The 72,089-nt window shown below is 42.6% G+C and overlaps 1 protein-coding gene across 4 annotated transcripts; it reads right to left on the minus strand.

The window, feature by feature from the left end:
• Nucleotides 1-4,609: 4,609 nt before the first annotated feature.
• On the minus strand, nt 4,610-59,873 carry PAMR1 (peptidase domain containing associated with muscle regeneration 1; the record flags this gene model as incomplete). 4 transcript variants are annotated; one of them, XM_082283937.1, is made up of 12 exons in its annotated part: nt 4,610-5,146; nt 6,384-6,679; nt 8,059-8,291; nt 10,391-10,457; nt 12,070-12,282; nt 14,923-15,093; nt 33,557-33,664; nt 38,757-38,974; nt 44,291-44,405; nt 50,262-50,390; nt 51,149-51,325; nt 59,801-59,873. In XM_082283937.1, 12 exons carry the CDS (start codon nt 59,871-59,873, stop codon nt 4,610-4,612), a joined length of 2,337 nt encoding a protein of 778 aa, XP_082140063.1. The 4 variants fall into 4 exon arrangements, with proteins under 4 accessions (XP_082140063.1, XP_082140062.1, XP_082140064.1 ...); XM_082283936.1 differs by having other exon boundaries at nt 14,923-15,123; XM_082283938.1 differs by lacking the exon at nt 14,923-15,093.
• Between the last annotated feature and the right edge of the window lie 12,216 nt (nt 59,874-72,089).

Consider the following 72,089-nt stretch of genomic DNA (forward strand, 5'->3'; position numbering starts at 1 on the left):
TACTCCTATAAATCCCCCCCAACAGCTCCTTGGCAGCAGCGGGGGGGGCGGCGAGCCCCTCGCAGGGGGAGGGCCGGGCGCCGCCGACCGCGACCTGCCCCGTTCGCCGCGGCCGCCACCGCCTCCCGGGGCAGGCTCGGGACTCGGGGGAGCCGGCCGGGAGCCGCGGGAAGGCGCGATCCCACACACACACACACACACACACACACACACACACACACACAGCCCCGCTCGTGTCCGGCTGCCGCCTCACACCGCACGTGCCCCGGCGAGCGGGCCGGCGCTCGGGCGGCAGCGGAGTCCCGCAGCCCGGCCGAGGGGCTGTGCCGCCGCAGCCGCGGCACCTGCCTCGCCGCGCCGAGGCGGCAGCGGGCTCCCGGGAGGCCCGGCCCGCTCAGCCCTTGTTCGCGCCGTGCTGTCCCACCGGGACGGCCGGGGCTCGCTGACGGCCGCGGCGGGACCGAGGGGCCGCGGCGAGCGGGGCCCCCGCCCGCAGGGACGCGCAGGGTGCGGCGCGGGGCGGTGCTGCCCCCTGCCGGGAGGTGCGCGCGGCGCCGCGCCCGGGCCCCACCTGCCGCCGGCGGCCCCGCAGGCCCGGCCCGGCCCGGCCCCGCACCGCCGCGGCCCCGGGAAGCCGCCGCCGTCCCGCCCGTGGCCGCAGCCTCTCCCCACGCCTCGCCCGCGCCCGCCCCGCGCCCCTACCTGCGCCGCCCGCCGCCGCCTCGCCCCGCAGCGCCGCCCCGCCCCGCCCCACCACGGCGTGGGCGCCGTGCGTGGCCGCGGCCCGGCGGACCCGGGCCCGGGGGCTGGCCAGGACATTTTTGCAGTGTAGGGCAGGAAGCTTCTGTCCTCTTCAGTAGGCGCACTCAGGTGCGGGGGCACAGAACACGCGTGTCACGCCCAGACACTGCCACACACCTTCGCTCCCGTTTCCCTCGGCTGAGGCTCTGCCCGCCAACCTCAGTGCTGTCTTTCCATCCAAGTCTGACCAACCTGATGTCCCGTTTCACAGGGAACAAACATTTCTGCCACAGCTCGTTCCCTCTGCACCGAGGAGGTGGCACAGAAAGCCAGCAGCCATGAGGAAGCCCCCTAACACGATAAGGAGCTGGGAGGCTGCAGGGGTTGCACAGCTGAGCAAGCCTGTCTGACCCTCCGCACCACTCCCACTCCCCCAGGATGCTTTTCCTGCGACCAAGCCAATTCCAGTTACTTGCCCTTAAAAAATGGCAGGATGCAGCCTACCACGCAATCCCCAGTCCTAATCAAATACACACTTTTTTTTTTTTTTTTTTTTTTTTTTTTTTGTACTCTTACCATGGACGTAGATTTTCAATGGAAACCATTTACAAGGGCAATTCTGTGAGAGTCACTGAGGGTGCCTAAAAAGAGCTTGTATTTCAATATGTCAATTTCCTTTCAGTGCTATTTTTCAGCTAAGCTCCCTGGCTTTTGGAATTATGGTGCAGCCCCAAAGACATACAAAGGAAAAACATACACTCATTGGAGTGAATAAGAACGCAGAGTGTTTTGCTCTCCTCTTTCCATAGCAATATCCTTATGGCCTTTCCAGAATGCACAGCTCTTTTTCCTTGGAGGGAAAATGAGCTGCTATCCATCTTGTGCTATTTCACACCCTTTCTCCAACAGATGGCACAGATCCTCACCTGTTTAGAAAGACATGTTTGAAATAGTTCTACATCTTAAAAATAGAGCCAAGCTATCTAAGGGATTAGCAATTCCAGGTCACAGGTTGCTTTTTTTCAAACATTTATCCCTATTTTTTCCTTGTTATTGGCATTAGATGCTAACTCCTGCATAGTTCTGCTCCATCTGTGAACATGAAACTGCTGTGGATAAACCTGACAGAAAGGATGGACAAGCTGGGGTTTAATTCCTGGGAATACTAGATGTGGTACAGGTGCTTGAATACATTGATAGGACTGCTCACTTATACATGTGAATAGGTATGTCATACAACCTGAGAAATAAAACATTATGTCAGCATTTAGAGATAGCCAGAATTGAATCAAGGATTCAAACATGATTGAGGTCCAGAAATAGAAGCAAATGCTGCAACCTCATCCTCCTTCTGTAAAGGAATGTGCTAAAATCTGAGTCCTGGGGTTGAGAGGTGTCTGGTTATTTTCTTGCTTCTGCTTTCTTTGAAGAACGTCATGACTGTAGAATGAAGGAGTTGAATAGTGCTGTGCATACACAGCTATAGCAACCTCCTGAGATTTTAATTCCATGAATTCCTACAAGTTTCTGTTCAAGAATGTACTTTTGTGTGATATACAGCCAGTGAACAGCTATATTGTTGCTGTCCAAGCCCAGAAACTTTCAGCTATTCATTGCCAGGTCTGTGAGTGATTTGAAGCCAAATGGGGATGGGAATCAACACTGAGGAGCAGTTAGAGGATCAGTAAATACTAAAATATGGTTGATCTTTAGTAAAAGGAGAAGAGTGAAGTCTAAAGCTGGAATTAAAACAGACTTTTGCAGATCTGTTTGGACTGGGCAAATCCTGAAGGGAGAAAAGCTTTTAGGACCTTGTCTCTCTCGGTTGTAACAGTGGAGAGCAATAATGCTATGGAAAGCTATGCAGTCATGGTGTCATAACTGAAAAGACAACCAGCTCACAGGTCTTTATGATTTCTGTTTACCATTAAATAATACAATAATTATTTGGAGTGTAGAAACTCTCATTTAATGTAATCATGAAAGGGCTTTCTCATTTCGTTCTTTGTCATTAGTGTTAGGAAGAAACACATGCTGACTTTCTGCAAGTTTGTGCTTCTCCAAAACTGACACCTAATTTCCTCTAACCCATTCTGTCAGCAGGGGAGTACCACACATTCATTGGCATGTGTTCCTGCCGGCAGAGGAATGAAACACATAATGTTTTTCACATTTAATTCAGGATTTTTGTTGCTGTTGTTGCCATGCAGTTTTTCGGCCAAGCATAATCTCCTGGCAGGAGAAGACAGACAAAAAAGATAAAGAGAAGCAATATACTTTGATTGTAGCCCTTAAACTTTTTGATTTAAGCAACATCATGTGGTCCTATTGCCAGTGAAAACAAGAAAAGTGCAAAAGCAAAACACAATAAGTATTTCTGCCAAGGAAATAAAAAATAAATTACATGGAATGATGTCCAATACTAATTGTCCTTTTAGCAGCAGTTTTTAGATTCAAGAGTGGGTAGAAACTCTTAATGAGATTTTACAGCATCAGAGAATCAGAGCTGAAATCAGACTTGCTAACTTAGAGTTGCCATAGCCGTGCAATAGGAGAAACACAACTGCAGGTTCTGAGTGCTTCTTTGTAAGAGCACTAAATCTTTTCATCAGGTTCCCAGCCTTCACATCTAACTACTGCTGTAAGCTTGTTTGGGCACTGTAGTAATTTGAAGGTCCTAAAAATTCCAGGGTGTCATATATGACTTATCAAGAAATCATTTTTGATGGAAGACAGTCATTACTGTCTCTCCTCCCCAACTTTTATAGGATTAATCCCTAATTTTTAGCCATGACTGAATAGAGAAGAGAGAATGGTTTAGTGAAAGAGCAGGGACTAAGGACCATGAGGACACCCCGGTGTCTCCCTGGACAACATTACCCTTTGATGTCAAACAGTTCAGCCTCAGTTCAAAAAAAGCACCTGCTAAGTGTGAGACCTGGACATTATTCTTCACCCTAAAGAGCTACAGAGGAGTAGTTTTACCACAAATGTATGGGAACTAATGGAAACTGAAAGTTTTCCTGAGATTTTAGTAGTTCTTTGAAATAACCCACTTGGATGAAGTGTACTTAAAATATGTTTTGTGTTTTCATCTCTTTAGAATACAAGGTGAAAGAGAACACCTCTGTACATTTCATTGTAGTGGTTCATGTACAATAGCAGCACTGGGTGTATTAAGAAAAAAAAACTTGTTATTTATATAGTCCTTGAATTTTGTGCTGATTCTGCCTTTTAGTGTTCCTGAAGAGTCCCAAGTGAGAGTGATATGCAAAGAGACAAGGGCAATAGAGAGTTCCTAGAGTGTGACACAGATAAAGCAACAATGGACCTGAATAATGTCAGATGATGAGTATGTTGGTTAAAAAAACAAACCATGGTTTATTTAAATGTGTAAAGTACTTGGGAGGGAAGAAGATTACATTGTACTATGGCAATACAGACAGCACATACCGTAACAAGCTCATCCGTCATGATGAATGCAGGCTACTCTTTCCAGACTCTTAATCCACTCAGTCACACAGATCTTTGGGAGAGGCTCACCATCAATTTCTCCAGGGAACTCCACACTACAGGATAATTTCAGACAGAATTTACTGTCCTGTTTCTGCATGTCAGACTCAGGAGCAGAGCATCATCCTCCCACCAGGGGAGACAGACAAAATATGGCAAAACTTCTCATGCACCAAGACCCTCTGTCATGGGTTAAGTAAAAGTAGCCTGATGAAATATCTGATCCTAGGACACATTACCAGGCTGTCTGCCTTAACCTTATCCCAGATGTGTCTCATCACTGGGATGAGAAGCCTAAGTAGCAGAGACTGAGAGAGATATTATATTATAAAATGACATTTTCAGACGCAGATTTTTATTTCATGTTCTTCTCAATCCAGTCTTTGAAGGGAAGAGCTTTGGTGTAGCCACTGTAGAGTTCTAGGCTGCAAGTTTTATCATAACCCCAGCTCACTAATCCCATCAGGTGCCACCTTAGCTCAGGAGATGCTTTTCCTGGCAAAGTTATGGCTGCAATCCCACCAGTCTCAGCAGGGCAGATATTAGAAAAGGCTGTGTGGTCTTGTTTGGCACAGAACATACTGTCAGTGATGCTGACTTGTATCCCATTATCCTCATACTGTTGCTCACACAACAGTGAATCCACCATCTGAACAACTCCCATGCGGATTGTGTCATTCTTGTATCCGGGATCTTTAATGTCAGCCAATACCTTCCAGCCAGTAACCATTATCTTTAAATCCTCTGTGGATGAAGTCAAGTCATGAGAAGATGACAAGCAAATGGGTTGAACACGACTGCTGATCCTGGCTTTGTCCAAGAGTTTTATGACAGCTATATCAGAATCAAGTAATATGGGGTCATAGTTGGGATGCACTATGATGGCAGAAATCTGGAGAGGAAACAGAGTAGGAAGAATTGCAGGGTTAACAGCAACAGCAAGTCAGCAGCCCTCTTTCCATACTACTAAAATACAAGTAAGTTCATTTTGCATACTTCTCCTCTATCCCCACCTATGGTGGTCTTTCACTGAAATGAGAAACATGCACGGATCAAGCATCTTCTGACATTTTTTTCTCTTGGATTTCAGGACAGTTTTTATTGCATGAAACACTTCTTACTCAAAAGCAGTCAAGGAGATTTTTTAGCAAAATGGGGAGTTAGTATGCAGTTCAGGTTTTTCTACTGTGTACTGAAAAGGTTTTACCTGCCGTGATACCTTCAGCCTGTGGAATTTGGATGGGAGTAGGGCTTTGAACTAAAATGTTACCTACTTACTGAACTGCAACTGACTTCCCACCAAAAAAGAGTACTAGCAATGCATTACATAGTATTGGGGCCAAACCTTTACTGCTTGTTTCCTTAATGAAATGCTACAAGAACAGATAGGATTCCTATAAGGAAATACTGTAAAAAAAAGAAATATATTTTATTACAGGAAAATTATGAAAAAGATGGGATTAGAGAAAGAAATTAAAAAGGGGTCAGGAGGGAAAGAACCAAGTTATTTATGATATTTTGGATAAAATCCATTAATTAACTCAGATAGAGACCCCACAGTTCCCCCCAAAAAGCGACGCGCATACCCAAATTTGCTGTATTTCTCCTCAGTTTGACTTCAGTTTTCTAGTTCTACTTGAAAAAAGCAAATCACTCTGGTGAGCCCAAGGTGCTATTTTTGGAGCTGGAGTCAGGCATAAACTTCTTTTCAGTTTAGAGCTGTACGGCCTTGGGGCTGAGAAGTGAAATGTGCTCATGGCATCACCAGGATTTAGAGCACAAGTGTTTCCCTCATAAATTATGCTAATCAATTTTGACAGTAGCTGGCATCTCTTCTACTTTTTTCTGGCAATATCACTCAAGACATTATGGCCCACAGAACCTGAGCTATTTTCTTAATGTTTTGTGTTAGGGGTGAATATATTAGTTGGACAGCTTCGAGGAATTCAATGAACTGCAGCATGTGCCCTTCTTGTGCCATGGCACTGAAGTATCTACACACACATTTCAAAAAACAGCAGATAGAAGAGTGTATTGCCCAAAGGCTGAACTTTTTCTCCCCATACAAGACAGATGTGATCAGCCTCTACCTGTGCTCATCATTTTTCACTCCTGTTGGACTTACTCACCCGCAGGTTCTGGATAGTCTTTTCGTCCCTGTCATCATCTCTGTAGAATTTGCCCAGAACCACCTTGAGCTCTGCTGTCTTGAGAACAGTAGTCTTGCCCAGGTCAGTGACACAGTGAGCTGCCACCACCACGGTGCGCTCGTTCACCAGGGCCCCGCTGCAGATAAGGATCCAGGCCCCTTTCCGAAGGCTGTGCTCCTTCACCCCACTGGCTGTGCGATAGATGGCTGCTTGCCATGGCCACCTCATAGAGGTCACTGCCTTCTGAAGGGTGATGTTTTCTGCTTTTCCACAGACTGAGGAAACATGAAGCAAAAAGTAGGTAACACCTTCTCCCCGAAAGAATCTGAGTATTATTCTTGATTCCTTCTTAGGATGTGCCAAAAGAAACTAAACTGCAATGATGAGTATGAAGGACAGTTGTCTAATTAGCCTCTGTCTCTGACTTGCAAAATTATAGGAGTATTTTATATAACTTTAAAAAAATAGTCAAGTTTTCCATTATTATCTGAATTCCTGGGTAAAGTAGGAATGTGGATTTAGCACTTGACTGGGTGAATTTTCACAACAACCTTATTGAGCTGCACTATAATGAGATGACCGCACAAAGAAATGGAAAGAACACCCCTGATTCTTGTCTATCATAAAATGCCATAAAGTCATCAGTGCACTAAAATTCATCCTAGGCAGTCACAGTGTAATTGTGAGGCCTCCCCTGGCATGAATCTTTGCACAGGCCAATTCATGCCTATAAGAACAGACTTGTCTTGCAACAAGAATGTTGAAGCAAATGCATCTAAATCAACAGTCATCCTGGGGAAAATAAAAAGCTCTGCCTTGTTGTAGGAATATGTTATCCAGGCTTGAACCTGGGGTAAAATCCCTTATATTATGAAAGGTTTACTTCAGTTGAAAGAGTTATCTTGCATGGTTGCATTTTTTAGTCTCCCTTAGGAAACTTTTTCTGGGATAGAGTGTGTGCGTGTCCATAGTGAGAGAGATTGAATATGATACTTTTCAAAATATATTATATGATCTCAAAGTAAAACCACAAACAAGAACAATAAAAAATTGTCTATTGTTAAGATCTACTTTTCACAGTTTGCTTGATGTCAGTAGTGGCGTTTACCAAATCTTTTGACATTCTTACCCTAACTTGCTTTGTGCACTAGCTCTGCATAAGATTTTATGTAGACTTACAGTTTGCAATATGAACCCTTCCTTAGCAGGGTTTATTAAAGGAAGAGCCTCTTTAAAATTGCAGTCTCTCTCTTCTATTGCTTAAACTTTGATGGTTTTGTCAGCTGTGTGCCAAAGTATACAAATAAAAGAAAAATCCCATTTGTAGTAAATAATACAGAAAAGCATGAAGTGGTAGTAGGAAAGCTATTTCAAATCAGGAGAAAGACTCACTACACCTTTTGCTCAATAAAAGAGTAGAAAAATTAATGGCAAATTACAGTGCTGAAAGCCTGATCACTTTACCATCAACTGCTCAAGTTCTACTGGTGGATAAAAAGACACATATATCCTTCAAGCTTTATTGCTCCTTTCTCCCAGCTGGAAGTATAGGCAGCCTACACTGCCGTGACTCCCTAAATATCTAAGATGAACACACATCCTTTTCCCTCATTCACCCAAGAGATGTGCACATTTCTTTCCCTTGGAGACTCACTTGGAATACACACAGGGGCTCTCCCACTCCATTTTCCTGTCTTCAGGCAAGTCCTCCTGCTGCTGCCCAGGCGGCGGTAGAAAGGAGAAACGCACTCATACTGGAGCTGAGTGTGCAAGTGCTGGTACCCTGGGGGCAGTTCTCCAAATGGCAGTGCTGGCTTCTTGGTTGGATAGATTTGAAGCTTTTGCTTGCTGAATGCAGAAGAGTAAAGTTGATGCAAAGGTGTTTCTCTGTTTCAAGGCACAAAGAACACAATCATTATAATATTATAAAAGGAATCATTACCATAACTGTATCACCAGTTGTGTTAAGTTTCATTTAAAATCATATGACATTTCTTGTGAAAGAATAAGGAAAAATTATCATTCCAGCATAGTTTAGCAATACTCCCATCTACATCCCAGCTATTTTATTTACATATGTATGCACACATATATAATTACACATATGTTTGTACATATCCTATTTGTGTCTCTTTTTTCATTTTACAGTTTCTGAATTGCAATCGGTTGCCTCTGAATGTGGAAGTTTTTCCACTCACAAAAGGACTGAGATACCATTTTTTAAATAAAGAAATTACACCTGAATTTGGCATTGTTGTAATTAATTCTCAGTAGAGGGGAGCTAGGCACATCTTTTCTCTAGTGAGTGTTTTAATAGACAGTATTAGGAATTGATTCAGATTAATGATGTTGCTAAAGTTGCTTGAGTTAGCAATTAACAGAGATAATTGTCTCACCACAGAGATTTCATAATTTCATAATCGCTAAGCTTCCACTTAGAAATTGTACTGATTAGCTGAAACAGGGCACACAATTAAGAATTAAATATATGCACCAGCTTAGATATGGACCATAAGCTTGACTCCAGTCATACTTCAATTTTTATAATTTAGAATGAGTCCCTTGCTCTAATGCTTAAAAGCTCATATCTACAAAAAAACCCTTTTCATGTCTGAAAAATTCAGCAGGAAATTAGTTTCCCTTGAGATTTCTGGTATTGCCTACATCCAGAAAAGACTTTTTTTTTTTTCTCATGATGATTTCATTTTTTATCACAGCAAGACACAGGCACCTCCATCATATCCAATCTGTGAGGCGATACATAATAGGAAAGTAAAATTACTAAGAACAAGAGCAATGGCAAGTCTCTTGGATTTTGGAAGAAGGATGAGAGCTGCTGTGGTCATACTTAGTCTGCCAGGGTCCCATTCCAAACTCACAGGTGACTTGCAATATTGCATAATCCAGATTTTGCCTCACTCTTGACCTATCAAATGGAGATTCTACTTCAAGGGATTAAAAACAGTCAAAAAACCATGAGATGCCAATATCTCATGGCATCTTATGGATGGGAGGCATGTATATGCTCTCAATACAGCTGGTATTCATATCTGAAACATTTAGCCTAACAAGACCTGTATCCAAAAGTTAAGAAAGAAAATTAAGGGAGAAAAATCTGCTAATGGCTACTAAAGCCTTATGTCGGCTTCTCAGGGCCATCTCTGCAATCATACATCACAGACCTGGAGAGTGGCAGAGCGATTGGGAAGTATATGCTTGCCTTGTTCCTCAAATCTTCTCTAGGCACCTGCTACTGGCTATTGCCAGAGACAGGCTATGGCTAGAGCTGGGCCTTTATTCTGACCTGATATGACTGTTCTTAAGACCAAAGATGAGGACAGTTCTTGCACTGCAACTAAAATTAAATGAGTCATGTACTTCAAAAATAACCCTGAAATGAGAAATTACTACTTGGACGAAAATGAACCTGAACATTGCAATATAACTAATTCAGACTGGGTTTATTTCAAGAAATCATCAGAAGGGTAAGCCCAGGAAGGGTCTAATCTTTCATTCCTTCCTCTCCTCCTACTCTACTTCCTCCTCTTCCTCATGCCCAGCCTATATAAATCGTGCTATATTGCTTTGGATGGTGAAACTTACTGGGAGCAGATTGCACTGCTATACTCTCTTCTCTCCTTGTGCTCTCCCTGTGCACTAAGATGGCACATGTTCATATTTTAACACACATCACTAGCCCCAAGGAACTGTTCTTAGACTGTTCTCATAGTCCATCACAAGCTTGCAAGCAGAATTCCAGCATCATCCTGTAGTTTGCCCATATCTATCTGTGCATTTCTTCCTGGCTGCCTCCAGCAGCTGGCAACCTGTGCTTAATCAGACCTCCCCTCCCAGCATTGCTCAGTTATCAGTGGATTTGTAGGAATCGCTGCTCAGGCAGGCTAAACACATGGAGTGAAAAGGAGAGGAGGGGAAAAGCAATCACATTTTTTCTTTAAACTGTAGTTGAGATATTGCATTCTCACCTTGACTGAACCTGCATTGGAAGCACTTTCTGTCTCACCAGGTCAGAGATCTTTGGCTCTCTGCAGGCTAGAAAAAATATAATGTTGCACAGTACTTTTTCACATTCACAGCTCAAGTGCTATGGTTCATACACATTTCCAACCTTTCCTCTCACTAACTATAGTGGACTGGATTAAGAAAAGAGGCAGTTAAGTTACGTGCATTAAAATAAAGATAGATCTAAAACCTAAAGCCTTGGAAAAATATTTCTCCACAGTTCACAAGGTCTATCTCACTTACAACAGTGTAAGCTACTGAACATCCTCTGTACTGGGACTTCCAGACAGTGGAAGAGGAAGATTTTTACACCATTCAGTGTGGCTGAATGCCAGACTTGCACCACTATGGCTGATGGTTTTGTATCAGAGTAAACTTTTCCAGTAATGGAATTATATATTAAAATACCTAATTTCCATCTGTGTAGCCCCACACAGCTAATCCCAGTGAGTAGGCATACAGAGAAAGGCTGCAGGATGTTATGGCCTTCTAAGAGTCTGATTGTGTACTCATGGAAGGAATTGGAGGCTCTGATTCAAAGGAGCCCCTCAAAGTTACTTGAATATGCATAAAATAACAGAAAGGAGATCTAAGATTTCTAGTTTTGCATATTCCGTTTACTTTCTTTAAGAATAAGATAAAATATTCAGGTTTATCAGTTCAAATAACTCTGCCAGGATCTCTTTCCTGCTGTTCTGAGTGGAAGAAAAGGAACCTTCCAGGATGGATTTTATCTGTATGCCTGAGCACTTGTGCTCTGTGTAATCTAACAATATCTAGTTCTTTGTGATTGATTTATATGTTAGCCATTATGTCAGTATCACAGTAAGCATCAATAAAGATGCTTTCCACAGATGATTATGTGCTGCAGGGAGAGATTATTTTCATGTAAAACAACAGAATAAAGCAAATTCCCCAGGGCACACATATTTCCTTATATTAGCATCATTTCAGTTTAAACAAAAATCTGTATGTCAAGAAATTGCTTTCATAGAATGAATTTAGCAGTTCCCCAGTCCAAATTCATTCATTCATTCATTCATTCATTCATTCATTCATTCATTCATTCATTCACTCAGGGGTTCATACACACTTAGTAGAATAGCTCCAGGTCAAGAGCATAATTCCCTTTTCAGCAAACAATTTAAAGGTGTGATTCAGTGTTTTGATGAATACAGATAATTTAATCATGTCTTTAAGGCTGTAATGTACAGGCTCTGCCTTTTGCACTCATGACTGGTCCCATTGTTTTAAAAAGATTGTGAGAGGACAGCTATTCCCTGTGACAGCAACTGATTGTTAATGGTCTCATGAAACAATTATTTCATTCTATTTCAATTCCCACCTGATCTTCTTTGATTTTGATATCATGCAGGTTCAATCCTAGAATGAGGACAATAAGGGTCTTAGGGAACATTCCTTTCCCTGTTTAAAGATGGAGTCTTCTGGAATCATTGGCATCTTCTCTGTCTGAGTATAGCAGCCAGTAGAGCTGGCAAACTACCAAGCTCAGTATCAGGTATCAGCCAGACAGCTTATTCTTAGCAAAAATGATTGTTTGTCGAGTGCAAATGATATTAAACACAATCCAGTAAAACCATAGCAGCTTGTGTGAGTTGTGGTAAAAAAGTTTGTAAACTACCTTTTATGCAGATTGGTTGCTTCCCTGACCATTCTCCATCGTCTTGGCAGGTCCTCTGTTCATTGCCACTAAGAACATACGAGTTGTTACAAAAGAAAGCAATGACTGTGCCAATTTTTGCATAGCGTCCATTCAAGTGCCCAGTGTCTTCTACTACTCTTCTGTAGCCATTGAGTGGGCCACCAGGGTCTGAGCAGTTTTTTTCTTCTAGAACTAATGATAGGGGAAAAAGATAGTAATCATTTTATCAGGTTCACTACATTAATTTCACCCGTCAAATTGCTTGGCATTTCATTCAGATGTTACTAAACAATCTACACTTTATTAAAGATGCCTTTTCAAGACTCATCTGGGATTCCTGTCTTTGAAAATGTCAAATATTAAAGAAGAAATTATAATATAGAAATGTCTGTTTATAACACATACTTTAGTCTCACTGAAAGCATAAGATTCTCAAATTGCTAAAAATTCTCAAATTGTTAAAACCTTAAGAAATAGCTGACAATCCTGAAAAAGAACCTTGACTTTAGATGATGTTAACATGCCATTAATATTAACAAGGCTTCTTCAATAGCATAAAAGGCTGCACTTAAAATATTTGCAGGAAACAGGCCCTTGGCATTCTTTTCCCTTTTCTGTATTTTCAATACTTCACTGCACTTGGATAATAAAACTAGACTACTTAATTTTGCTTTTATGTTTGGTTGCATTTTGTTTTCTTAGCACTGAGAGAGATATCTCAATAATCCAGGGAAATACAGGAATTGAAAGAGAACATATGTGTGTATTTAGTGACAATAAAATTTTATATGAAAAGCTTACTCATGCTATATTCTGCCTGTAAAACCTCTTTTAGTTCCCCCTTCCCAGTATTTTCCACTTCTTTTTAATTTTTGTTGGTTTTTTTGGTTCTGTTTTTTTTTTTTTCTCAATAAACTTAGATTTTTGGCCTAAATCTAGAGGACAGTATTCACTATGTGATGCTAGAAGATGATTTTTCCTTTATTTTTAACTCCTCTGCTCTTTCTATTTAGCAGCTGACAAGGTACTTTTTTTCTCTTTGGATTTCACCTCAGTTTTCTTGTCAGGACAACAGTAACATGCAACTCTGTTTAATTTCTCTGCCTGGCATCTCAGTGCATGATAACCAGTGAACATCTAGTTTAGACAGCTGGTGTTGGTGCTGCTCACAGAGGGCCCAGAGGACTGGGACATATCAGTTGCCCCAAAATTACCTCTTCATATCATTGCTTCAGACTCGGCTTCCTGCTGAGCCTCAGTTCACAAAAGCACCAACATATAACATTTATTTAAATCTCTGTGAAATCAGTGCAGTTACAGTGCAAAGGTATGGCCCTGTCGCGTCACAAAATCCTACCTTGTGCCACCAGACAAAGCCCAGCTCAGCAAAGCGTGTAAACACACAGCCAGCCATAACAATGCCACTTCAAAGAGCATGTGCTTTTAACAGTGAGTTTATCATTCAAGCTAAGTCTATATTGCAGTGTTTTCTTTGCAAGCATTGGATTTTAGCATATGCTGAAGGCTATACATGTACTTAAATACTTTTCCACAAGTCATATCCGGTAAACGAGGAGGTCTGAACTTCCTTTTTCCCAGGAGAAAGGGAAGAACAGAGAGCCCTGTCTCCTTTTTATATGGCTTCATTTTCCTTCTTTGTACCAGACAGGCTCTCTCACTTGTGAGCCATAAGTGACTGATAACTTGATAGCAGCTAAAGACTACAGAGAATCCCCCACAGAATAATGCTTTATTTACAAATTGCCTTCTGCACTGATGGCTGGCCTGGAGGCATCATCTGATCAGCAGAATGCGTGTTTCCAAATGTACCAAAAGCTTGACCATGTAAGTCACTTAAGGCCTTCTCTTATTTCAGTACTTTGACAGTAATTGTCTTTTTCCTTAGGCTCAGGGGTATGACCTTTTTGATTTATTAAAAACAAAGAGAAAACATCTGGGAAGGAGAGACCTAGCACTTCAGTGACTGCCAAGTCTAGAGACAGCTCTTTCTATAGATCTTTAGCCAGGGCCATGATGCAGCAGGGACTTGGCATGATCCTGACATTACATTTACTGCAGTTGGAGACTTCTCTCTAGATAGAAGAATACCTATTGCTTGCTCTTTCAAATGAATTTATATACAGCTGTGTTACAACACTCCCCCCAAAATGTACATTGTTTGACATAACACAGTTGTAAAAACACTTTATCGTTTGACAAAAATTATTCTGGAATATGGAAATTAAATTGTGCAATGCAAATCAACTAAAGAAAATTTAAAGTCTCTTTGGATGACAAGAAGGAATTTTACAGCTGAACCAATGTGAATGGTAGGCATGCCATCCTGCACAGTCAGAATGAATGGAAGTTTCTTTTAAATCAATTTTTGTCTAGGATGGGAATTCTGTTGAAATAAGAGTCTAGTGTTCACACAGTAAGCCCCTATTCACCTCCACAGAGTGCACCAGACTTCTGCAGAGGTGTCAGACATACAGAGTAATGGGAGTAACTATTCATTGTCACACTATGTCCCTCACTTGGCTTTGGTCCTGGGCATTTTCAATCTGTGTGTAAGAAGGATATATGCCTAAAGACTTTGAGGTTATTAATTTTCAGTGAATTTAAGTTTCAGTCAGACCTTTATATAAAAAAGTCTTGCAGGCTGGGGTTCCAGCAAAGTAAAATAAGAATTCCTACTGGAAGACAAGGAAGACAAAAGGATGTGTTATGTCACAGACCTTCCAAATTTCAAGTGAGATTTAGATAGTCTAGTTTCATGGGAATACACTGGCCAAAATATTTGATAAGATTTAAAACTTAAAGTGACCTTACCACATTCAGGATGACGTGTTGACCAAATCCCATCAAGCTGACAGTAGGCAACACGGCTGCCTTTTAAGCTGTAACCTGCGTTGCACTTGAAGTAAACCCGGGCCCCGTATTTAAAGTCATCTCCTTCCACAATACCATGAGCGGGAGCACCTGGAGTCCTACACATCACCACTGACAGTTCAGATATTTCAAAAAAATCCACTTTATTACAAAAAACAGGACTGTGTTAGGATGATTCTTTACTTAGAACATTGAAAAACCAATTACAGTGGACACAGGAGTCAAAATTTTAAGACCAGTATATGCTGATCTTTTGAAAGTTGCTTAGATGTCAACTCTACACACACTTACATCCCACTTTTCAAAATCTATCTAGATCCATTAGGTTCAATGGGATTACTCTGAAGTGTCACATGATCATGTTGTCTAAGTGTTTGAATCATTAGGGCTCATTTGCTGAGAATATTAGTACTTGAAGTACTTTCCCTTTTAACAGGAGTTGTGAATGAACTACCATCCGTGGTCAAGAAAAAATTTAGATCCTTAAAAGCCTTATACTGAAATTCTTTTAAATTCATCTTTGCATTTTTTATAATTTTCAGATAACGTCTCAGAAATAGTAACACATCATTATTTGTGTAAATCGAACATTAACGTAATTACATTAAAAAGGAACCTTGATATTAACTAAACTGGGATATTCACCCTTTCCACAGGATTTGCTCTATTGGGAAAATACAGATCATGGTCTATATAAGTACTGCAAGTAGTAAATAAGAAATTAAGCATCAAAAGCAAGATTTCTTTGACAGCATCAAGCCAACCATTCTATGATCCACCCGGCACAGAAACCTGTCCAATTGTGGTAAACAGCAGATTTGAAGGAAGGACTATAAAAACAGAACAAGCATATGGAATACTTTCCTGGCATATTCTGTCAGCATTCAGAAGTCTGAAGCTCAAGGACTACCTGAACTACAATGGTGTTTTTGGTATAACATACCCTGCTGATATTTTTTTAGCATTTATTTGTCTTAGTGTTTTCTAAACTCAACCACACACTCACTGTCCACAATATCCTGTGGCAATGAATTCTACAGGCAAAGTGCAAAAAATGCACTGCCTTCTTAAATTTTTTTTCTAGCCTGACACCTGATAATTTTATTTGATACTGTACTTTCTGTGTTATGAGAGGCAGAGAATGTCCACGCCCTATTAAGCTTCTCCAAGTCACTTTTTACACTTTTTAAGGCCAGTTTCCTGTATGTAGAAATGACGTGTGTTTCTGTAGGCAATGTAGGAAATGCATGATTTATTATCTACACAGTTACCCATCTCTTTGTCTCTGGCTTTGCCTGGGCCATTCATTGTGAAAAACTGCATGGGAGAGGATTCAGTGCAAGACATAGATACACATATGGGGTTTTTACCTGTCACCTGTGGTGCTCTGCTGGCCATAGATAGATCAATGCTAAAGAGATCATCCCTACTTTATGCTTTAAGAATTTGGCTTTTCTGTTTTGCTTCATAGCCAGCTGCTTGCTAACCTGTAACCAAATTTTGATACTTAAAACTTTCAGAGGAAAAACTTTCCAAAGGCCTCTGCCCTGTAATCCTTACACAGGGCACACATCAATGCATGTATTTATATGGATTGTGGACCATCCAATGATTCATATAAAGAAGACACCAAACAAGTTAAAAGAATCATTTGTGCACTAGTGAGCAAAGGTCTTGGCAAGAAAAACTGTCTAAAAATTAAGCATTAGAGAGGGGCTTGGACTATAATGCTCCTAATCAAAACACATCCAGTTAAGGGGAGCTCTACATTTCCTCTTGGCTCCAAGTATTCTGCATCAATGTCATCATTAGCAAACAAATAATGATAAAACTTCTAAAAAATTAATTCCTAGCCCTTGATGTTTCTCATGTGAAATATAAACACATAGATATGTATACATATATAGGTGGGTATGTGTATACACAAGCACATAGATAAATGAAACATAAATAATGGGAACATAGAATTTCTAAGTGTTTTTAATTCTCGGAACAGTTATGTTCCCACTCATGATCTGTGTGTTCCTAGCCACTCCCTCCATATCTTTCTCTGAGCAGCAATCCATTTCCCTACGCTTATATTTCTCTCTTTCAATGTAAAGTCACACTCAGGTTGTCAAATGAGAAAATTAGATGAACCATCTGTGCACCACTCAGACTTCTACTTTTTGTCCTAAATACATGTTTTCTGTTTTGTTTATGGTCCAGTTCAGCTCTGCAGAACAAATATTTTGCTGCTTTTGTGTTCTAGGTCCATCCTGGAAAAAATGTCACCGAGCTATGCTTGCTTACTAAGTATAAGTATCTGCTCTTGTTCAGTCCCTAAGTGCTTAAGATATTGAGTTTCTAGTCCTTTAGATTTGTTTGTTGCCAGACTTTCTTTAGATTTGCTGTGCCCCTGTGAGCCAGCCGGAACAACTCTGGTTTTATTTATGATGTAAATTCAGTATTTCATACACAGATTCATTTGGTACTGAACTATGGCCTAGAGCAGAGGACATGGAGGCAGAAGGTCATGAGATCTAATCATAGCTAAAAAAATGTGGTCATAGGTAGGTTGCTTCGTCTGCTGTATGTGACAAATAAGAGCACCCTTCATCATAGGGATGTTACAAGCATTAGCTCATACCCACTTTTGTTGCAGAGCCACTGCAGGGTTTCTCTGATGGCAAAACACCTTAGTATTATTAATAGATGTGTCCCATTGTTACCCTTTAGCAACTGGTTGTCTATTCTCTCGTAACACAGGGTCTTCATCATTTCTCCTACACTTTAAAATTTGCCACTGGAGGCACAGCCACTCCATTTGGTTGGTTTTTTTTTTTTTTTTTTCCTGTGGATCATTTTGTAAGCTCATTCTTTCTACAAATTAAATGTGGTTTTAAATCTTGAGATGTTCCCTGCATCTCAGTCCCACAGCTGAGCTCTCTGTTTTCAGTGATATTATCTAGTCTGAAAGTCTCATACAGTTACTCCAGTAACTGTTTCTACTGCTTTGGTTTGAGCTCTGTAGGTTTTTTCTTCTTCAGTTTGACTCACCTTTTATCCCTTTCACCTAATATGTTTCAGGGAGATCTTTTCCACCTTTTCCCTTTACTTGTGAACACTTCAGGCAATGGAGTTTTGAAGAGTTATTATGAAGGGAATCCTAGCCCCTGTGTTTCATCCAAGTCTATCTTATTTTTTTGTGGATAGCTTCCCATCAAGAGTGAATTTGTCTGGTTCTTACATCTTTCAGAATGTTCAGTGTATTCCATTGAATTTTCAGACAGCCTTCTTTGTTTGAGATATTTTACTGAAGTCTTTCAACATTGTCTTCTAGTGTACAATTAAATCCAACTCTCCAACAGACATTTCTCAGAAGTCAAAAAGAAAGGAAAAGAACATTTTGTAAATGTCATTCATACCTAGTTCTTCCCTCTGGATACACATTAGCCATAAAATCCAACCACATGATCTGACCCACTTCTCTTCAGTTTCTAGGCTTTCTAAGGTGTTTGATATTATTTCAGATTCCCTTGCTTAGGCAAGATGCACCTTTCCCTGCCATCTATTGAGTATTTCTGAATATCAGTCCTCCTTCTGTGTATGGTCCAGCAGAGAGGGCTGGATGCCCCTCACAGCTCTCACTCACCTGCAGCCATCCCCATCCCAGCTTGTATCCACCCCCAGCTGTACCTGTGCCTGGTCTAGCCTGACTGTTGCAGCCCAGACAGGGCTATGAGCTATGAGGGAAGCAGGTGGTGGGCTGGCCAGGAGTACTCCATGATCCTGAACTATTCTTAGGCCACCAGTTAGACTGCTCTGCTCCACATGAAAAAAACCCAAATCAAACAACATTCCTATTCCCTGTGACTCCGGCTTCCTACTTTTGGGGCAAGTTGGACATGTGTCAAGTGTTCTACCTCTGCACCTTCCTCTTGGACCAAACCCACCAGGAACCCAGAAAATGGACTAGGTGTCTACAGAATTCTACTATGAGGTGGTAATGGACAGCCAAATATGAAAGACATTCATTCAAGTTCTGTCAAAAAACATCTGAGCAACCCAGAGACTCCATGAGGGTCAGGCTGATCCCATTTTTCCTGCCAGGATGTCATCAGATCTATAAAGTTCCTGGTGAATTTATATTGAGAAAGGTGAAACTAATGTTAGGGAAAAATAATATTGAGAGTGATTAAGAGCTAAGAATGACCACCCTGCTTACACAAAAGTTAAAAACTATAATAATTGAAAAGATAAAAGATAAAGAAACAATATACAGAAAGGATATATTAAAATGTTTAAAGGAGGACAAAAAGGTATATTCAAGCAGGATAAAATTAGGAACAAGATAATTCTTACTCAAAAAAAAATTTATGAAAGTCTCCTTGACAAATGTTGGAAAGGCAGTAGTAGGATGTAAGTAGAAATTATATGAGTCTCATCATTTGAAAACTGAAACTCCAGCTAAAAAAAATAGAACAGACTTTGTAGGGAACAGGGCAACACCAGCAAACACATCATGAGTGGAGAGATTTTTGTTTAATTTTTTCTATATTTTGCTACACAGTGTTGTTCCTGGGAAGTTCCACAGTTAATCTATACAGGCATGTAGGTAACCCTTGCCACTTTAGGGTTGGAGGTGAATTTTGGCTTGATACAGCTCTGTACAGCTCATAAGAGAGCAAAGTAGGAATGTATATGATAGGGTGGTTACAGGCTCCTCTGGCAGAAATGCTCAGTTGTGACAGCCCAGCTGTTAGATAATAAAAACCAGAGCTGCCTCAAGTGTTTGTATCACAAACTCACACATTTCTGATAAAAATTATTATACTTCTTGCCTCTTACTGTGGTGTTTTGGGAAAAAGAAAACAATTTCTGTCCCATATGAAACATTAAATTAGCTTCACATTTCACAGATAACTTCGCTAAATCTGAGAAAAACTTGACTAGAGGAACAGTAAGTTCCTGAATTTTTAAGTAAAATATTCTATTATTAATAGTAACAGTACAATTCCTTTCCCTTTTAAATTATATGTAAGAGACATTCCTCAGATCAGAATTATCTGCCATTTAGAAATAGTCTTTGGGCTCATTTTATCACCAGTGAGATAAATTAGACGATCTCCTGAGCTACACTTTTCTCTCTCCAGTATCCTTCAAATCTTGCCTGATGGAATTATCATTTGCTTTTGTCCCAGAGTCTGTTCACTAAATGAACACTATTTTTTTCTGCTGCCTTCCTCTCACCCACTTTGTTAAATAATATATACCCCCTCCTACATATAATTTATTATGTCTAAATTCTGCACAACCTTTCAATAATATATTGCATGCCTGAAATAAACCTCATTTCTCATTGCTGGTACCAATAAGGGGTTTGTATTTTCCTTTTTGTCTCTGCCTGAAATTAGGTGCAAGAGCTTGCATGGAATTTTATTCTTAATTTACTTACAACATTTTTTAATATTGCTACTGCTAAAGAAATTTATCTTGTTGCATATTCCCAAATCAGAGTTTGGCTTTCAGGCTGTCCCGTGCTAATGTATATAGCTCATTTTGCCTATGTAGTATAGCTCTGAACATTTTTTTATAGAATCACAGTGTGGTTTGGGTTGAAAAGGATCTTAAAGATCACCTAGTTCCAACCTCCCTGGCATGGGCAGGGAACCTTCCAATAGGCCAGGCTGCTCGGAACCACATCCAGTCTGGCCTTGAAGACTTCCAAGAATGGGGCATCCACAGCTTCTCTGGTCAATCTGTTCCAGTGCCTCACCACCCTCACAGTAAAGAATTCCTTCTTGATATCTAACCTAAATCTACCTTCATTCTGCTTAAAGCCATTCTCCCTTGTCCTATCACTATCTGCCCCTGTGAAAAGTCTCTCTCTAGATCTCTTGTAGCCCCCTTCAGGTACTGGAAAGCTGCTCTAAGATCTTCCCAGAGCCTTCTCTTCTCCAGGCTGAACAACCCCAGCTGTCTCAGCCTGTTCTCATAGGAGAGATGCTCCAGCCCTCTGATCATCTTCCTGGCCCTCCTCTGGACTTGTTCCAAGAGGTCCACATCACTCTTGTGTTAGGGGCCACAGAGCTTTTCTAAGTGCTTGTAATGTTGCTTTTGCATAAGGTGTGCTGGTGTGCTCAGTGGAGGCCAAACACTGAAAATGGTCACAGAAACCGCACTGGGTAACCAGCTGGGGAGTAGAGCAGCTTCTGCTGTTATGAATCCTAGCATCTTGCTGCAGAAAAAGAGAGAATTATGGACTTACATTGGAACCCCTGGGGCCACCATGCTACCTAAACCAGTCTAATGACTGTCAGAGAAAGCCTGATAGACTGAAACTGAAGAAATTTAAATAACTATCCTCAAAAAGAGGACATTTTGTCTGGAGGAAGCCTAAATTACATTCTCTTCCCCAGTGAACGCTGTCATTACTCTGCATGCTGCTAAAAGCCACAGCAACCCGTGAGCCAGAAAAACGCCTGCGCAGGGATTCTGAGCATCAGGATTTTGGATCAGAGCTTTGGGGTTTCATGGTTTCACCGCAGTGGCCAACAAGTGCTCTGGAGCCAGAGAACCTAGAAGCCTGAGAAACATGGCCCCAAGATCCTGTTGCTGGAGGGAGCACAACATACAGAGTATATGAAAGTGACTTTCTTTTCCTCTCTATGATTAAGGAAACAAAAATTAAAGGAAAAATCCAGCAGAAAATACAAATTTCTTTGAAATTTACTGCTATGCAATCATTCTAACAGAAAACTCCCAGCCAGCTCCACATACATGAACTTCATACAGCTCACTGATATTTGCAAAGGCTGCCTACAGCCTAGCCTGCTGAAGTCAATAGTGATAAATCCCATCATGATTGACATTTTGACTGTAAGTCTGATTTGATCAAATTCTTTTCCTTGGTTTAAGTTTTGTTTAGAAGGCAAGCCTGATTATCTGAGTATCATTACATATCAGTTATCTCTGGTTTTCCAAATTTTTTAATAACATTAGAATATCTGCATTTTACTGCTGGGGATGCTAGAGCAGGGAGTTACCAAGTCATTAACCTGAGGGCAAACAGTGAGTGACTGGCAGAGCTAGGAACAGTCCTGTCATCTCCTGATATTCTTACTACATTTACATTTAAACTGACCTGACTTTGTGCAGAAATCAGCAGTAAATAATTATACCATTTTGTAATCTACATATTATTCTCAGCAGCAGGGTTTTGTCCAAAGGCAATGGAGCCATATGGGAGCAGATAGTTCAGTGTGTCTGAACACGAAGCACTTGAGTTAAGGAGGGACCCAGCCACAAGCCATTAAGCAGCTACTGCTGGGTATTGTGATTCCCTTTGCAAAGCCCCATGTGTAAAGAGCTCTTCTGAATTCAGACTTGCAGAATCTGGAGTCTTCACTCAGTTTATTTCCTAATCTTGGCCCATGAGCTCTGTTGGTCCATGTAAATCTCTGATACTATTTATTCCTATGCTTATCCCTTCTCTGCCCAGCATGCATCCACAAGGTGAGGACGCCCCAGGTTCTCAGAGGGTTTGCTGGCAGAGGAGAACTGCCATGGGGGAGGGCTCAGATGGTTCTCCTGAGACATCCTCCTTTTGCAGCTTGGCATAGCAGCCAGAGATGGTTAATGCCTATCACATAAGCCCACAGAGACTAACTTTAGCCAAAAGCATAATGATATTGGCTGTAAAAATATTTTTAGAATGGCTGTATCCTCTAAGAGAATGAGGTGAGGGATTCCTGGAGGCCGTGGTTCAGAGTGCTCAAACCTGCTTTTCTATTGCTTCCCATAAGCAGTGCACAGGGCTTTCAAACTAGCATATGAGTTTGGCAATGGATTTGATAAAATAGTCTGCACTGGGAGGTGTCAGGCCATCCTGCCATCCTGAGGTAGCGTGGCTCTGCACTCTTCTCTGCTCAGGCCTGAGAGACCTTCATGTATTAGGTCACACTCACTATGAGGCAGGAACCCTGACTCTGGAATGATTCTTTAGGAGTCCCAGTGTTCTTGTCTGACTCTTTTCTGCCTTCAAGGTTCTCTGCACACTGGGATCATGGGCACATCAGAAGTCTGCTGATAGCAACATTGGATTTGTGAGGCCCTGTAGTGCCTCGTAGAGCAAGCTGTGTAAACTGTGATGGGAATCTCCTCTCTGTGACACTGCTGACAATTCTTTCAGCAAAGGCTTTGTTCCTACAAGGAGCTCAACTCACAGTGGTGGTGCTTAGGAAAGAGCCTGGCATCTTCTGATGCTATTCTCAAGAATAACTCTCAGCTCAACATCTCCTGAATAAATGGAGCAAACACTGCAGGATCCAGCATAAGGAAACTAACATTCTTCCACCACCTCTCTGAACATCCCACCTCTCCTACACTGGAGAGCACTGATGACTAAGAAGCCACACTGAGGAGCCCAGCTGTTCTGCTCCAGATTCTGGCAAGAGCTGCATGTGAATGGGAGCCAGAGAGGCTGGATGGCATTAGCTTTGCAATGTGATCTTCATTCTTCCCCACAGCAGGAACAGACTGCTGGGAGCTGAACAGCTTTGGAAGACAGGTGGTCTTGGTCAGGACTCTGAAGAAAATGCTTTGTGGGGGTGGTGTGTGTTTACACGGGCTGTGTCTGAGGGGGCTGGTGATGACTAGAATGCTCGCTTGTCTTCTTTGATTCCTCTCAGAACTTTTACTTTTTGGACCTGACAGGCTCTGCACTTTAGGTGAAAAAAGAATGTGACTGCAACTTTTAGAACAAGAAATTAGAAGAGGGTGAATGAGGAAAGCCTAGAGTGCTCAGGTTTGGATTGAAAATTAATTATTTTTAAAGCAAGACTCTCATAGCAGAGAATAAATGCTTGGAAACACTACAGTAGATCCTGTACAGGAAAGGGCATGGAAACTACTATGATAAAAAAGGTGTTCACAGTGAGGGCAGCGTTTTCTGAACAGCTACAGGCACATATCAAAGGAGCTCTGCTCTACTTGGTCATGCCTGTCACCACACACTCAGCAATGAGTGGGTGAGGCTCTAGGCAGGGGCCTCAGAGGTACCTCAAACCTCTGTGTTATCACAGGCACTTAGCCAAGGCTAAGCTCCACAAAAGTGCTCATGTCATGGTGATTGCAATAGCTAAAAGAGCAAATGTCCCTCAGGAACTTGGCCTTCAGTATCAAATACAAGTCCTGAAGGAGTAACAATTATTCCCGAAAGTGTGCCCATGCATTGCAGGAGCTTCCATTTAGGTTGTTGGCAAGGGAGGATTTTTGATAAACTATCTCTGCCCTCTGTCACTTGTGTTCCAAAAGAGAGGAAACACTCTACCCTCCTTCATGCCTCTTGTGATATCCCAGGACACATCCTCCCAGCTCCATGCCCAGCTTCAGCCACAGCTCATGCAGAAGTGCTGGGGCAGACTATTCATTACAAAGGTCTTTGGCCTTAATCTGTCCCCCATGAAAGTCCTGGAAGTTCAAATCTCCTCTCATTGCATTTTGTCAGTCCTCACATTAATCCTGGAAATGTCAAAGGAAATCATAACAAGAGCAGCTGATCAACCAGCTCCAAGAACCAGAGAGTAGGTTTCCAGTCCTGCTCTCTGGGCCTCTTTGCTTTTGCAGTAGTTCCACCAGCTAGGAATAATTACACAAAATTATGACGTAACCCCTACTGAAAACCAAATCTTTTCATTCCCTTCCAGCCAATTGGAAGTCACCCCTGATGTTTTCTAGCTCCCTGCCTCTGTGAATGAGACCGTATCCATGAGAAAATATGCTTGGATCACTCACTGTGATTTATTCATCCGGAGGCAATTTGGAGGCTGTTGCTTACAATTAGCCACTTGATCTTTATCAGCATTGTTCCTAGCCCTTAGAAAGCTGTGTCTCTGGATACAACCTTTCCGGTACTTGGATGGCCTATTTAATTATACAACTGAACCTGTTTGTGCATGGGATACTGGAGTGAATGAAATCCTAACAATCCTCAACATTCATTTTCTCTATCAGTAGCAAGAACTAATATTTATCCTAAGTTCCCTAACGTGTCCCTTGGAAAACATCACAGTATCACGCTTGAGGGGAGAGGACTGTCTGCTCAGGGGGAAGATTGTAGGGCAAGAAAGAAGTGGATATGCTCATTATTACATCAAATTACAAACGAGAGAGTAAATAATCCTGAGGTGTTTCATTGTGGAGATGTCATCTTTCCAGATAAACAGGACAAGCCCAGGCAATACTGGATAAAAAAGGCACTATAAACAAATGCATATTGCTGTGAAAAAATGTTTCTGAATGTGCATTAACTGAAACAAGAGAACAATATTTAATGATATAGATTCACCCTAGCATAGCTGACAGAATACTTCATTCAGTCTTTTGCAGGGGTCTGAGCTGAATTTCATATGGGAAGGAAGATCTGGCATTGCCCATTTTAGAAAAAGAGATGGAAATTACCAAGTGTTGAGATGAGAGTATAGGGAAAAGAAAATGATGGGAACTTAAAAGCAGAAGAGTACAAAGGAAGTAGCAGGACAATTTGATTGGCTGTGAAATGGAGTTTCTGAGCTCTTGGAGAAACCAAAGTGGAGAGTGGGAGTCATAAGAAAGAACAAGTGGGATTCTGCCTGGTCAATTTTGTCATCATTCCTGCCTCCTGGGGCCATTCTGCCTTGGCAGTGTTTTGCATCACCAGCAAACAGCATGGAAGACAATGAAATGATTCCCATGAAGGGAAGTGTGTAAGGTAGCTGCCTCAGAGATGTGTGAGTGTAAAATCCTCAAGGAGGAACAAAGCTTTTTAATGAACTTGGGGGGAGGAGGAAGGGAAAGAACAAAACAGTCAGCGCTGAAGAATGCTGATTATTTTAGCAAACTTTCAAAGCAATTTTAAGGTTACCCCAAAGCACTGCAAGAGCTGCAGTCTGTATGCTTGCACCCCAGAAGTACAGGCAGTGTATCATCAGTCTTCAGAGAGGACTGAATAGAGGGATAGGAGGGGGAAGAAAAAAAAAAAGCTGTATTTTGGGAGGGTTCCTGCAACTGAAGCTTACGACAACAAGTTTTCAGGCCATAGACACTGGAGAGAGGCCAAGCAGGAACAATTCTGACCTATTTTGTACTTTTCTTTGGGTTGTGCTTTGTTTTGGGAGGGTTAGCAGTTGCATCTAACCCATCACTGTGTTATGGAGAGGTAGGTTTGGTGTTGGCATCTGTCGCAGGGTGTGGGTGGTTGCTGAGTTTGGGGGTCTCCTTTGTGTCATTGGTGCTGTTTATGGTTTATTTGGGTGGAATGTCAGTGGATTATGTTTATTCTTTGTCCTTAGTGGCAGATCCTTTTCCAGAGACCTGGGGGGATTGGTTGTTATGGTATGGGTCTTGTTTTAGCTCTTGGAGGTAGTTATTGGGGGAGTTTACTGAATGCTGAAAGTTTGGGGTGGCTGCTGTTGATAGCGGGATGTTTTCTGTTCAATCAGATTTCAGTGGTGTAGGGGTAGGGATGGTTTTGGTGGGGTCTGTTACTAACTTGATTTGCTGTTTTGGAACTTGAGGTTATCTGACATGGTCATTCAGGCAGTTTAACGCTAGGAATCAGAGAACAGTTTAATGTAAAATACCACCTTTGGGATTCAGAGATAGAGGTTTAAGTCCTTTCTTCCTGAGGTGATTTGTGGAATTCTAAGAAGAGGTGTAGTCTTCACTCACTGGTTCAGAAGACCAACGTTTTTTTCTAAACTATTGGAATATTTTTAGAAATTGACTATTATGTTTTTCTAGGGCTCCAGTAATGGAGAAGAGGATTAGGAGGATAGTAAAGCAGGTGAGGGAGGCTAGCTGGCCAGCAATGATGAATGGTTGATACAGACAGAGATCCTAAATCTAAAATCTACTCTGGGCCCTTCTCTCAGTTCTTCTAGCTCCAAAAACCCCAAAAGCTACGTCTCCTCATGCTCAGCTTGGAGGCAGAAAGCATCTCCATCAGCAACTTAACAACTGTTTGCCAGCCCGCCATACTCTGTGACCTTTGCAAAAGGTGGGGCTGAGCTTGAAGTGTGCCAGTGATGCAGACTGGTTTTTGGCCAGTTTGCAGTTATTTTGTGCTGAAAAGCTGGTTTATGCCATGCTTTAGAGGAGGCTTGTCAGAGACACTCAGCCTCCTAAGTGATGAAGTGGTGAAATGACAAGCAAAAGTATCTTTGTTCCATCCAGTGTGGCAAAAATACCTGGGATGTAGCTTGGTCCAACATGTCCTCCTCATACTGATTCATCTTTCCACATGGCAAGCCATAGCAGGGAGAATCCTATGGAGGGTTTTATCTCTAAGACGTCTTAGCAGACTGAGGAAAAAGTTCAATATTGTTTTGGGGTGGGCAAGTAGAGACTCCCTATGAATATACTTAATGGAGTTAAGAAATACACTTTTTTTCCCATGGCAGGCTATCATTGGATGGATTGCATTAACAAAGAGACAATTTCTGGTTTATTTAGATGATAGCAATACCTGGAGCTATGCTCTGGGCAGAATACCATGGGGTTTTACCGGATATGTTATACTTTCTGAAAATCTAAAAAAATTGTCTAGTTAATTGACACTGAGGAAATAACAGAGGGACAAGAGGAGCTGACAGTAAAGCAGATGTTCTGTCTCTTTCAGCCTTGCTGTCAGTGACGCTTATGCACTGGAGTTTCAAAGCACTATACAATTACTATGAGATCACACACTGTTAAATGGTATGAGCACCTTCCTCCCAGAGTGCATGACTTACCCAATCCAACAGTCTTACTGATGGAACTGAGGGAAAGACCAGTCCTAGGTACCAGTTTTCTGCAAGGTGATTTACAAGCAGCTGTAGTTCAGTGGCTGCTTCAGATGTTTGTGGCAATATCCATCCTCAGGCATCAACATAATTTTTCTCTTAGGCGTTTCTGTCCTCCTGTGAGGTGTCTTGGTTGTTTGTGTAACAGGGGCTGCACAGCTTTAGTTTATTGCTCAGTGAATTAAGACAACCCAAAATTGATGTTAGGTTATCTTAAAGCACCAGACATAATGTTTGGTGGTTTGGCAGTTTCTGTGTGAGCAGTTCCAACATCCTTCTAACGAAGGGAGAAATCTCCAGGATATATACTGAACTGCACTGGGAGCAGAAATCTCTACCTCCATCTCAACCCAAGCCCTTCAAATTCCTGCACTAGGCACTAACCAGTACAGATTGCCTTGTAAACACATGATTCTCCTGGAAAGGAGTACGCTGTGGGGCAGTGAGTATGCTGTGAGGCAGGATGGGGAAGCAAGGATAACATCCTAGTAAACATCTAGGCAGCATAAAATGTTCTTCTGATCAGCTCAGTAAAACAAAGGAGGGCATTATGCCACCAGAACTGAACTCTGAAGTGACTTATTAAAAACCTCTCCATATTATGTTGTCTCTCAGAGGCAGTTCCAGGAAGGTTCTAGAGAACAGCCACCTCTGAGATTGTCGTGTGGGCACACTAGAGAGCTGCTGCATGACAAGCTAAAGGCTGGTGCTGTGTTAAGCTTGTAGCCCCAATGGATCTTCAAAACTCGAGAACTGCCACATTAAGTGAAAGGTTTTTGTGTGGGTCTCAAGGCAGGTGAACCCTTGGATTGTAACAGCGACAAAGGCCACTAGCCTTTACTCCTTAGCAGCTCCAGGTATATATATGTCCTTCAACAGCAGGAGCAGGGTCTTTATTTCCCATCCCATACACATATGCCTATAGGGAGGACAGTGGAAATGAGGTGAAGAAGGAGTGGCATTAATTTCATCTCTCTGACATAGCCACCAAAAAAAAATGACCTTGACACAAGTGAGGAAGGACTCTGTCTGTTTAAAAAAAGCTGTTACAAATGTTTTTCCACTGGAAAAACCAGGCAAAGCCCAACAAACAATAGAAAAAAAACCCAAACCTTCCCAATGGCAGCCTCAGAAGCAGGCAAATTAAGAGTCATATTTCTATTTGGAACACTTTCCCTAACTGGAACAGGACTGATTTCCAGGACAACATGGCAAGAAAGGAGTCAGGGGCATTTATTTTGTAATACCTGAAGTTCTCCATTGTAAGCATGCAGTGTAGGGTAACATGAGCTGCAAATGGTGGCTCAGTACATACCAGTGATTATACACTGATATTTAACTGATAATTAAACACTTATGTAGTGATTATGGCACTCCTTGAAATCTATTACTGAGAATCTTTCCAACAAAATTTTTAAAAAACCCCAAGTGTTCTATTAAAAGACTTTGTATTACATGTCCATGGTTAGGTAAGAAAACCAGGTTTAATGCCCAGAACCTTTCCCCAGTGTCTCATCCTAAGCTCTGCTGGGTTTCAAACTCTGTCTAGCTTATGCCAAGCGCTGACAGCTGGGCTCCTTTCTCCCACAGCAGAACAGGGGGTGGGGTGTGGTTGGTGGGATGTTAATGCTTCCTCCCTATCTTAGATATCAGTCACTCTGATAGGATGAGCGCCTCCCTAAGAACCAGCCCAAGTCACAGATGCATGGGGCCAAAAAAGATGGAAGTGGATTTTATCAGCAGTGGGGAACGGCCTGAAAGCTATATTCAGAGGCCTGTTGGCACACAGTAAGGCCAGCTCTAGCAACATCAAAGGCTACAGCAAGGAGTTAGTTTATATAGTTTTGTCAGTTGGATTAGACTCTTCATTAGGATGCAGAACAAACCTCTTCTACTTGGCAGACAGGAGCGAGAAACAGAATAAAAATGGAAATCAGATCTTAGCCCTGAATTCCCCATTCAGCGACGCTCTTCTTATTTGCTTAGGAACTCCAGTTTGCCTGGCTTTGTTTGAAATAAAGGTAACAGGAAATTTCTGGGCAGGATGAGGTCAAGGTCTCTTGCTTTGGGGCCAGCAAGCCCTGGGAGGACTCTTGAGTCAGAACAGCCCGTCCTAGGAGGAGGACAAGTAGAGGGCAAGAGCATTTGCCATGGGGTACCAGTAATACCATCTCTACAGCTGCATCCTCAGCAGGCAAACTCAACAGGGTGACTTTGGAAAAGACTTCTCTTAGTTTGAGTTGAACAAGTAGTTGTCATGCTGTACAGAGTCATGGACAGTCTGACAACAGAGTGGATGGCTTTCAGCATCCAGGCTGTGCACTAGTCAACTTGCTACTATTGCCCTGCATCTTTTGATGAGGTTGCTGGTCTGTCTCAGTGTACTTGCAGGCTAGGAGAACAAGATTATCTGAATTTGTGGGTTCCTGATGCCTCTGACAGCATTAAAATCCACAAAGGTCAAAGAGAAAAGCCTGAGTTGGATCTCAATCATGTCAGCATGGTTAAGGGTCACTGGGAGGGCTATGTAGGCACACTGCAAATTCACTTTAAGATCAGAAAGAAGCCCAAGTATTTAAAACAGGAATTCGTTTTCTCTACCTGCTGTATCGTGATAACAAAGCATGCTGATCTGTAAGAAGGTATTTTTTGCTATGCTTAGGATTTGTGTTTATTGTGTTTGGGGTCAGAAGATAGAAGGTTAGCATTTGTTTTACAATTTCATAAATTTTTTTTAACAGTCTCTGGAGTGAAATCAGACATATTTATATAAAATATTTCTTGCTCTGAAACAGGACGCACTGAAATATATTAGCAGCTGTCAGAAAGATACATGTCTACATTTTACTCCATGCTGTTGAAGCCTTTCAATCACTATATTAGCCCTTCAAATTGTAAACAAAATGTTAATTTCCTGGCTGCTATAGTAGAAGATAAAAAGAGACAGCTTGTTGTAAGTAACCTGTACCTTGAATTATTTTATTAATACTGCAAATTGTAAGTGACAGAGCAATTAGGGTTAAATATGACCCCAGGAAAGCAGCTTGACCAATGCTGATCATCCGGCTAAATAGATGGAATTTAATTTAATGGAGGAAACAATAGGTTCCCTGTGGTTTATCTCATTAAAGTGATTTCCATAATTCCAATAGTGATTCCCACATCTTTAAAATTAAACTTGGTAACAGACAAAAAGACAGAGCTGCATTGGGCTAGTAAGGGACTTAAAAAATGTCTGATTCTATCATGAAATACCCATTGCTAAATTTATTTAATTTGGCCTTAACTTATTCCTCAATGAGATAATCTCACAGTCTCCCTTCATCTGAACTATGTCCCTTGGATTTCTTTAAAACCCTCATATCTCTCTGGATACCTTCTGTTGCACCACCTCAGAGCTTCTACATGCACTTAACATTAAGGGGCTCTATTTTTCTTCTCTCTTATACCTATTTTTCATCCATTAACTTTAATGGGATTGCACATGACTTACTCCAAAAAAACCAGACTGAAAAAAAGTCAGTCTTATAGTGTCCAAAGTAATATTCCGTATTCCCAAAGTGATTATTTTATGACAGTTTTCTGCAGAAATAAATTTATTTCCCTTGGCTCCACCTCACAAGACAGCACTTTTGCTGAAAGGCCTAACAGAAAAAAAGATTCTGAGGAAGACACAATCTCTCTAACATTTAAACTAAAAGGCTGATCAGGAAACTACAACTAGTTTTTAAAGAATTATAGCCGTAGATATTTTTCCCAGTTCTTCCTTTTCCTCTTAAAAAAACAAACCAAACTTTAATTTTCTGACTTTTCTCCCCATACATTGGAAAATACTTAGGATGCATTTTGGCAAAACTGAAGGAAATATCTTAAGAAAAAAAATTACTTGAAGCCAGAGAGAAAAAAGATTTGCCATGATGTTTTCCAACTGTGAGGTTTGCTATTCACATAGAAAACAGCAATATAGGTGCTGGAAAACAATATTATGCCTAGCATAAGCAAAAGGCAAACATACAGCCACAAACATCATAAAGTAACAGAATTTTATCTACTGAAATTGTTCTTTCACAAATCAAACTACAGTATTCCCATGAACTTAAAAATCTTACTGTATATATGTTTAAGTGTCTCCTCTATTTCATCCTGTTACTACCTGTACCTTTCATTGCTTACAATGACAGAAGTCTCATCCTATTGTTTTTCAGCCATCTCCCCTGTTGTTTGCTGTGTGAAGTTTCTACACTGGAATTACAAAAGAAAGTCAGTAAAAGAATATGAGCTTCATTCCTTGCCATGCCGGTACTGTAGAGCCTGCCAAAACTAGGGCTGAGGTTTGCTGGAAACGTAATTACTTGAAATTTCAGTTGGTTCTGAATCAGACAGGAATCTTTCCTTTTTTTTAAACTCTGTTCTAAAGTAGCAGAACTAATCTTGCTGAGCAGTTGCAAAGAGCTCAGGAGGTTCCAGTCCCTAAATGACCTGCTAAACGACTACTCCCAGGAAAGAGGCTGTCAGCAGAAGAGACAGACACTCTTAGTCCTGAGGTTAGGAACCTTCAATTTTTAGCAACCTCTTCCCTACAGAAAATATACCAGGAATCTGTGCAAACTGGCAGAAGGTGGCATGCTGTTCAGAAACAAAATTTTTTCAGATTTACAGAAAATACAAAATGATTTCTCCTCATTTCTGAGCTACTTCTGGAAACGGAAAGGTCTTTTACCTAAAAATGATTCATCAAAGGAGGTATTATGCCACTATGATTTAACTCCCCTGATGAAATAAAAGAAATTCCAGGAGATAAATCTACTCCTAACACTGGCATATGTGGGGGAAAGATTTTGAAGTGAGGTTTGGTGTATATTGGTTCCTCTGACACAGAACTGAAAACTCTGCTAGCAGGCAAGGCATTGTGTGTTTTATGGGCAGAGGAATGCCACAGCAGGATACAGTAAGCCATGCTTTCTGTCTTGGGCCAAATATGATCCCAAGTGGATTTCACCACTACCATGGAAATCCTCCATGGTCAGCTCTAGCTCAGTGACTTTAAATATTGAAGAAGGCTCCTTTCAACTAGTATAGATGGTGTAGCCTTTATAATGACATACATTACAAAATTCTTACTCCCTCGTGCTCTTTTGAGCCCTGTTAGGTGAAGATTTTTTCATGCATGAAGAAGTAAATCACTGGAACAGACAATTGATTTGAATCCAGTTATTTTACAAATCACTTGTCAGACAAAACCAGGTGTATGACTATAGGTACAGTGAGGACTACCAACACAGATATGGACAGAATCTACCCTTTTTCATTAGTTTTGATCCCAAGTCTCTCTCATTCATGGTGCCAAAATTCTACTTTTCAGATGGTTATGAGGGAAGATGAATTTCCTATGTCTGAATCAGTCTAGAGCATTAAGCACAGGGCTCAGCTGGGGTATGTGTTTTTAGTAGAGAACAGCTGATCCACATAGTGGAAAGCAGCAGGCGGGGATACCTCTGTCTAATAATGCCAATCCATTACAAAGATTTCTTGTGTGCAGCTTCCCAGCTCCAAGTCTGTTTTACCTTTTTACACATTGACATAAAGCTCCAGAATGATTCAGTGGAAATCTTCATGAACTGCAAGAAACATGTCTTTAAAAATGCCACAAGAAGCTCAGCGCCTTCTCTGGCTCTATGACTGACCAAACCTACGCACCAATGGCACTCCTAACAATTAATACATTAGTGACAACCCTGGAGGCTGGTCATGCACACAGAGCCTGTACTCACAGTTTTCACAGCGATTCCCTGTATAGCCAGCCAGACAGGCACACTTGTAGGTACTGCTTTTGTCTAGAATGCACGTCCCATCATGGAGACATGGAGATGAAGAACAAGCTGTAAAAGAAAATCAAGAATGTTCATGTTCTCTCGTAGGATGGGGAACCTATCTGTTTTTCCTCATGGTGGTTGTGTCTTGGGGTAAATTACCTGTTTTGGTTAGAAGTTAGGAAGACACAGTAAAGGGCCTGATGCATGTCAAAAAGTCTTCTTCTCTTACTTAACTAGAGAAGAGATCTAGTAGGGATAAGCAATTATTTTCCCAGCATACATTACTTTTACCATTTCCCTTTAACTGTAGTCAAGTGGTGAGAAAGATTTATGGAAGGAAAATAATTTACATCAAGTTCAATTAATGTTTAAAGCTTAGCCTAAATTAAAGAATTTTAATAGCAACCTACAGTTTTCCTGCCATTCAACTCAGAGTTTAGGGATAAGTTCTGGGATCCATGGGTTTTGAGGTTTTTTTGTGTCTCGGATCTTGTCGTTTTAGATTTTGGGAGTTGTTTTTTCCCTGGGAAACTCTTGCATACAATAATCTAACAGTGATACACATCAAACTGTACACACTAGCATAACAACATCAGAATGTGTAACTGTGCATTAAATATCAGCAAATTCCATTGTGCAATAACACATGTTTTTTGTGCCTGTTCTAAGGGGAGATGAGTGAATAGGACTGTTGTGGTTTAACCCCAGCTGGCAGATAAGTACCATGCAGCCACACACCCACCCCACCACCTCTGGTGGGGAGGAGAATTGAGAAAGAAAAAATAAAACTCATCAGTTGAGATATTAATAGTTTAATAATTGAAATAAAATATTATGATGATGATGATAATAATAATAGGAATAAGAATTATATTGAAAGGGGTAGAGAGAGAGAGAGAGAAATAACACTGGAGAGAAAAAAACTATCTATCCAGAACACAGTTGTTCACCCCACCACTGACTGAAGCCCAGCCCCTCCCCAGGCAGCAAACCATGCTCCTAAACAAATCCCCCCGGTTTTTATGCTGAGCATGATATTCTGTGATATGGAATATCCCTTTGGCCAGTTTGGGTCAGCTGTCCTGGCCATGCTCCCTCCCAGTTTCTTGTGCAACTCCTCACCAGCAAAGCAGGGGAAACTGGCAAGTCCTTGATTTAGAGTAAGCACTACTTAACAATCACTAAAATATTAGTGTGTTATCATACAAAATCCAAACCACAATATGGCCTCCCAAGGGACACCACTTGTCACTGATGTCCACTGGGGCATTGAGCTGTTGACCGCTACCCTCTAGATCTAACCATCCAAACAATTGCTCATCCACTGAACAGTTCACCCATCAAATCCATCTCTCTCCAGTTTAGCCAGAAGGATGTTGTGGCCATGCCTGAAGGTCTTACGAAAGTCCACAGAGATGGCATCTGTAGCCCTTCCCTTGTGCATTGATGTAGTCCCTCCACTGTAGAAAGCCACTAAATTGGTCAGGCAGGACTTGCCCTTGGTGAAGCTGTTCTGGCTGTCCTCTACGTGCCTTATCACAGCTTTTAGGATATTCCATGAACTTCCCAGGCATAGAGGTGAGGCTGACAGGTCAGTAGTTTCTGAGGTCCTTCTTTCTATCCCTTTCTAAAAATGGGTGCATTTTTATCTCTTTTCCAGTCACCAGGAACTTCACCTAACTGCCATGACTTTTCAAATATCATGAAAAGTGACTTGGAAACTACATCAGCAAATTCCCTCAGGACTCTGGCATGCATGTCATCAGGTCCCATAGACTTATGGATGTTCAGGTTCCTCAGGAGGTCACAACACTGATTTTCTCTTATGGTGGGAAGGACTTTGCTGCCCCAGTCCTTGCCTTGCAGTCCATCTGCTTGAGAAGTGTGGGAAGAGAGGTTGCCAGCGATGACTGTGTCAAAAGAGAAAGGCTCTGGCCCTCCCTGCAGCCAGACCTGGATGGCTCCATGTTTATGTGGGAGCCTTGCCTGGGTGGCCACCTCCTTCCTGGCACATGCAGAGGACATAGCTCCTGCCGAGGGGACACTGAGGCTGCGCTCCCTCCCAGAGGGTGCTGAGCTCTGCCTGGGCTCAGCTCTGCAGCTGCAGCAGGACCTTGCCCTCCCTGCCTTGCCCTCCCAAGGTGCTGTGAACTGCCGCGCACCCCTGGCTGCTCCGGGGGCTGCACTGAAAGGCATGGGCGTACAGAGGGGTGCTTCTTCTGGCAATGTGCAGATCTCCTCAGCACCTCCCACAAGCTGCTTGGGTGTCTCCCACCTCAGGAAAAGCCCCCATGTGCCAGGATCTGTCACTGCCACCATATGGACCAACCTCAGAGCAGCTTCTCTCAGAGAAGTTTCTTATATCCAGATGGCATGAGGTAAGAAATATATAGATGCCACATGGATTTCTCTGGAGGTTTCATGTGGTGATGTAAGAGCAATTTATACATGGCCAGGCAATGAATATCTTCCATGTCTCATTGAAGATTAAGGCCTGACTAAATACAGTAATTAATTCGTTAAAATAATATATATATATGGCAATTATATTAATGTAAAATATCACTGAGAAAGGGAAGGAGAAGCAGAAGATTCCTTACAGACCGACATTTTGTAGTCACTGGTTGAAGCTAGTGAAACTTTGTCTTTTTCCCAGTTTTGTCTCATGATTCTGGAAAAGTAAGCATGTCAAGTGAAGAAGGGTAAATGTCAGATACTCTTTGAAAATGTCTGATACTAAAAACCACTAAATATTTTTTCTGTTTTAAGGAGTCTTGATTTCCTGGCTTAAGTCAAACAACAAGGGACAATACTACAAAAGTTTAAAGCCACTATGTTTTATCACTAGCTATGGGGTACAGAAAGGAAGACGCTATTGAAAGTGAGTAACAGGCTTCCATCTAACTGGATCCAGCATATGTCTAATCCTTAGGAGACTGATAGCTCCCCATCTGGTCTCCCATGCTTCTCATCTGAATTCTGCTGAGTGACTTCTAGTCACTCATGCCAATTACTGGTTCCCATTTCACACTTGGCATGGGATGGGACCTAGCACCTGCCACCAGACTAGGCAGCACAGCAGGTTGTGTGGTTTCATCCTTTAATAACTACACACACAGTGACCTTTCCTAAAGGAGATATAGGCTTTGCAGCTTATTTTGTATCAATCAAGACCTTTCTGGCATTTGAACCAGTGGTCTCTGTCCAGTCAGTGCCCCTGCTTCAGCAAACTATGACTTCTAAGCCAGTACTGAGCTCATAGGAAGAGGAGGCAGAAAAGGAAGGAATTCACTTTTGACATGCTTCTTCAGTCCTTTCCACTACACCACAAAGCTGTTGGGGACACCAGATCACCTTCATGTCCTAGTTCACATCCTGTAAACACCTCTGGTGCTGCTGCTCTCACCTGTAGCATAGGGAATTGATTTAATAAGCCCTGTGAAATCTGTTCTGGGGACCTTGGCTCTTCCACAGTGCTGTGCACAAAGCAAAATTTCAGGGCAAATGCTTCAGTTTTCAATGTGCTGCCAGAGCTTTCGATCCTGTGCTGCCCCCGCTTTCAATTCTATGCTGCCCGATGCACACTGTATTCTTCCCTTAAATGGTCCTGCTGGCCAGGTTAGTGCTCCACATAAAAAGACACTGGGAGTGTTTGAAAAGCCTTTCACTGCACTACACATTAGACCAGAACAGCCTCTTAATAAAGTGCACAAATAGAGCTCCTCACAAACTCTGAGAAGCCCTTTACAATGTGCTCTGTGTGGATTACCACACTTGCAGCCTCACAGCCTCAGAATAATTACCATTCAAAATGGGACGGAAATAAAGTACTCAACAATATTGGAATACCGAGTGTTCCCTGCTGGGCAGAGAAAACAGAACCAATTCAGCTTGCACCATATGGAAAATGTTAGTTCCCTGAGTGTAGGCAGCCCTTATGCAACATAGCCCACGCCACACTCATTTGTTCTATATCACCTCTCCTGCTGTAAGCCCAGGCAAACTATCAATAGCTAACTGCTCCTGCCAACAGATACTAAAGGTGGCATTTGAAGAACAAGGCAGGCTGAGAAATGGCATAGGTGCTGCATCCAGAAGTATGAACATTTCAGATTGCTAGTTGCACCTCGGATCACTGTTAAGAGCTGATGCACTCCAGGTTTGTATATTTATATAAGGGTTATATAAACTATCTAAATTTCCTGAGCCAGATATACCCTGGATGACCTCATGAAATGTGGGTCACCAGGGTGTACAAAAGGCAAGTTATGGTGAGTCATAGATCCTGCGGGGTTTAGCTATGGCAAAGCAGCACAGTCTGATTAACCTTCTGTGCCAAGAGTACTGTAGATAGATTTGACCACAATTCCTTACATAGCTAAACAAGGAAGATCCAGGAAGAGTGCAGAGGCTGCTGCAAATACGATGGCAAAATGAGGAGCCAGCTGCACTCTCAGTACTGTTTTGTAGCCAGAAAGAGACTATGGAAAGCAATGTAGGGGACTCAAGCACTGAGTAGTAACAAAACCAGTAATTCTGGAGCCCTCCTTCTGTCATTCATAACACTGAGATCATCACAGAACAGGAAACGCCTCTTCATTTTTTATTTTTTTTTCTTTAAGCAAATAATTCATTCTTCGTACACACTTGGGGGTTTTTTTGTTTGTTTTGGTCTTGGTTGTTGGGTAGCTTTTTTAATTCCTAATGGTACATGAGCCAACACAAGAGTTCTGTGAGGGCATTTTCACTGAGCTATCTATGAGACTTTGCATAAGGCTTTTGCTACTTGAGACAGTGGCTGTGCTCCTGCATACAGCATTGAGCAATTCTGCCATTGCAGATACACATGCTCCTTCCTCTACTTCCTTCTGTGCTCTTAATTCTTTGATTCAAACGGGAAAGTCACACAAAACAGCAGCTTTTCTCTGCTGGCTGATGTGCTTGTTCTTCACACAAGTAGAAGGAATTTAGTCTTCTTTAGAAGAGCCTCACATTCACATGCCATCTGACAGCTTTTGAATCTTCCCCACACTGACTTTATGTAAGTTGCTGCTGGCAACACAGCATGAAAGTTTTTAATGAAGCAAAACAGGGAAAGAGATTAGTGAAATTGAATTAATGAGAATGAGTGGCATGTTCCACTTTTAGATTATTTTACCTGTAATTTCTTCAAAGACAGCATGAAATCCATCAAAGTTCTTGGACCCATCAGACTGGAAGAGGACATGGAGTGAAGACCCAGTGCTTCGGATAGGAGGTGGCCTCTCATTTCCACAGAATTTCTTTATTATTTGACTGTCCAAATTGTCCCCATCACGGATCTCCACATAGTCATACTGGCACATATAGTCAAACTCCAGGCTCAGCATGGAAAATCTTGGGGAACAAGGACAAACAGTCAGACTGCTTACCTGTGCACCCTGAATACCACTTTTTTGGATATTTAGGTATTTAGGGCCTACCCCCTCAGTGAATCAACAAGTCCCTAACCACATGAAGACCCCTTACTCATCTCAATTTTTGCATCATGATCCCTGGAATCTGGCTCCACTCTATACAGTTGCTCCATGAGACCATTCAAGTGTCAGAAGGGTGAAGTCTAAATTGAAGTCATACAGTCAGTCCAAATGCATCAGGTCCCTAACCATAATACAATGTCAGAACTTTCATCCAGGGCCAGGCACTGCAGGGGACATATTTCTATTGTGGCTGTTTGCTAAAGATTGTTCTGTTTGCCCTAAATAAAGTTCTAAGTACTGAAAGTTATGGTATCAAATAACAAGGTTCAAAAGCTATTTACATTGTGATGTTCAGAAGTCGGCAATTAGGGATACAAGGAAAGCCTGGGGATGTAACAGAAGCAGAAACAGCCAGGGAAACTGAATCAAAATACTACAGCACGTTTTGCATTAGAAAGCAAAATGGTAGTAAATCCCCAATGTGTGGCACTTGCCTGTCTTTTGAGAGCAGAAATAAGGCACAGGAATTAGTGCAGAAGGGAAATACTTAAAGCCTTTTCCCACAATGTCTGTCCTTTCCTAGCTTCGATCCAGCCACTGTGCAAGGCTTTTGTTCATTAAGAGCCATGCTATATGCTGCTATTGGAATTCAGGTGGGCACAGAGCCAAAGCACCCCACCAGAATATGAATGAGAAACAGAGCGAACAACACCAAGTGTTCTGGAGAATGTGCAATGGTCAGGGGGCTGGGCTCAGCCCTGCTACAGCAGGAAAAGGAGAAGAAATGGGCCTGGGAGAGGCCATGCTGCTAATTGTTCAGCAGGATATTTTATAAATGGAACTCGTTATGTACTTGATCTTCCTGAGGACTCCTAACACTGCAGATGTGTATCTAGGATTAGGCTGTATCTCCCACATTGCCTATTCCAGTGTGGGCCTAGTGGTTTGCAAAGACTGCATTTTCACACCAAAGAGGTGAGAAGAATTTTGGATCTGCTCCTGGACCTCACAGTCTGAAGGGAAGAGAGTTCTGGAACCTATTTCCTACTCTTCTCATCTCAAGACTCAGGCCCCCATATTAAGGAGGCCCCCACGTTATGTGAAATTACCTTTCTTTGACAACTCATAAGCTGACTTAAGAAGCCTCTTCACTCAGCCACCTCTGTTCTGGTCACATGGTTGGTTTTTGAGCATCAGGACTACGCTACCTACAGAGAAACGACTGAGCAGTTGTAGGAAGCTACACCAATGGAGCAGAGCCCTTCATTTTTTTAAATCATCTGACGGAATGTAGAATAAAAAAAAATGACATCTGCTTTAAATATGAATTAGAGAGAGATAATTCAACTTAGCTTTGCATAAAATGCATGAGTTGAATTCTAGTTCTGTCAGGTTTGTCAGAGACGTCCTCACAGGTTATACACTACATTTTCAAAACATTCTTTCACTGGTGAAACATACCCCAGGGATCTACCCTTATGGAAGTTACAGAGCAATACAAATTAACCCATTCATCTTCGTCATATTTATCAGGCTATAGTTTATCCTGACCCAATCCTATAAATATTTTCGGATTTTCTGAACTGGTATATTTCTGATTAAAATTAAGTATGTGTGCAAGTACAGAAGAAAAATTTCTGGAATGCCCACCATGTACTGGGAACAGTATTATTTATAGATGTAAAGGTAAACTGTGTCTTGATGTGTGTCCCTGAACAAAGAATATCAAGACATATGCACAGAGAACGAAAGAACCATACACAGAATACTGGTTTTAATTGATTGCTTTCTCTGTTTTAAAAAATGAAGAAAACAGAGTGGAAAATGTGGAAGGCATAGGCATTCTGACTTGCATTTTATTTAACTTGGCATAGAAGCAGATACACTGTACTGACGACATGGGATCCTGTGATTAAGACTCAGAATTGGCAGGTCAGGAAACTTGCCAAAGCTTTTAAAAACCTCCTGGCTACGGCCCAGCTGACAGGACCCTTTACAGACCGTGAGGTCTATTTCTGCTTAAGCCACAGGTACACACAATGCAATGAACCTCAGTTTCCTCCCCAGTGGAAGTGTAACTATATCATAATTCTCTTGGATGTTATAAAACTAAGCATGCTAATTTTGTGCTACAGGTCATCAGACACAAAGTGGAATGCAAAGTATTGTCTTGATTTCATCAGTGTCTGCAGTGTGCATACACTGGCCAACCCCTCTGAGGAAAGCTTCTAGCCAAAGCACATATTTAAAACTGCATCTCTGCTGAAACACTAAAGAATAGAATTGAAAATTGTGAGCTACTTCTACTGTGATATGACATCCCTGACATGGCTCAGGCTGAGGGAGCCGATATATCACAACCCAAAAAACCCCCCAGGCTGGCAAAAAAAGCAGATAAAACAAACTACCACCACAACATGGACACTATTTATCAAAACAGCTCTACTAGGCCAACCCCCAAAGGACTGCATGGCACAGCTTAAAGCAAGGGAAGATTTATCTGCGTTCCTGGGAGTTTTACTCTTCCTGCCCTATGTAAGCAAAGACAAGCACTTTGTTGGCTGTCTGTATTATGTTGTCCCCATCCCTGCCCTTGCAAGCCAGGGTGGCAGCAAACAGGATTTGTGCACAGAGAGAATGAAAAAAGGAGTTCTTTTGTTGGCAGTTGTGCTGATTCAGCACAGTGTTGGCTGTGCATTACAGCTCTAAGCAGTTACCACCCACAGAGGGGATCAGTATGTTTGTATGAAAATACAGTGAAGGAAATGAGGATGGCAGACCCAGGAGGCAGGCTCTGGTGGTTAGCTTAGGTGAGCCTGCCCTTCTCTGTAGGAGCAGACAAAAGGTGAAGTTTCAGGTTAAATGTACATGTTTTCCACAATATCTAACTGCTGAAGTACCTCGATGGACAGCTCTGAGGCGGTGCACCTTGAAGACGTCAGCTGACTCAGAACACACTACAGGGTTACCTTGTGAGGATCTCCTGTTCCATCTTTGCCATGAAGGTTTCCTCTATGCCTCCTGCAGGACTTGCAGGGTGGCAGGGTTAACTGTGGACATTCAGGAGAGTTCCTAGGACTGCTATGTCATCTACTGAGATTTTTAGGCATTCAGACATTAGGCTCATCATCAGGCTAGGCAAAGGGATTTAGGCTTCTCCAACGTTACCCAGCTCAGATAAATTAGATGCTAACAACAGAAGTTTGGTAGTTCAGGCTTCCCTCCTGGAAATTTCACAGTTGGAATGTAACATTATGTCACATCAAGCTGATACTTAGTATTACGTTTGTTTGATTGCAGGAAGGATGGACATGGGGAGGAAGAGAAAGGCACTCTTGTGTTAAAGTTTTGCATCTTCTGCAACAGCAAAGTTGGACAGTGAACTGTGAACCAGACCGTGAACTCTACGGAGCTAATGTGACACTTACATCTTCCTAGGCTGCATGTGGGTGGCCCTCTGGGTTTAGAATGGAAGTTTGATTTCTCTAAAGAGTTAGTACATCTGTTAATTTTACAGCACTCCCCATTCTACTGCTTTGAAAACAGATTAGAGTTTCTTTAATGCAGCTACAGCAAGTTCTGCCCTTTGATATAGTGTCCTGTTTTAAAACAACATTTTGTCCCTTTCTTGTACCTTGTGTCTGATGCCATCTGGCTGTTAACACTTTACCTAGAGATGGGTGCATTCAACAGTTACGTGCATGCACAGGACCCATTTCCACTTTCACACCCATCCCCACAACAGTGAAGCCAGACTGACACCTGTAGCTCCTGAAGCACTTTTTAAGGCTCACAATTGACAAAGCCCTGTTTGGAAATGTAAAAAAAATCACCTCCCTAAGCTTGTGCTGTGCAAATCATACACCTCACCAAAAATATCTCTTAAAAACAAGGCAGGTACAACCCATGCGTGCTGAGACTGATGCAAACTTATGTCACGAGAACACAAAACTCTTCCTCACTGCATTGCTCCTGTGCCTTCTACACAATGCCATCCAGGCAATAATTGCTCATAACTACACAATAGGCTTGCATTTGCAGGTCTGAAAAAAGTGCATTAGTGTGGAAAACCCCCAAGCTCTTCTATTCAATGGATTTGTTGTTCTTCCTCTCATTCAGTTTGTCTTCAAACATATAGGAACATATTTATACTGTTTAAACATATTTTAACTGTTTGTGTATCTAGCATAGTTCTTCTGCCTGGGCTCCAAAGTCAGTGAAATATTGATGTGAAGGGTTTAGCTATTCTTTTTATTATATTAGCTAATGTGTTTCAAATAGATCCCCTGCCATACTTCCTGCTGCATGTGTGAGCACCCTGCTGCACACATGTGAAAAGATTATTAATTACCCCAACAAGAGGCTCTCCTGCACTAGGCAGTGACTGTGAGTTTGAGTCATTAGGGGTGGGTTAACAGGTTTAAGCATACGCAGGTCAGAAGAGCGATGACAGGACAATAGGACACAAGCTGTGTGAATGAAAGTTTAGGCTAGATATTAGGAAAAAATAATCACAGAAAGAGTGATGGGGCATTGGAATGGGCTGCTCAGGGAGGTGGTGGAGTCACTGTCTCTGGAGGTGTTTAAAAAAAGACTGGATGTGGCACTGAGTGCCATGGTTGAGTTGATAAGGTGGTGTTAGGTCATAGGTTGGACTTGATGTTCTCAAAGGTGTTTTCCAACCTAGTTAATTGTATGATTCTGTGATTCTGACTTGCAGGAGAACCAATCACATCCTCCAGGCATAGGAATGGTGAGAGGAATAACTGAGGCTGATAAAAGACAGGGCTGATGAAGTGAGTGAAAAAAAAAATAACAGAGGGAAAATGTAGGCTAAATGCAAGGCAGGACCCATGGGCAACTCTCTCCTTGCATGAGACATCATATTAAAATGTTCCTAGATCATCCTGGTACAGTCTTCAGAAAATATTGGGTACTTTGCTGTCAAGGTCTTGAAAAGACCTCTAAAGAGACACATTTTACCCAATGCCTTAGAAATTCTCCTTAGCTTCCAGCTGTCCTAAATGGGAATTGAAAGCACAGCACTGATTTGTCCAGTGCCTGTACATCGCAAGCCAGACCATAGGAGAGAGGCTTGGTGTCAAACGCAAAGTGGTTGTTACACCTTCACTGCCCCAGGGCTCACAGCTGCTGACCCTCATTGACTCTTGGTTATCCACATGCCCCAATGTCCACCTGAAGTCAGTGCTGGCTAAAAGTCAGTAGGACCCACCTTAATTCAATGTTAAATCCAGCTTGAACATGGATAGTCCATTCACATCGTGCATTCAGTGGGTAACCCTCCAGCAAAATCTGACCTCTAGAAGCCCGAAGAACCTGCCCGCACCCTGGGGAGCAAAAAACCAAAAAAAAATTGTGTGAAGGACCTGCAAGAGACATTTGAAGAAAATATATGTAGAAACAACACCTGAATGAGAAGACAAGATGGCTTAGGAAGATACACTCCTTCTTACAAGGCAGTGTATAAATATTGGGATAGCCACACAACAGTTGTAAAGAGTTATGACTATACTGAAGTATTGCCTATGGTAAGAGTACCCCTGGGAAAGCTGTAGTTGATTGCTTCTCCCTGGTTTGCAATGTAGCCCCATGAAACCATTTCTTGCAGCTTTTGCCTCTCTGTTAATTAGCCCACCCACTCATCTGGCTGATGCTCTAGCTCAGAATAGTTTTGATGGAGCCCATGTTGACATTTGCAACCCCTGAAGCTGAGGAAGCTGGTGGGAAAGTGACAAAACTACAATGAACACTTGAATTAGCTCAAGTGAGAAAAGAATGAGAGAAAAATCTGTGGCACCCAACATCATGTTTTCTAGTCCTTCATAAGGAGACTCTAGGAGGAAAAAGAGCTGATGTATTCCCAGAAGACACGTTTGTCCTCAGGATTCACTACATCATCCTTTCATATTAATGCCACCGTGCCAGTGAAGATATATAAACATCACAGCTCCTCTGTCATCACTGTGACACTGATGCCTCAGTGTGACACATACAGAATATACAGCCCTTATCCCTTCTTTCAGGTTCATTCTTATCCTTCCTCTAGTCTTGTTCCACTCTGCCTGTGCTGCTCTCAGTTTTTCACCGTACTATGGAATGTACTTCAGTGTCCAGCACCAACAGGATAAGATGAAGTGTTTCAGTCATTTGTGCCCAGTCTAAGAAAACCATCAGAGGACAATGAGCTGAACAAACAGCAGACAAGGTCACACTGGGGAAGCAATATCTTTTCATGACTATCCTGCAGCTGTCCCTAGGCATCTGTCCAGGGATAGTTATCCTAATTCCTCATCTTGAATGCTGAACATTTTTAGCCCAGAGAGTTCTCTCACCTTCGGTAACCTCTCCCTTTTTCCCAGCTATAAAATATGGCTAATGATATTTTCCTCTGTGGAAGATGAAAAGTTGTTCAGTGATTTTTGCAGAGCTTACTGTGATCTGTACATGCAAGTCCTAGCAAAATGCACAGTTAAATCACTATGTACCAGACAGAGATAATTTCTCAGTTTCTACTTTCCTGACTACCTCTTTCTGAGTGGATTCTTGCACATGGCTACATCCCCTGGTAAGCCTTCTGTTGCTTTGCTGGAGTGTGAGGCTGTATCCGTAAGCCAAAAATTGCAATTCAGTCTAACAGCGTCACCTAATCAGGAGAGCCTACACACCACAGATGAGGATAAGTAAAAAGTCAAATCACCCAAAAGACCTCCACAGCAATTCTCTCACTTCTTTTTACTTCTTTAGTCCAACAGAACTGCTGCTTCCATCTGTTTCCCTAGAGAAATCCATAGCTTTTAACCAGTAACCCAGGATGAATGTTTCCTACTGAAACAGCAGGTTTTAACACTCGCCTCCGGGCCCTTCCTTCCCTAGGGAGAAAGGGTGACAGTGACCTGATTTGGTGAAGTACCGAGCATCTGTGGTTCCCATTGATCATAGTGTCTGGAAATCAATCCTGCTGCATCTGGTCTATGGGGAAACATGAAGACTGCAGGTCAATTCCTCCTCTTTCTTCTTAAGAAAGTGTTGCTCAAATAAAATACCCTTTGTTCATTTACCCTCAGTTACCCTTAATTAAGCAGGACCCAAGGAAACAGAAAACCTGCTCAGAAGAGTTCCTCAAAAGTGTTTCATCCTTTTCTGTGGCTCGCTCAGTTCCCTCTGTAAAAGGCAAGGATTAATGAGTGTGCCCAGCAACCACATTAGGATTCAACGAGTACAGCAGGATCTGCTGTGGTGAAAATGATAATGCTCCTTCCCACAGCAAGAAACAGGCCCTTGTGCTGCCATTGGCTCCTGCCTCAAAAACAGCCTGAGACAAAGCTGCTAGAAATCTTCAGAGGGTTTGACAGGGGGCTTGGACCACCTCAAAGAAAGTTTCCCTTTCGTCCTGAAGGGCTTTTGAGTTTTCAATGCCTTTAACAAAGGAAAGCCAAAGAACTGGTGCAAAGAGATACTTGTATGCATGGCATACTAAACACACTTCTCTGTTTGCCGTGGTACAGCCTGAACTCTCTGAACACTGGCACCGAGGAAGTAGGTTTGGCCAGCAAAGCAGGTGGTCCAGAGACTAAAGAGGAGCCATTCAGTGACCCTCTCCAAAAGAACGTTCTCAGGTTCGCTCCCACCTGTCTCTGCATGAAGCACCTTTGCGATCACATCGAATCTGTACTCTTAAATCTCCAGCCCTTCTAGCAGAAGTTAGGCTGACTCCCCAGACCAACAGTTCAATCATACGTTGATCAAAAAGAGTCTTTTCTTCTCCTATTCTAAATCTGCGGGAGACCTGGAAAGCTCTCAAAAATAATTTACATCATAAACACAAATGCTGGCAAATTCTGCCTCATTTACAAAAAAATAAACCACTTTGGCAGAGTATCAGCGTCCTTGTTCCGTTCCTGTTCCTGAAAAAAAGGCAGCTTTCAGGGCCACAGTAAGATTTCCTCCAAGGCTTGTTACTAACAGAGAATAAAAAAATTCAGGAGACCTCTGAGTTGTAGCCCACAGAGACCCATGGGTCGATGGAGGGAGAGGTCCTGAGATGACCTCTGGTAAGAACTCATTATCTTCTGTTTGAGTGCTGCATCTTAGATGTGAGGCTCCTTCAAAGGTCGAGATGACTGAACAGAGGAGAAAGACAGTAGAAAAGTTACTGTTATTCAGAAACAGGCTGATATGGGAAGGCAGCTGTCACTTGTCACAACTTGCTGCTTCCGGTTGGTTGTTGGTCACCAGTATTATGTGAAACACTGATGTTCACAAAGTTTCAGAAACCACAAATACTGTTGTGTGGCAGAAGGTCCACATCTGGACAGCAGAGCTGAGGACAGCTGTTAGAAAACACCACTTTCTCCCCTGCTTTGATGGAGCATGTGCCTTAAAGTGACATTACAACTGGGGGTTGACAAAAGCTGTTGGAGTGCATGGTACTGGGGAAAGGGTTCGGCAGGGCGGGTTTTCTTCTGATGACACCTGATGTGCCTTTTAGGTCATGATAATTCAATCCAATAGAAGTCCCATAAGGAAATGCCCTAGCACCCAGTTAAATCTAGTCAGCGTGTTTATCTCCTAACAACACTCCTTTGACCTAACCTATATAATTTATCGTTTTACCAAATGATCTGGTGTCCTTTGGTGGGTTTTCAGCCATGCTCACACTTCCAGCTATGCCAGTGGATACTACAAACCGGACAGACCCATGAGCCATCCCATGGTACTTCTTCCTTGCCACGGCCCTCCATCATCACTGCTTTTGCTGGCAGTTCCCACAAATCTCTCCCGGGGGCTCACCCTGCGCTGGTGAACGCACTCAGCCCCTCGAGCGCTGCCCCGGGGCCAGGCCTCACTGCTCTCCCGGGGGTACCCAGACCCTGCATTCAGTTCCCCCGCCGCGCACAGTGTTAAACAGGCACTGATCCTGCCCGCAGGATCCTCCGCACGCCCGCACTCTCCTCCTCGCGCCTCTCCCCCGGGATGACGGGGCCTCACGGCACGGCCTCCTGCGGGGCCCCCGGCCGCCACCTACCGCCCGTGAGGCGCCGGTGCCGGCGGGGCCCGCGGCCGGCCGGGGCGGTGGCCGCAGGACGCGGTGGCCGCAGCCCCAGCACGGCCCGGCAGCGCAGGGAAGCGGCCGGAGCGGTGCTCGCCCTCCCGGTCGGGCCCGGCGCCGGAGCCGCGGCACCGCGCAGCGCCCGCCGGCCCCACGAGAGGGAGACAGAGCCCGGCGCTCCCTCCGCGGGCCGCCCCGCCGGGAGCCGGGAGCCGCCGCCCGCCCGCGCCTCCCGCTCTGCCCGAGGGGCCGGGCCGAGCCCCGGCAGCTCTGGCATTGGCAATGTAGGACGAAGTAGGCAGATTACATCCCGCCATTACCGTGGTGGCGACTGCTTGTAATTCTGGGATTTACTTGCCCTCTGCCGCTGGCGAGGTACCCAGGGCTGGCTGCAAAGTTTCAGCTGCGATGCCGTGTGCAGGTACCAAAGAGAGATGCCTCCTCCTGTGCTCTCCCAGCTGTGATGTGTTAGCACATCCACGGCTCCAGCAGCCAGTGCCTGCTGGCATTCAAAGGCTACTTACTGGCCACCGTCCAGACCCAAAGCCACACCGCTGTGAGCCCGCAGTCCAGCACCCATCATGGTTATAGGCTGCTTTCCAGACATGCAGTCTCTGCATGCCTAAGCCTACCATCAAGACCAGAACTGAGATAGCCATAAGAGCCACAAAAGGGGAGCTCAGGATGTGCCGGAGTCACACCTATCCTCGGTGTCCCCACTTTAAGAGTGGAAGGGACAACAACAGCACTATCTGACCTTCCTACCCTACCTCTCAAGTACCACGGAATCACATGAAAGAGTCCAGATCTGAGTGTCACACTGGTTCCCTTAAAAGAGCAAATAGTAAGAAAAACACTATAAGACAAAGCTGTCCAAAATTTCAGTACTGCAAAAAAAGTCCAAATAGACCTCTGTATGAAGGTGTATTTTCTTCAAGTATGAAGAATAGACTGAAATATACGGTAGGCAACCAATATACTCAGGCAGATGGAGGAAAAATTAGATGAGTTAATGACTCTTTCTTGGCTCTGCTTTTAAGAAAATTCCAGAGAAGCTCTAACATTGACCTAGAGCAAATGGGACTTTAAAGTGCTCTCAGAAATCACACCATAAACAGCAAGGGAAGAAGTTTATCAACTTCCAAAGCTTTAAGGTTGAGTTAGCTCTGTTGCTGACTCTGTTAGCTCTTTTGCTGAGACAAAGCTCATTCTGCTGTTTGAAGCAATGATTTTATTTCATATGCTTTCACCTCCTGAATGGTCATGGGCAATGTTGTGAAAGCAAGTTAAATTGTCACTTTAAAATGAATGACTAACAGGACACAAGCCTAAGGTATGTAGCACAATGGACAGAACAGAATGGGGAAAGCAGACTCTGCTTTCATCCCTTCCAGATAAATATGAACAAAGATACTGTCAATAAAAATTTTGAGAGAGCTACACCTTCACTGGTGGGAAATTGGTAAAGGAAATACCAGTCTTAAACACTATACTATTAGCTGATGGAATTCATTATTGAAAGACAGAATTGGGATTAACAATTTAGCAAAACTAAAAAGCAGGAGCTTTTGCACACCATCAGGAACAAAACCTTTAGATATTGCTACGAGGGCCTGAAACACTCATGGTCATGATGGAGTCAGAAGTTGCAAGACAGTGTTTTCTAGAGGTGCCTTGGAGTGTGTTGAAGATGTGTGACAAAGGGAGGAAACAATGGGACTTCCTTGGGGCTAGCAGGGGTTGAAGGAGGATAGAAGGTAAGCTCTTTGATAAAGCTGTTGGCCTTGTAAATGTTTATTCTTATGCTCTGGGACTGTGATGAATTGCGTCCAAGAAATGCAGATTACAGAACATTTCCGGAGTCACGGTAGTTAAAGTTTTAAAATAAACCAAACCAAACCAGACATTTAGTAGGGTTCTAACGACATGGGGCCCAGTCCAATTCCTCTCAGAGAAGCACTGGGAGAGAAGTTTTCCTAATTGTAGATCTGCTGACTGCCTGGTTGTGTTTGCCCTCTCCTGCTTGTGCCCTTTGCAAGAGTACAGGAATAGCTGCAAAGGCACAGCATGGCCCTGGCTCTGTCCCACCACTCCCTGCCCCTAGCATCCCTCCCTGCCCGTGTAGGACACTTACTCATGCAGTCCCCTCCGTACCAGCCGGCTCTGCACTCTGCACAGTAGATACCCTTGATGTAGAAGTCGTCAAGTGTCCCTCCCCAGGAGCCATTGCGACAGGACTTGCAGTTCTCAAAGATGGTGCAGCCTAGAAAGAGAGCCACTGTGTTAGATGAAAGCCAAGGTGGATTGTCCTGCAGGAAGAGGAGCAGCCTCTCTGTCTTTTCCACAGAAAATGCCAATGACGTTAGTGACTGCTGTGGTGCTGGCAGTTTCCCCACTGGAACCATACCCAACTGCCATGCCCTAGGCAGCTCAGACTCTGAGATTTGGAACCAAAGTCCCGGTCCGACTTGCCCAAACCTCTAAATCTCATTGCTCCAACTGTAAATGCCTCTCTCAGGAGTCTGAATGCGTGTGATGGTGCCACTCAGGCCCAGCCCAAATGATTCTGATGGCTTCTAAACTGGTCCTAGCTCCTCCTGCTCTCTCCTCCTCTCACCTTTTACTTTTCTTTTTCCTCTTTACTCGTGGGACTTCCAAGTTGTCTCTGCTTTCTTGCTTTGGGGATGCAACTCATCCCAGAGCACCACCAAAACACTCTTGGTGTGAAGCCAGCAATCATGTCACCCTTTGGCAGCTCCCAAGCCTGCCCAAGACATCCTGAGGACAACACTGCTGGTAGAAAGTGTGTTATTTCTTTTTGGGCAGTGATGTTATCTGCTTTGGGGGAACCTTACCAAGTGTCTTGCTGCTGTCAGCAGAGCAGCAGATGAAATTCCTGAGGAAATGCAAGACAATCCCATGCCTCAGTGAGATGTGCCTGCTCACCACTGCCCTGCTCAGCATCTGCCATGATGCCATGGCCAAAGATTTGGTGTGAATGCAGGACAGCCATAAACATACCTGGGTGGATTAAACAGGAGTCACACTCGTTCTCCTCATTCCTGCAGCAGGGAATGGTGTAGCCCACTCTTTGTTTCTGTCCTGGGCAGATGCACTCGATTTGGTCATATTCGCAGCATTCCCGACACATGATATTCCACTCAGCTCCTGGGCAGTTTTCATTGATCACTGTGTACTCTGCAGAGAACAGAGAGGAGGACACACGGAAGTAATCCATTATCTGGTGAGGACTGGCAGGATCTATTATCCAGTGATTTGTCAGATCATGGATGGCATGAGGCTGGCCAAGGTCTTTGGCCCAGAAGAACCCAAACTATGTGGTAACATGAGCCTGAAATGTCAGCATGGTTTGGGTGTCTAAAGAACATGCAGGAGTTTTGCAAACAGACCAGAGGGAAGGAATATGTTCACTTTCTCTGCAAGGCCTTCCCACTTCTGTGGTGAGGAAAACAGCTTTAAAAATCCACAGAGGATGACATCACATGCGAAAGTTTCTTCAGATTGCAGGACTGCTTTACAGCATCATATGTAGTTTAGATTATTTAAACTATGGTAGCATGTTCTGGTTGTATTTCTGCTTGTGAATTTGCTATTTTTGAAAACTAGGGGGCCCACCAGGAAAGGCCACTTTTAAAGTTGGATTTTAGCTGGTTTCACTCCCTATTTTCACTCAGAAGCACATGTTGTTACATTTGACTTCACTGCCAGAGGAAACAAGATTTTTCGTTATTTTTAAAGGTTCATTTTGCCTGGCATTTCTAATATGGTAACATCTTTCTATTATTTAGCATAACCTCATATGATATTTAAGCTATTCTGGAAGTACCCTTTTAAGAAACAACCTCAGACTGTGACTCAGGACTGCCACAATAAGTGCAGATCCTGTCTTTCCCCACCAGTGTGCTGTCTAAATCCTACAAAGAGAGATCTAAGGAGTGCACAGAGCTGTCAGCATGCATTCTAACCAGCTGACAGCCCTGATGACTGCTTTCATGGAGTTTGATAGTAAAAAGAGAGAGCAGACTAGAAAGATGAGACATGAAGGAAACATAATGAGACTAGATCTTTTTTCCCCTTCTATCCTCCTCTTTTTTCTTTCTTTTTTTTTTTTTTTTTTTTTTTTTTTTTTTTTAAATTGTGGTTAGGTAACAACCTTTTTCCTTGTGTATTAAACTCTGAAACAGGGTTGCCTTGTCATGAAACAAGCCATACATCTCTAAGGTGGAGCACTCCCATCCATGCCTGTACCTGGCTCTCTTCTCACACAACTGTTTTTTGTTTCATTGTTGCTGATAACCTAATTACTGTGCCTGCTGCAGCTCCCTACCACGGAGCCTTGCTGCTCTGTCTCACTTGACTCTTCATGACCTCATGCCTGGTTCCCGGAAGCTTATCTTCTCCCCTAGTGGTTTTTACTGACTCTATATAAAAAGGACCACCAAACTGTTTCTTCTTTTTTTTAATCCCCTTTGGCTGGGAAATGAAATGCAGCCCTTTGTGCTCCTCAGAACTGAGCCTTTCCCTTGTGCCTGGTGTACCAACCAGGGAGAGTCCACTGCTGCTCTAACTTTAGGAATGAGGCTGCTGTTTGCGCTGAAACCTTTCCATCCCCCATCTCTGTGCCTACAATCATTCCAAAAAGAAAAAGCTGCTTCTGTCAGATGTCAATAAGGTTCTAAAATTCTTTATTCCCATAGTGGAATCTTGCATTGAAATAACCTTAGTGTTCAGCAGTTATAGACTGTTTTGTCTGTAGATCTTGACATGCTTTACAAAGTCCTCTTTCCAGATGGGAAAATGAAGCACGAGGGAGGTGAAGTGACTTTGCTCAAGGTCCCAGAGAAAAACAATAGCAGAGTCAGGAATTAAATTCATGCCTTCTAATTCCCAGAACGGCAGTCAATCAACCTGGCCAAGCTGGGACTTCTTAACCTATGGCTATTATTCTCTTTTAATTAAGCCTTTTATTTATGAATTGTATCTGATTCAGATTCCAGGGAAAATTAATTACACGCATCTAATTATCTCAGTAGAACTGACACTCAGTTTGGTACATCTTGCCATACAAGACAGACAATAGCTGTGTCTCTGGTGTATGCAGTGAGGGTCTCACTTCTTGCTGAAGCAGTACTCTCCAAAATCTGACTAATAAATAACTACCCAACACTCAGAGATTTTCTAAGGCTTCTTTCAAATTCTCATCCTTTCTAACTCAAGCTAGAAATCTAATTTATCTCAAGATTGCTAAAGTTTATTAATAAAGTGGCTATATTATCCAAGAAATTTCTGTCTGTAAAATGATCCGAATATTCACAGGCAAAGTTACATTGGGGTGACAAAGGAATGTCTCCATTCTTGCAGGAACTCAAACCCTGGCAAGATAAGGCTGTGAGCAACACAACTTAACTTGCAAGTTAGCATCAAGATGTGCTGGATCATGTCCCTTTCAACCTAAGTTCTCTATTCTTCCCTAAAATATTACACATGTGTTTGTGTGTGTGTAGAGAGTGTGAATGTGGGCATATGCATATTTATTTTTATATGAAGAGCTTGTGTACACAACAGAGCCAAAAAGCAGAGGCCATACTTATTCTTGGTGGATCAAATGTGTGCATTTGTAGAATAAGTTGACCTTGAGGTAATATTTAGTGTTAAGAAGGGAGCAGCAGATCTCTGCTTAAAGAATTGTAAAAATATACTTGCTGCCACCTAGAAATGCTGTTTGCTCGCTTCTTGCCTTTGTCTCAACTTAGACAATGAAAATAAACTGTCTTTTGATTTACTGACAATTTAATTCCCTTTCAGGTTCTCGGTTTCTGCAGTTTGGGCAATTCATATAGCCTCGCCAATGAAATATGTGGATTTGAGATTTTTTTAAAGTTGCCTTTCTAGGATTTTCTTCACAGAAATCATGGAATCTATTATATTGAGGTTCTGTAGAAGATATTCTTTAAAGAAATTAGATCGAAGACTTTCTGCACCCCTTTAATAATGGCAGGATTCCTTTTGTTTTGTCTCTGGGCTACCAAAAAAAAAGGCAAATAAAACCTTTGCCTCAGAAGTTTACGAGGGATATGCACAGAGCCACTTATGTGTGTAATCAATGTTTGTTTGTGTGGCTGAGCTCAGCCTGTGCTCCAGGGAGGCAGAGGCATAACCCTGCTCCCACTTGTGTGTTTGGGGATGGGTAACCATTGGCAGCTTCCCCCCCCCCCCCCCCCTTCGTCATTATCACCCCAAAACAGAAGAGAATGAGGCAGAAAAAAGTGGGGGAAGATTTATTGACTGAGTAAAATACTGAAAGCGAGGCCTCAGCCAGCTGTGGCAGAGATAATTGTGGGGTGTTTTGTGAGCTTTACTTTGATAATCTTCCAAGCAGGCAGTCTGGCTTGCAGGCAGTGACTGTATCTTTGATTTTTGGACAAGCTGAGAGAAGCTGCTTGACAACCCATGCAAAATATTTAGCTGCAAAGAACAAATAAGACTCTGGACAGGCAAATAAACAGTGGATTAATTTATGAGATTTTAATGATGGAAGAAAAGCCCATTAAATCCAGACATAAACAGCTCACATGGAAGCAGGTCAAGACCATGGAAACCAAGCAAGAAATGCCTGTGTTGGGAAAGCACACAAATGTCCAGGGCGTGTGCTGGAGGGAAGACCTGCTTGGCTCAGGAGCTTAGCACAGCCCAACACAACACTTCACCAGATGCTTTGGGTCCAGCCTGAGGAGGACTGTGAGGTGGGAGATCAACATTTTCAGATTCAGATGGCAATACTTTCATGCTTGCCATTGACATCTGCACCTAGCAAGACCTCCTAATCCCTACAGCACATGTCAGATCCTAGAGGCTGTCAGTGATGGATTTTGTAGGACAGCAGTAGGAGGCGATGCTCCCCGGCAATGTCCGCCTTGTTGGCAAGTGTCAGTCCAACAACAATTCACCTTGGTGATGCTGCTGCCTCCCCTCATCCCCAGGGCTGAGATCAGGCTTAAAGCTTTGGTGATTCAGGAGCAGATTCAGAAACACATTGCTGCCTCAGGGGTGGGTCAGGCAGCTCATCATGGTAAAATGTCAGCATGAGCTGACTAATCTTTTGCCATAGTGAATTTGTACATCATAGATACCTCATAAGATACAAAGGGATTTCTGCTCCAAAGATCTGAGATCTGGGAAAATTGTATAGCTAAGAACTAAGGTGAATTGAAGCAAGCCCACTTATACCAATTATCTCTTGTGTCTGCCACTTCTTTGGAAGAATGAGAATTTTTTTAGAGTACAGTCACTTTAAGATGATATAAGCCTGTGCTGCCGCTGAGATGGGATATTTTTCTCTCTCCTCTCCCTGACTTCCCATTCCCACTCCCTGTATTTGTGTTGACAGTAGCTGCTATGTGGAGGGATCAGACTAGTGTGAGCAGAAAACTAGTTTGCCATCTCTGTCCTTGGGGAGAACTTCCTATCCCACAATTCCATTCTGTTATCCTGCAAAGGTTCTCCTTCCATGCCTCAATTTATCCATCAGTACATTGGTAAACACAAGCTCAAAGAAATATTATTTCAAGTTGCTTTGAAAAGTGTCATTTGCAGTAACTGTGCAGCGTCAGTAAGAGGAGATACAGATACATCTGTAGAATTTGAGTCCATAGAGGATGACTTTTTCAAAGTGATTGTTTAACCAGTTCATGTTCCACAGGTGAGAACATGCCCCTTTGTATTTGATTTCAACTTAATTTTTCAGCATGCTGCTCAACAACAACTACTGTCTTCTGCCAAAGAAACAAGCAGTTGAATTTGAAGGAGCAGCTTCTCAAGGCTGTTAGTAGGGAATGTTTGGCCATGTAATAGTTCTGAAAGGAAGCTTTGTCATTAAAGAAAAAACAGCTTCAACAGAGATGAACCCTGGTAGCAGCTTACACTTTCCTTAGGTCCATCTCATTTTTCTGCTCCTTTCTCACTTGGCTCTTCTGCCATTGTGCAGCTGGGCCTCACCCCACAGGAATCAGGTGTGTGGACCTTAACAACAGGAAATGCTCTGAGCACAACACTGGCCGAAACTGTGGCTCCATTGGGATGAATAGTAAAATTCTCCACTTGATTACAGTAAGGCCAAGAGGAAGAGACCTTGGAAGGGAAGAGGGATGTTCCCTTTAAGAGACTTTTACTGGGGGTCTTGGAACATGATGTACCCCAAACCCTCAATAATAAAGGAAAGTGCGGGTCTTTATTGTTAACCTTTTTGCCTCAGATAAACTACTGTGCAAATTATGTCTATTTGTCTATTTGATGTGTTAAGAGGATGAAAGAGATAATGCTGTCTCTAAAACCACTTGCTTCTCTTTAGAAATTATGTACCTATTACTCTTTTCAGCAGCTGGGCTAATTAAAAGAGGAGCTAAAATACATCCATGTTTTAGTTTTACTCATTGTGCTTACTTTATGGTCAGAGACCTTTGCTGAATAATTAGACTTCTGCTTCTACAGGGTCAGTTAGCATACTTTTCTGCCAGTAGTGTGTGCTTTCACAAAGTGGCAGCTGGGGAGAGGCAGAAAGAAAGGATTTCTATTTTAAAAAAAATCAAACCCAGTGGGAGAACACGGGAGGAAATATACAATACTAAGTGGAATCTTAATAAATGCACACTAATTTGACTGTCCTTTTTAAATACCCCCCTTCTTTAGTTTCTTCTCTGTATTTATGACCTGACATTTGTGATTTTATTATTGGCACTGTGGCCTTGTGTCTTCATCTGAGAAAAGCTGTGACAGGAAGAAATAGCCAGGTTAAGGCTAAAATTCAGAGGTTGCCACATTACCCTTTAGGCTTTGATTCTTTCTGGGACAAGATCTTATTCTGGGCAGAAAAATTGTACTAGTATGACCATGAAGAGAATTTGTTTTCTCTGTGCTGCAAGACAAGGAACAGGAACAGGTAATGAATGTAGAACTTTTGAGTTAGTCACAGCGTTGATGAGGTTAGACTTCTGCAATAGAGGAGAATGTTTGGAAATATGCAGAGAAGAAGCAGCTGCTGTATTGAAATTCATGACCACATAACATGAGAATGTCCTCGTGTCCTAAACGTAGAGGAGTGGTGCTGGACCTGTCTTGAGGGCTTGCCTCTTGTAATGGTGTGAGACTTGCAACGTGTTGACAATTTGCTCACAGTTAATGTTGTCCAGATAGAAACAGTCCGCACAGACAGCGGCAACTCTCCTCAAATTTTAGTCCTTACATCTCCCCTGGAGTGTGTAGTCCAGCCCTAACCAAGGACTGAAGATGCCCTCAGTCTGCCAGGCCTCTGTCCCTGCTGATCTCTTGCCTCCCTGCCCTGTGACCTTCCTTCCAGTTTGCCCCTCACCATGTCCCTGGTCTTGCAGGAGGGAGAGGGGCATCCGCATGCCCAAGGCAGGTCCTGCTGCTGACAACTGCATCGTCCTATGGTGGTGAGGGGTCCTTCAGGGCTGGTGGAGAGAAAAATCCTGGGCACTGGCAGGCTTGCAGGGACACCTGGGAGCTACTTGAAGAGGCCTCAGGGTCAAAAGCGAGTAACCCCAGCTTTTTTTCCAAAATAAAAAGCAAGTCCCTTTCCCTTTGTCCATGCTAGAAGCCTAAACTTGTGAACTGAAGTAACCCATTTGGTAAGATTGAATGCATCTGGATGTGTCTGAGTGCATCTGGCCTTCACTTCTCTAGACAGAGGCTGGAGGGGGAGGGGAAGAGAGGTTGGGAAGGGTTTAGATAGGCAGAAACACACAAAACCACACATATATTTTTAAGGAAACATGAGTCATTTGCACTCCAAGTTTATTCCAAAAAATAAATTCCCAGACCGCCCTGACTCCTGCCCCCAGCTCTCGAGGCAGGCCGTGTGCAACTGGGTGTGATAAATACGGATAAAAATTGGATACATCTGTGAGGAGGAGACAAAATGCTATTTTCCAACCTGCCCTGACATCTTAAGGCCACTGCACTTCTGAGTCGCTCCCCTGTCTCTGAGAGCCCCTCCTGCTGTGGCTGCAGGGGAGCTCCTGGCCCCCTCATGCTGCCAGCTGGGCAAGTGCCACCAGCTGCTCCACTACCAGCACCAGGGCAGGGGAGGCACGGCAAGGAAGGGCAGGGGGAGAGGGGCCGGCTCACATCCATGTGTCCCACAGGCTCTTCTCACGTTGCTCCTGGTGCATGAGGAGTGGGTGTTGGGGCAACCAGCACCCTCCCTCCAAAGCTCACAGCCCCACGGACCTTGTGTCCCACTGCCCATCGTTATCCTTCCTCCTGCCTCCCCTCATCCCTGCTGCTGGATTACTCTGTGGACCAGATTCTTGCCATGAGAAAGATGTGCTGCCCCTGCAGCAGGAGGGGTTTATGCCCACCCAGCTGCCTGACAGCCACGGGGATGCTCTGCCACTGACAGGGCTAGTTCTGTGCCACTCCAGCACATGCCATGGAGCCACCTCGCTTGGCCAGTGTGCAAGCTGGCACATGTCTGAGGGACAGGCCACTGCAGGGACAAGTCCGTGCACGTGGCCCAGAGGTTGGGAGAAGCTCTCTGTGCTTGTGACCCAGGGGGAGCTTTGGCAGGAGGCCAGCCTCCCAGCACGGCTCCAGGTGCTGGTGGCCCCCCGGGTGGGCAGACGCCCCTGATCATCACCTGTTCCCTGAGGGGTCAGCAGGGGAGGGCACTGCAGAGGCAGACCCTCTGCCGGGGCCCCTCGTGAGGGGGGCTCTGAAGCACCATCCTTGACACCAATTCTTTACAGTCACTGAGATCCGAGTGCCTGCCGATCTGACAGCTCCCCTGGTAAGAGGAGTCAGCAGTGCCGAAATATGCAGCAGCTTCAAGGGTGGGTGACTTGAGGGCACCTCACCTTCCAGTCCTTAGGGCTGCAGCTCCCAAGAAAGCAGCCCACGATGCTGACAGCTGGCTGCTGCAAGCAGGTCCAGACACCTCCAGGTGTAAACAGCCTGGGTTCGTGGCCATAACTACAGCAAATTTGCACTCAACAGTAAATGCTTTTTGCTCAACCTTATCAAGATAATACATGCTGGTTCAGCAGAAAGTGGGATGGGGCTTGAGTATAAAAAAGATCGTTCTGCTTTAACAAGGCTTCCCCTTCGAAAGAATAATATTGGCAGAACTAAATCCCAGATTGGAAACAATGTGTGGGTTTTGTTTTCTTTTTTTCCTTCACTTTTTTTCTCCCTTGCCTTCATTCTTGGTGTTGGGGCTGGAGAGGAAAATCTCGTCTTGCCAAAGTAAACAAATTACGCTTTACAATTCAGAGACTTAAATGCCTCTTTTTATCATCGTTTCCGTAGCACTGAGTGTTGAGAAAATAAAAGGAGTAATAAGCAAAGTGATTGCATACCTTTTTTTTAATGGCCATTGGCAAACAAATTCAGCCAGTTGTTTCTTTTTAAGGCTATTAAGTTTGCCTGAAAATCATTCCTGGGTAAACCTACACACACACACACTCCATGCTGGCAAGAAAAAAAATACATAAAGCAGAGCCCCTTCTTTCTATTATTGCTGTCCCTGCAGATCTCTCTGCTTCCCATGACAGCGCATGAGATGAAACCCCTCTGACCACACTGAAGGAAAGGGACTCATTCGCCCATGCCGGGAACGCACACGCTCTCTTACAGTACCTCTTGGCAAGCAGGAGATGAGCAGGAGCTGGAGAAGAGTGAGTCCTACAAGTGTCCAGGGTGCTCGCTCCATGCTGCCCAGGCCAGTGCAGCGGTGTGACTGCTCAGGAAGGGAAAGCAGGCAAACAGCTTTTACTGGGACCTCACCAGCTCCAGGCTGCGAGGGATCTCGGATTTCAGACCTCAGCACGCTCCCATCCTCACCAGAGGGGAACTACCTTCAAGAGACTTCTCAGGCGTCCAGAAGCACACGTCACCCCAAACCTCTCCAACTGCTGCCTTAACCCTTTCTGGACCCTGGCAACAGATGCCTTTTGTGATGGGTTTATTGGCTCAGTGCTCAGAAGGGAGAAAGCAGCTTTCCTTATGTAAAGAAAGATGTTTGAGAGGGGGGAGAAAGAGAAATGCGGATATCTCATTATATGAGCCATCCCGGCTGCTGCGGGTGAGCTGAAGTTACAGACGTCTCCAGAAGGAGGCACTTTGCGCTTGCTCCCGTTGGGCTTGCGGGGTTGATGCATCCCGGGGGGTGGCAAGGGTGGGCGTGGGTGGGTGCAGAGAGGGATTCCCGTCCCACACTCCCACAATTGGGCAGCCTGGCCAAGTGACATGGTTCACTTTACAAGGTGCTTAAAATAGCCGTGCATTTTTATGGTGGGGCAGATGAATGAATGAGGCTCAGTAAAAGTTCACTCCACGGTGGATGAAAACCACAACACACAAAAGGAATCACTTGGCATACATGTACTTGTGCTAGTCAAAACCTTTTTACAGAGTCCATTTCTGCCAGAAAATGCAATTTTGGCAAAATTGAAATGTTTTGTCAGAACATGTTGATATTGAGGAAGTTTAATCCAAACAAAGGAGACCATTTAGTTTGGGTTTTATCTTTGTGTCATATTTTGTTTTGCCTTTTCTCTTAGCACATGCTACTGACTTTTTTCTGGTCTTCAACCCATATTTCATAGCAGTATACTTAATTTTCTCTAATATTTTTCTTGAAAAAAATTCTAATACTTTCCAAAGGACTTATTTTTTACCTCTAAATCTGACTTTCTCTATTTTATTTCTGTAGCAAGACTTCAAAATTTACATATATTATGAGGGGGAAAAATTGAAAAATTGGCATTTGCTTTGGAGTAGGAAATCAAGTAACCCAAAAAGCTTTAAGAAATACCTCCAGCAGTTTGTAAAACTCAGGCACGTTGAGCAGCCTCAAAAACTTGAGCGCCATCACCAACAGAAACCTTGAGTAGTTTAGTGGAGTGCAAAATCCCTACACCTTCAGGTGGTCTTTCATGGGGTGAATTCCTTTAACCAGACATCTCTCTAGTTTAGGCTTGTCTGTCTGCCAAACTCTTGACTTTATGCTGTGAATAGTCTTTTTAGGGTTTGTGCACCTTCCATATAAAACAATACCAAAGTATTCATATTAATAATTTTTTCCAAATCTCCTAGCACTGATACAAACCCACCACTGAGAATATGAATAGAAGAAGACCTGAGATTGGTGCCAAGACTTTAACCATTATGGCACATAATCCTTGTTGAGCCAGCCTGGCTGCTGCCCTGGGTGCTTTGCAGCTCAGGAAGAGGTCACTAAAACTCTCCAGGTCCCACTGGGACTTATTATGGCTCATTTACTATGTTCTCCTGGAGCCCTTGATGGACATCTCTTGCCCCAGGGTCGTGAAACTCTGCCTTGGTGGTCCCCAGCTCATTTCTGATCATTCATATATATGCTCTAAACTTCCTAATTCCAGCTTCAGGTTCCTCTAACAAGCCATTGCTGGTCAGTTGCAGGAGGAAAAAAACTGAGATAAAAAATGAAGCTCCCAAAACCAGATGAAAACAGTGAAAACGGGAAGCTCTTACATCTTCTCAAAGAAGCACTAAGCTATTTTAAAGCCTGTGGAATCACGATTAGTTTATTTCCTAGTCATTATTTCCAGTAAGTGATTAAATTATTTAACCTAGTAAGTCCGTTTTGGACTGAAAGTTGACTTACAGATGTCTGAGGCTTAGATATCTCTGAGGGGAGGCTCATGAGGATGTAAGCCAAAATCTGGGCTTGATGTGTAAAGCGAATGGAAATCCCAGAGCTATGAATAAGGCTGGACACAAGGAAACAGTGTTAAGGACAGATGTGGAGGACTTAACACTTGATTCCATAAAGGCCAGAACCACTGGGGAAAATACACCCACAAGGGCCACAACTATTTATTTGAGTCAGTTCCTCTGGTGAGACATTCAACATAGTAGAAAAGGAGTAGCTGAAATTATGTCTTTGTTCATTGCAGGGATCAGCTCCGCAGGGACACCTTCTATTCTAGGGTGGAAAAGTGGTCCTTCTGTTCTAAGGAGGTGTGAGCTAAAGGGTTAACTGGTAGGTTTATGACATCTTTTTTTTCTTTCTTGTGTCTGAAGGAATGTAATTATACCACCAGAAGATACAACCATGCTCTGCATTACTCTACAGTGCTTAGCTTGGCACCTTGCAGATAGTTGGTGGATCCCCTGCCTCCTTAAAGAATGGCTCAGCAGCCAAACAAGAGAATTCATTCATGATCCCACAAGTTTGCACATGGCCTATTTACCTGGGTTGTCTGTTGGGATGTAGCTTTAGTCCCAGGAATAACTCTGGGCAACTTACACAGTGCTGCTGATTGCACTTCTTGCATTCCTATTAAGAGGCAGGGACCAAACCAGGCACAGTGCACCAGCCAAATATTTCAGGTTGTATGTAATCCCTCATGAAGAAAGCTAAAAGCTCTTAACCATGTGTCTGTGCTGCTGAGGAATCTCACTGTAGCATTTGGCTTCAATGTTTGTATCTGCCTTACTGTTGAATGTAAAGGTTTGGAAAGTACATTCCACTGAAACTGGATTGCAAAACAGAGTGCTGCAAAAACTGATGGAGTTACCGTGTATTAATAATAATTTCCAAGTACCTAGCAATCCATTTCAACCTAGAGTAAAACAAGACCTTTACTAATTAATAATTGACCACTGAGTGAATAATTAATTAATGCACAATTAATACCATTAGCTCGTGTTCCTAATAATTTGCCATGAAATCTGAAAAACAGTGTGTGGTCCAGCCTACAAGAACAGAAAGAATGCCACAGTTTTATACTGGGGAAAAGTGACATGCAAGGATATGAGCTGAGGCACACATCAGGTCCCATGAAACACTGGCAGGTCCCATGTAGAACACAGAAACTTCATCCCATTTGGTACTTGTAGCTCTGGACTGTCCTGCTTGAGAGGACTCAGTGAAGAATAACTAAGGATGGATATATAGTTCTGAATAAATTTAGTTTGGACTTGAAATAAAAATGATTCCTTTTCAGTCTTTAAAATTTTAGTGAACTTTTTATTTCCCCTCAAACTACGGAAATCTCTTGTTTCTATTACTGGAATATTGCCAGAAAATTTTCTGCTTTTGTGACTTCTGCTCAGACAATTTTGTCCCAAATGGCCTTGATCATCTTCCAAAGCTCTAGAGGTTCTGCTAGAAGGAAATTTGTGATTTTCAATGTTATTAATTTCTGCTGCTACAGATTAGATGCCTTCACAGGACATCCTTCTTACAAGAACATTTGGAGCCCATTTCTCTTTTACAGGCAAGATTCCCACTTAACTGGACGAGTCTTTTGCCAAAGAAAGAGTTTGAATCATTTGGACTCAAACATGCTCCCAAGAGGGTTGTTGGAGTTAGATCTTGAACTTTAGTGGCTGCCCAATAATACCCATCCCACTGAAACAATATATGAAGAAACCACTGGAAAGACATCATAAAAGTAAATAGACCCATTTGAGAGGGTAGAAGGGGCTTGTATCTCAGGGGAAATGAAGTTCAAATGAAACTGAGATCTGGCACTTTAGGAGTAACAGCAAGAGAACTTAATGAAAGATTAGCACTAGTATTTTGCTTCTCCCTTCAAAGCATTGTCGTCCAGTGGGGAGGGTCCTTTTAGAGGAGCAATTATAAAGTGTTTGCCTTTAAAATAAAGCTTTTAAACTGAATTCCAGACATTACTGTAATATCTGAGGAACATTTATAAGTTCCTAGGATTATCAAGAGTATACTTTGCCTTTTGGGTTTCAAGTTCTGCCGAACTTGAATATGCAATGCAAATATCGAGCATTCATGAATTACATTGGAACTGTGACAGCCTACCCACACAGGCACCTACAGATAAGGGCACTTTGTTTGGCTTTTTCTGGCCTGAGCTCTGCAAAATATTCCCATCTCTCTGTGGGATGTTAATCCTCAGTGACTGAAGCATCACAGTCCAGGAGAGCTAACAGGGTGTGAATGAAAGTAGCCAAAAGAGGTAGGAGCTGCAGTGCCAGCACACAGTACAGCCCTTGACCTAATGGGACATGTAATGACAATTTTTTGTATTTGTTAGAAAGATTTTCTCAGGAAAATTGAAACAATTTAAAGTTTATGATTCCAAATATATTTCTGGATAGGTCAGCAGCAAAACATGGCCAGAAAAATATGAGTGCTTAATGGCACCTACCAAGCAATATGCTTTTGTTCAGTTATTATTACATGTCTTTGTCTGGATGTTTTTTTCAGTGATCCTTCTGTGTTTCACTGTTGTATGCAGTCTATGATAATCTTCACCATAGCAACGTGCAAGAAAAGAAACAGGTGGAAGATTTGGCTTGAAATTAAAAGTAGCCAGTAGTGAATCCTACTTAACAATCAGTCAGACACTGATATGACTGTCTAAGGGGATAATAAAAAAGGGCTGCAATTATTTATTTCCCTCTGTGGAAATTAACAGCTTGTAGATTCAGTCATTCTAGTGACGCATTCTTGGTTTGAAGGTTAACAAGTAAGGCTTTCTAGGTTAATGAATAAAACTTTTAGTCTATATAGAAAACTCAAACTGATCACCAAAATATCAGAGACACAGAAGATTAGGAATTGTTTTGATTTTATTCAAGTTGGCCTTATGTTTTATGGTTCTTGGGTACACGTGAATCAGGATGGAAGCCAAGAAAAGAGTAAGGTTTTGGGACAGAAACATAACCATGCTCCACAGAGGCCAACTGCAGCATAAAGTCCAATCAGATGAACGTATGCATGAAATCAAGTTCAGAAAAATGTATGTGGGAAATAATTGGTGGAAGGTCAGCTTTTCAGAGGTGCTCAATATCTGATTTTTCAAACTGTAAATTTAAAAGTATAGCAGTTCTGGAAATATGATTCACACAAGCCGTAACTGCATTGCAGCGAGATAGTGGACATAATGGAGTGGTGTAAGAATTGGGCAGTGCTGTCTAACAAATTAGGAACTTACTGTGAAGTACAGCTTTTTTGTCACCTCCTTTTCTCCTTTCATTGATCCCCACAAAAACTGAAATTAAGGCTCACTTTCTCTGTCCCTGTAGGTCAAATTTGCCAAAATGTCCTTAGGAAGGTTATGTGAAAACATCTATCTGGGAACAACAGTTCTGGGAACAAATTCTAATAACAAGGAGTAACAAAACCATTCACCTTTTATGCAGTTGTTTTACTTGTCATATGAGTAAATAATCAGGAAATGTACAGTAACAGACCATTTATCTTCCTGATGCAACTTTTAGGAGTTCTGCCATTCATCATTTAACACCATCTTACACTAATCAGTTCTCAGGCTTTTTGTACTTCTCTCTTGGTAGACTTGACTGACCTTGACAAAAAGGGAGAGCCTGAAATAAGATGACAAAGATGATAAAAAGAAATATATATAATGATTCAGAAAGAGACAGCAAGATTACTCCAACTAAGATGAAGTGGCTGAGATCTTTCAGACCAATAGTCTGTTCTGAGAACAGTTGGACAAGGTCATCAGGGGATTGCAAAACTTGATCTTATGTTATAAAAATATATACTGCTCAAAATCCCAGATCAATGGGCAGTCATGTCATCAATTTTTATTATAGAAAAAGTCATCACCATCTTCAGCTACTACAAAACCAAGTGCTGAGAAACAAGTTGCTGAAAAGTAGCATTTTATCCACTTTTTCTGTCCCTACAACCACTGATGTGCCAAGTTGACAGTCCTGATGGTCCCATATATTTATTCTCTATGTCATCCTTGTCATTTTTGAACTCTGGTGTGCCAGACCACAACTGATGTTTCACTTAAAAGCTTACAAAAAGTTTCCTAATAATTTTTCTGTTATTATTTTTTAGGCAGTGACATTGGGATATGAATCAGATCACATGTTGTTAAATACTGTCCCCCAGTATTTAAACTGTGCGTAATTCTGAAGCACAAATCCCACCCACCGCCCTTACATAATTCTTGGGGGAAAATTTGATTTGCATCTGTGAAATCACCGACTGTGGCACTTTTCAGGAATGCACGCTCAGCTAGTAGTAGGAAATGTTTGTATCAGGAAATCCCCGTCTGTGTATTGAGTACCACAGAAAAATGCATCTTGGTATAATTCTGTTACTTACATAGCTATATAAACTGGGGAGATTTAGAAGATTTATAAGCTGTTCCTCAAGTAAAAATACTCTGTATACAAAAAGTGTCAACTAAAAAGTTTATTCAAATTAACAGAAGACCTTGTATAGCTCGTAAGGCATCTGTTTAAAATATCCATGGAGATACTGCACAGTGCTGGTTGAAATGGTATTTTAAGCTCTGACCTAGTAAAGACTTAAGCATGTGCCTGACTTTGGTTACACCAGTAATCTGATTGAATTCAGTGGGTCTAAGTGACTCTTTTAAGTTTTTGCAGCCTAAAAGTACCAGTGGATAGCTATAACTGAAACTGGGAGAAGTGACAGTGCCAGGGTGATGTGGAGAGCTTTCCGCCCAAGTCCTGGGGTGGCCGGGCTTCCCTCACCTGCAGACGTGTGAAGCACTGCTATCAGTACTGCTATCAGTACTGCAGTTGCTGCCCTTGGCCCTCATTTTGCAGCATTCTGCCTGCTTTGTACAAGAAATAAAAAGACATAGATTCCATCAGAGCTGACTTCTCTCTGGGATTACCAGCAGACTAGCGCCAGAACACTGCTTCAGAGACACTGGAAGAGTGACAGGAATTTCTAATTTCTAAACCCTTCACCATACATTGGCAATAGGTGTATCAGAGCTTTTAGCAAGTATTTATGTAGCAGCCTCCAGGATTAGAAGTCTACACTGCTGCTTTGCTTTAAAGATTGAAAAAACTCAGTTGAAACAAAGTAAAAGATTTTTCCACATCGTTGTTGCTCCGCTTGGCTTTTAGCATTCAGTGGCACTCAAGTTGACAGAGAGGGTATTGATTTTTACTACTTTGAACATTTCTTCCTCGAAAAGGAGCAATAAAAAGGAGTAGAAGAGAAATAATAGCAATTCTTGTTTTCTCCAGCAGGGCTTTGATCTTACAAGTTTGAGCAGTAAAAGAAAGGAATAGTCTGTTCCATTGCACTCTGTCCTGCTTGAAAATCCACCTTTCCGCATCTTCATTGTTATTATTTCTCTGTCTTGAAGTCACAATGACAGCATGTGCCTCATGGCAGCACAGGTTTAAATTTCGTATATGAGACCTTCACAAACTCCCATCACACTATAACTACCAAAATCAGTCAAGAAAAGAAAAGTCCACACAGAAAAATCTGCTTCAAGTAGTTTAAACTGCCTCAGGAAGGATCTTAGAAGGGCCAGTCTTGGATCCAGTAGAGAATTTTTAGTTTCTGTTACAGAGTGTTGACAATGGTAGGGAGATTATTCCTAAATATTTGGTTCTGTCCCTAATACCATTGTTTTCTGTTTGAAAATAGTCACTGTTTTCTGTGTGGAGAATCTCTTGGCCATTGACATTTGGTTTAGATTTCTTTTCATGTATTTTTAATCAAAAGTAAACTTGATCCAAAGCCAGGCGGATTGCGCTGGTTTGGGTTGCCGTTCATCAAGAAGCAAAATATTGTCTGCTTCTGCAAAGTGCACATGCCAGAAGAGTGGCAGGATCTGGCCCTTGGTGCCAACCTTGCTCTGCTCTTCTAGCAGAGTAAAGCCTTAGTGGCCAGCATAGATATTTTGTGATTTTATCAACCAAAATAAGCCACATGGGCCTCACTGCAAGCAAACAAATGGGAACAATGAGATGCATATGACAGAGGTCTGCATATTCCCAGCTATCTGGAGTGTATTTGGTATTATATCATCATCTTCCTCCCTGTGATCACAACTAAGGTAGACCCAATGCTTTCTTTTACACCTTTTCCCTTTGAAGTATGACCTATCAACTGCAAAAAAAAAAGGAGAAAACATAAATCAAAACATCTTAATAAACAATATTCAAAAATAAGCTGGTGAGACTTTTTTCCCCTGTGTGTAGGCACAGAGTAAAGATTTTAATCAGTTTAAGGTTCTTTTATAAGGTCACAGTGCTCAGTGTGATTAACTAGATATGAAATTTGGCAGGCAATGCACTCATAATATGATCTAATCATGTTTGGTAGTGTGGGGAGGGAAAGAAAGAAATTGGCTGAGAGAAGATTGCTTAAAAGTTGGCAAGCTTGCAAATACTGTAACTTCTCTAAGGAAATCTCATCAGAATGATGAGCCATCTTTTCCAAGCTTGTGCAAAAATTTTCCTTTCAAACTATTTGTGGCTGAGAGATAATGGATGACTTCTATTACTGGATGGCTCCTGCAGTGCACTTTCAGGACTAACCTGAAGTATCCCCTGCTATTTCATTATTGGACCACAAACTGCTTTGCCAAAAACCCTCACTCCTCAATCCTTCCCTTTTATTTCAGCCTAGGGCTCATAGATCTGCTGCAATATTGTCACATAAGTGTGGTCAGACCAGACAAGATTAAGTATGCTCTTTGTATAGCATTCTGCCTCCAGAAATGACCAGATAATTCCTTATTACTTCAACAGATAAAACCAGTAAACTCGCTGGTATAACCTTTCTAGCTCACAGTTCTATCTTGTTCTCTATTAATAAAGGCCAACTCAGCTCCTGAAGTGGTTTTGGTTTAGTACTTATACTGCTTACCTCTTGCTATCTCTATGTATATGTTTAATACCTCTTTTAAACTCGGTAAGGTTTTGCTTCCAGAGATGTGTGGTGGAATTGATCAACTGATCTAACTTACTGTGCACCAAGAAAAATTTATCTAGTCAGGCTTGAGCTACCTACATTCTCTTTCATTAAATTACCCTTTTGTTCCTAAAAACCAAGACAAAGAGTTAAACCATACCTCTCTAACATTTTCCTGACTCACCGAGTTGCTATTTCTCATTAAAACAATGCTCACCAGATTTTCATTGCCACCAATAGACAAGTTTAGTATTTTTTACCCTGCCTCTCCCTTTTTCCTCTCCATCCTTCAGTTCCAGAATACCCATTTGAAATGCAGTGATTGGGATGAGGTGAGTATCCCACAGGGGTCATTCCACTGATTAGATCAAAGCATTGCATCACTCTCCTGATCACACTCTCCTCTGTCCATTCTTGCTGGCATGCTGGAATGCAGCTGCCACTGTAGCCACCACCTCTTTGGCCTGCCCAGAGCAGGATCCAGCTCCTTTGCCTGTTCTTTCTTCCCCTCTCTCAGACGGTTTTGACCCATAGACTTTGTTTCTGAGCCATGCTCATTTAAATTTATTTCTCTCCTTCTATAAGGCACCTCAGAAGAGGCTGCAGGGAAGTCTGAGCTACGACAACCACCCATTCTCTACTCACTGCTTTACTCTCCTGAAAATTCACTGGATTTTTGTCTTGCAATGCCCCTTACTATTCTGAGCCCAGAGCTGCCACTGTCCTCATCTGCTGCAGCCTCAGATGGCTCCTGCTGAACTTATGTGCTCACCTGTGCAGTTCTATTATTTACAATGTGGATCTCACATGCAGCCCTATTGGTATGAGCAATCATTGTGAACATCACCTACTTTTACCACAGGAATCTTTTTTCTTTTTTTTTTTTAAATGTGTCTTCATGCCCTTCTTCCCCATAGGCTCAAATATGCAGGCACTAGGTCCCATTGCAACAGCAGTATCAAGTGTCTGAAATTCTTGCACCAAAAATATTGCTTACATTACAAATGAGAAATAATAGCACTACTGTCAGTAAAGAATGATTCATCATTCTGTAGGGCTTTGGCAACATGACAAAGGGAAAATATTCAGGAAAAGAGAATATTTTCCGAGCGTTGGTAAAATGTTCAATAAAATAAATATGACCTCCCTAGAGATCATGGGCAATGAACATCTAATTTCAGCCTTCACAGGAAAGTGTCACTTTCTTTTATTCTTTGTGGCCACACACTATTCATAGAATCATAGGATCATAGCATATCCTGAGTTGGAAGGGATCCACAAGGATCACCAAAGTCCAGCTCCTGGCCCTTGACTGAAAAAACACACTGTATGCCCAAGAGTGTTGTCTCAACGCTTCTTGAACTCTGCCAGGCTGATGCTGTGACCACTGCCCTGGGGAGCCTGTTCTGGGGCCCAGCCACCCTCTGGGGGAAGAACCTTTTCCTAATATCCAGCCTAAACCTCTCTTGATATAGCCTTATGCCATTCCCTCGGGTTCTGTCACTGGTCACCAAAAAGAAGGTTCTCACTATTGGAGATATTCTTTAGCATAGCAAATTGCCTTTGGATTACCTGTTTATCTACTGTGTAAAATAACTTTCAATTTATGAAGCACAGAACTGAATTGCTGATGAGCCAGTGTGACAGTGAATGCCATACCACACTCCAAGAGAACTTTTACTGGAAGCAGAAACCCTGCTTTGGAGCAGGTGCTTCAGTCCCAGGCATGAACTCTGGTGTCCAGAACTTCTCTGCCATGGAAGGTGGGGCTGTGAGCGCCTCAACAAGTGCCTGCCAGAAAAAAAGTGGTGTCACTCATTAAGACTTACTGATAGCCTTCCTAAGGGAAACACTTTGGCAGGAAGGGCTGGCTAACAAGTGTTCATGGGCTTCTCCAACTTCTCTGCAAGTGAGAGGTGAAACATGCTTAACATCAAAATAAAAGGACCAGATGTTGGTAGTGGGCTGCATAAAACTGAGAAATTCATAAAGGACAGGAAATCTTAGCAGGTGAGAGGATCAAAGAAATGTTTTCACAGAAGGTCTTCTCCTAATGTGTAGGAATAGGTAGTCAAAGCAAGCTGTTCTTCAGCAAGGAAGAAAAGGAGGAGAGAGAAAAACACCATGACTGAAGAAAAAAGTAAATTTTATTTATTGCTCAATTCAAATCTCTGTCAGAGAAAACTAAGATACATTTTTTTCTATTATGTTCACTACTTTTCTTTTTCTAGGTTTGTTTTTATTTAAGTAATTCATTGTATTTTGCAAGGTTTTACCTCCAGAGTGTTTCCTTTCTTTGTCATGGGAGTTACATTATCTCGAACACCCTCCAGGCAGAAATGCCAGAAAGAGAGGCTCCTACTCCTGTGTCCCCCAGGAGCAGCAGCCAAGATGCCCCAGCAGCACTTCCATAGGGGCACTTTGGGCAGAGCAGGGGTCTGAAGAAGTTAACGTAGTGCCTCTACAAACGGTGCCCTCAGACAACCAAGAAGGGAGGGCACCTCACAGGGAGGCCCAGTCATGACCTGGGGGCTGGCTGGTTTGGCAGCTGCACCAGAAACAGGCAAACCCATCCTGTGGTGGAGCATACACAGCCAGAAAACGTCTCAGAGAGATGTTTATCTTCATAAGGATAATGTTTACCATCGAATGGGTCCTGAAATGCTTTCTTGAGCAGAGATGGACTGGAATGTCATATCAAGATCATAATCTGGTTTAAATTGACCTATCAAATGTGACATTTAAAAAGTTTTCAGATATCTCCAGAAGTGTGGTTATTTCTGGTATAAGGAATTAGCTGTTGGTTTTTTCCTTATCCTTTGCTTTTTCTTTCCTAACTCAGCCTCTTAAACATATTATCTTTGTGTAATAGAAGGAAAAGACCAAATTGCATGGCTAATGACATGGCACAGTTTACAGGAGGAGGAAAACTATTGACCAGGCCAAGTGATACAGCTCGAAAAAACAGTCAAGCTTTCAAGCAAACTTGCTATAACAAGAGCTATCCCCTCTTTCTGTGAACTGGTTTCTATGGATCCTCTGGGGGCACAGTATGCAGAATGTGCTGGGAGCAAGGGAGCCCAGTGAACTGTCCTAGCATCCCGCTTTACAACCTGGCACAGCCTTGGGTGAAAAGTGTCTTGTTGCCCTGAAATCGCTCTTAATTCAATCCACAATAAGACCAGTTACAAATAAAAGCATTTTTAAATGAGATTCAAAATAAATAATATTGTC

This window comes from Coloeus monedula (assembly GCF_965178545.1).
Source record: "Coloeus monedula genome assembly, chromosome: 6".
NCBI lineage: Eukaryota > Metazoa > Chordata > Aves > Passeriformes > Corvidae > Coloeus > Coloeus monedula.